The sequence below is a fragment of the Microtus oregoni genome, unplaced genomic scaffold, assembly GCF_018167655.1.
Source record: "Microtus oregoni isolate MIOR12 unplaced genomic scaffold, Mior012 000012F_ref0000307, whole genome shotgun sequence".
NCBI lineage: Eukaryota > Metazoa > Chordata > Mammalia > Rodentia > Cricetidae > Microtus > Microtus oregoni.
In genome coordinates, this window is record NW_024543071.1 from 7835837 (window position 1) to 7907649 (window position 71813).

General features: G+C 48.8%; 1 long non-coding RNA gene across 1 annotated transcript; it reads left to right on the plus strand.

Annotated features, from left to right (window-relative positions):
* Positions 1-41695: 41695 nt before the first annotated feature.
* On the plus strand, positions 41696-55701 carry LOC121454470. The gene is made up of 3 exons (XR_005975247.1): positions 41696-41811; positions 43549-45366; positions 55269-55701. It is a non-coding gene; the product is annotated as an uncharacterized LOC121454470 (long non-coding RNA).
* The last annotated feature ends 16112 nt before the right edge of the window (positions 55702-71813 follow it).

The following is a 71813-nucleotide window of genomic DNA, read 5'->3' on the forward strand; positions in this document are numbered from 1 at the left end:
CCAGCATCAGGGTGTGTGGTCATAGCCAAGGTCCTCAGCATTTTCTGGGTCGAGAAGGTAGCCAGGGCAGGCTGACCAAGACCTTCAGCCCACGCTTCCCTCCTGCTCCAGTTCTGAGCCACAGTCAGTCAGCGGTCCCGAGGCCTTTGGGCCTCCACGGTCCAGTGCATGTGGAGAACATGAAAGGCAGCAGGTCAGAGAGGCAGAGGACATGCGGAAGGAAGAGGCTGTCCTGGGCCTGGCCTCATCTCTAGTCGGAGACGTCTCTCTCTCTCTCTCTCTCTCTCTCTCTCTCTCTCTCTCCCCTCCCATTTCTCTTTCTTTCCCAGTAAGTCTAACGTTAATCAAGTGGAGCCAGCAACTGTTTCCAAAGTCTAGCAGAACTTGCCATGGAGCCCTGAGGACGTGTCCCCTTTAGGGAGGTTCGTCCTCCCCTATAGGGTAGGGCAGCCAACCTTCCTATTGTTCGTGGCAAGCTGGCTCACCACCGCACCAGTCTGCTCCAGCCAAGGTCTGCTTCCTCGCTCCGACTTCAGACTGTCTGGGGGGGGGGGTGTCTTAGAGGCCCCGTCTGTGTGCTCTGCAGAGGGTCCTGTTCTGCCCTGTCCTGGAAGAGTTGCTATGAACTCCAGACAGACTTTGTTACCAGCTGAGTGTCAAGTAAATGCCTCTCCATCATTGATAGTCTCTTCAGTGGACCTGGAGAAACCAAACTCAATTTAAAATTCAGTTCTAGAGTCATCTCAGGCACACTTCATGTATGTTGTCCCTGCATGTGGCTGATGGCTACCACACAGACAGACTGAATGTGTCCATCATCACAGAAAGATCCAGTAGCAGCAGCAGCAGCAGCAGCAGCAGCAGCAGCATTGCACCAGAGCTTTTCCGGTGGAAAATGGAAGGGGGAGATGCAGGCAGAAGAACCCTGAGCAGAGAAGAGTGGGTGGTGTGGACTGTCTTGCTTGCTTTTGCAGATCTTGCTTAGAAGACTAGACTCGGGGGGGGGGCACCACCTTGGGCCCCTTTCCAGTTTGCAGTCATCCCACGCAGGTTCTTAGAAATTCCTCAGATCAGGGAGTCTCAGGCTGGCTCCAACAGAAAGGAGCACAGAAGCTGGTGGACAGGCTGAGCACAGCATACTGCTTCTTTGACCTGAGACGGGGGGCCCCTAGAATCAAAAGAGCACTCCTGTACCCATTGCAACATAAGCTGAGAGGGCATGGCAGGGGACAGTCACCACAGTGCCAAGGTGATGGTGCCCCAGAGTGGTGCCAAGGGACCAATTAGCTAGTCATGAGTTACCTCCTGCTGTGGCTCCCTGAGCTCCAGATCCTCTCTAGACTCCAGGCCAAGGCACCAAGAAACCAGCTCTCTCAGAGTCTCCAGGTACAGCCTGCCCATCAGACTGTGAATCAGGGGTTCACAGAGCAAAGAGAGCCCTCTCCAAGAAGCCTATGGAGATCAGCCCAGATAATTCACTATTTCTTGCTTGTTCTATGAAATGTCTCCCCCCATGCCTACCCCAACAGACACACAAGTCACATTCATATATGTGCGGATATGTGACACACATACAGCATACACACACATAGACATGCATGCCAAGACAGAGACAGACACGTGGATTGGAGTCAAGGCAGATGACACTTCTGGGGCTGGATCAGAATTCATCCCAAACCCTGACCCAAAGACTCTGAAGGTTGAATGTGTTTCCCTGGATATAAGCAATCCCCAGGAGACCTCCTGGATCCCAGTGATTAAAACTAAATACCTGGAAGTCAGACCCAGGAGACCCTAAACTTGGACCCATCCATTGTTGGGGGGGGGGTGGCCCTGTTAGACACTCGACTCCTCTTACATTCAGCCATTGCTGGTTTTCCATGGGACAGTGAGATCATTAGAGTCCTGCAATTGCTCTTGTGCCTTCCATACTTCCTGGGATGATACTTGCTCCTTTCTCTCTATTCCCTTCAACATTGCAACAGCACCATCTTTTTCTTTATCTTTCTGTTTTGGATTTTCAGGACAGGGCTTCTCTGTAGCTTTTTTTGGTTCCTGTCCTGGAACTAGCTCTTGTAGACCAGGCTGGCCTCGAACTCACAGAGATCCACCTGCCTCTGCCTCCCGAGTGCTGGGATTAAAGGCGTGTGCCACCACCGCCCGGCTCAGCACCGTATTTTTCATGGGCCGTCCAGGTCTCTCCCCATTCCCTGCTGCGGGTAGGCAGCATTGCAAATGACAAATCAAAAGTCAGTGTGCAGCAGTTGGTAGAATGCTTTCCTAGGATGCATGGCAGCCTGCGTTTGATTCTCAGTACAGAATAAATTGGGCGTGGTGTTACACACCTGCAATCCCCATACTTGAAAAGGCAGAAGGACCAACAGTTCCGAGTCATCCTCAGCTACCCGTTTGAGGTCAGCCTGGGTTACGTGAGAGCCTATCTCAAAACACCAAACTAAAACAGCAAAAGTTATTCTTTCTTGAACTAGTGTGTCCCATTGCTTGGAGCAGGACAAGGCTAAGACTTGGTGGAGTTCCTAACAGGACCTTGAGATGTTACGGGTCTGTGGCTGGCTGGCTTCCCTTCCAGCCCCTGCCCCAGGGTCAGGTCTGTGTTCCTTCAGCTGGTTACTCAAGGCCAGGCTTTTTCCTAGACCAGATTTTTAGAGGAATCTCAATAAATGACATCTTCTCACAAGGTCTGAAGATGACACAGACTACGGCCATGCCGCCTTAGTCTATTTCTGTTATCCCAAGCTGGCATGAGCATCAAAAGCCACCCCTAAACCCAGTGTGCACTTAAAGTCACTCATCTCCAAAACTACAGCAAATATCTGTGGGTCAGTTTCAAGTTAAATACTCCCTGCTTTGTGCCTCCTTTAGATAAAGATGATTTAGTAAGCGATGGCTGATCATTTGTAATCATATTGTTTGTTATCTATCTATCTATCTATCTATCTATCATCTATCAATTGAGACGGGGTCTTACTCTGTCGATCAGGCAGGCCAACTAAAACACCAGCAGCTAACATTACTTATGTAATAGTAGTTTCCTTAAAATAATTGCTATCGTTAGACTATAAGCCACAACACAAATGATACAAGGGCAGGTATTTTTGTCAATTTTTAAAACCAATATAATCCCAGTAGCCTAGATCAGTGATTGGCACATTGCTGGCAGTTGCTAAGTATTTGTTAAATAAAATGTTTACTATGTATGCTTTTCAAGTGTTTTAAAATTTAATGTGCGTGTATGTGTGTTTGTGTATGTACGTGCAGGCATGTATATGTATGCTTGTATATGCATGCATTTGTGTTTGTGTGTAGGTGTGCCCGTGTGTTTGTGTGTATGTATGTGTGTGTGTTTGTGTGTGTATGTGTGTGTGATTTGCATTTGCCTCAACATGATCGCAGAAGACATAGGATAATCTTACAGAGGCAGTTTTCTTTTTCCATGGGTTCCAGTGCCATCTTGCTACTGTGCTTTTGAAGCATTAATTCATTTAATCCTTGCAATGTTATGAAATGTGTAATAGTCTCACTTTGTGGGCTGAAAAACAGCGGCATGGAGAAACAAAGTAATCCACCTCAAATCTAGTACCCACTACAGGAAGGCTGGGGAAGCCAGCATTTGATTGGCGAGCTCTGTTGTCTCGTCAGCAATATCATGCCATAGCTGTCACTGTGCTTTGGGACAGAGGAGGAGGGATTTGTTGGTGACGTAACCCAGAGCCTGGACGTGCAGCTAAGAGTTCTGTCACTGAGTTATATCAGTCCTTCGTCGGAGTTCTTTAGTAATAATTTATTGATACCAATTTCTCTCCCCAGGTCATAATGTCTTTAAGATCAAGGCCTGTGGGGGATGGGTGTATGTGCCAAATACAGAAAACACTTGATAAAGTTCATGGAATGCGTGAGGCCTCCTTCCATCTCCTGAATCTATATCGTTCAGCAGAATGAGGTGATGTGGGGTGAGAGGCAGGGACCAGGGGTTTTCAGCAGAAAGCACAGCTTCCAGAGTGCAGAAGACTGAATCCTCATCTCTGACCTTCTCTAGCTGTGTGACCTTAGGCAGCTTCTCCAGCCTCCTAGGCCTCAGTGTTGCTGTGTGTTAAATGGGGATAATAGCAGCTTCTGCCAGCTGGCGTTGTAATAGGGGTTAAGTGAGATAGTGCTTGCTCAGTGCGTGGTGTATGGTAAGGGCGCCATAAACCGCAGCTCTTCCCCTGCTAATATGATGTTGCCGTGACTTCTGTTTGTCATGTATCTGATGTGGAGCCAAAGCACCCTATTAGCGCTCCACAGGCTGCAGCCAGCGGCTTGTTGGCAGGTGCCTGAAGCAGGTGTGGCCCACTCCTGCCCATCTGGCAGGGTGAATCCTCTGCAGCTTCCGGTCAGAGCCAACAACCTACTTATTAGATTAAATAGATGCAGCGCGTTCCCAAAGATCCTGCGGCTCCAGCGCCAGCACCAGTGTCTGACGAGGCTCCGGCTGGCCAGGGAATTGGGCAGGGCAGGTTCTCTTCAGCCTCTGGTGGGAGCACACAGAGCAGTGTGGGTGGAGGAACCAGTTCTGCCTTCTTTTGGGAGAGCTGGCTGGTTCCTGGGGTCTCAGACAAAATACAGAATTCCCTGATACGTTTGGATTTCAGACAAATACCGAATAATTACAAGTGTGCTCTAAATATTATGTGGAGCATACTTACCTTAAAAATATTCAATGTATATCTGAAATTCAAATCCAACGATTTATTTGTTTTTCTATTTATTTATTTATTTATTTATTTATTTATTTTTGAGACAGGGTTTCTCTGGGTTTCATGGAACTCCCTTTGTAGACCAGGCTGGCCTGAACTCAACAGAGATCCTCCTGCCTAGGCCTCTAGTGCTGGGATTAAAGGAGCAAGTCGCCACCACCCAGCTTGTTTTCCTCTTAAATCTGGTATTCCTGTTTCGGCTCTGTAGGAAAGAAAGATGGGGTGGGCATGGGGAAGGAGAAGGCCCAACCAAGACCAGGAACTGATGTTACTGAGGTTGGCCAGCCTTTCTAGGCCCTGACACTGAGCTCCCAGGACCTCTTGGGTCTGAGGCGAGGCTGTGTAGGGCCCCGCTGGAGCCTGCCTCTCAGAGGGAGGCCCTCCAGGAGGAGCAGGGCGCTACTGCCAACTCTGTGTTGTTTGCACTTCATGAACTCCCTGTGGCCCAGGCCCCCTTCCTGGTTAACATCCTGGACGGGAGGCCCAAGAACAACAGTGCCTTCCCCTAGGCACAGAGGCACAGTCCCAAGAGCACCCTGGTAGGACTCAGCCTCTGAGGTAAACCGCCCCTGGGACTTGGAAGGCCAGCCCCGTGTTCCAGAGGGACCTTGTGAAGGTACAGGGCAGATCCAAGGCCACACAGTGCTTGAGGAACGACCCTCCCATCCCAACATCTCATTTGGATTCCTCCCTGCCTGCCCCTGTCAGGTGGGACACAGCTACAGCCTGTGCAACTGGCAAACCTCTCCAACTCAACAAGTCTCAAACTCTGCCATCTTTTTCCTCCTCCAACATATTTTCATGGCGTAATACCTGGCCCCCACCCAACTGGCTGTGCAAACAGACACTCAGGCAGCATGCAGGGAATAGGCCTGGAAACATAGCCTTGATGAGACCACAGACTGGTTGGCTTAAACAACAGAAGCCTGTGTCATCTTTTGGAGACCGGAAGTCCCAGGTCCAGGTATAGCGAGTACGTTTCTCCAAAGTCCTCCTTTCTCAGCTTTTGACAACCTCTTTCTTGCTGCATCCTCGTGGTTTTCTCTCTGTACACGTCTATTCCTGGTGTCTCTCTGCATCCAAACTTCTACCTAGAAGAACATCAGTTGGATTGGGTTAGAGCCCAGTAACAGCCTCATTTTAATTGACCTATCTCTTTAAAGCGCTGTTCGCAAATACAGTGGTACTTGGGGGTACTCCGATTAGAATCTCAGTTTGTGAATTTGGGGGTGAAGCGCCCCATCATAAAGGCTCCTGTTTTGAAGCTTAGTTTAGGGGTAACGCTTTGGATCAGGCTTGACCTTCATCAGTGAATCCAAAAATGGATTCAAAACTTCAGTGGACTGCTAGGGGGTGGGGATGGGGGAAGTAGGTCACGGGGGCATGCTGTGGAAAGACGTACCCCACCTTCAGTCCATTCTGATATTCTTTCACCCGTCCGCCGAGCTTTCCTGCTGCTACCACGATGGTCTGCCCCATCGCAGTCCCACAGCAACAGGCTTAGATCTCTAAAACTCTGGACCAAACAGATCCCTCCCTTTAAGCTGTCGCTCAGGCATTCGTCATAGCAATCAGAAGCCTGACTAACAATGGGCACCCCAGCCAGCTCTCCTCCTTATCCTGTGAATCACCAAGTCCTGTGCTCACCACTTCCTGTGTCTCTTGACTCCATCCGTGTCCTTGCAGTGTCACACGAGTTCAGGTGACCCTCATCTCCCATCTAGAGGCTTTCTGCAGAGCCCTGACTAGATTCTGCCTCTGCTCTCATCCCTGTTACTCACCCGACAGCAGATGAACTTAGAGGCCCACTCAAGCAATCTATCCCTGGATGTTTCTACATGTTAAGATCAAAACTGGTCTCCTTTACATGGATTGCAAACACCTCTTCCATCATGAAGGTTTTTCATGCGATCTTCCCTACTCCCCTGGCAGGAAGCTCTAAGCTTTTTCGTGTGATCCCCCACTCCCTAAGCTTTTTTACCCCTTCCACAAATCCAACTCTTTCTTGTTTGCTTTTCTTTTTTTCCAAACAATATATTTTGATCATATTCTTTCCTTTCCCCTAAATCTTACCAGATTCTCCCTACCTCTTCCGCCCATCCAGATTCATGTTTCCTCTCTCTCTCTCTCTCTCTCTCTCTCTCTCTCTCTCTCTCTCTCACACACACACACACACACACACACAACAAGGAAAACAAAACAAATTTAAAAAACAAATAGGCCAAGAAGACAAAAAAAAATACCAAAAAGTGTACAAAAAATATGGAGTCCATATTTGTGTTGATTTGATACTCCTGGGCCTGCACTGGTTTGGGGTTCATAGACCCCCGTGACACTCCATTGGAGAAGACAGATTTCCCCTTTCTTGGCAGGTGTCAGTTGCAAAGAGCTTTCTGGTTAGGGATGGGTCTCTGTGTTCACCCCCCCCCCCCCCATGCTAGGACTGCTTACTCTCTTCTGCCCTCCTCCCCCCTCCTCTCCCCCTCCTCCCCTCCCCCCTGCCTCCTATGACTCCTCAGGCTCACTCCTACTCTTCCATCTGTCCATCCGCCCTCCATTCAGACTCCCCGTCTCCAGAGGCCTCTTCCCTTCCTGCTGACCTGCAGGGTCTGGGGTGGGGGCTGTTCTCAGGCACTCCCATGCCTTGTATTATAATTACTTGTTTCCTAGTCTGTCTCCCTGGTAGCCTGTGGCCTTGGTGAAGTCAGGGCATTCACTGCCAGATGTGTAGGCCTCACTAATTATTAGCTGTGATCGTGGAGATTAAATTTCTGGGATCATCGGACTGCAAGCATTAGGAGGCAAAAGAAAAAGAAAAGTGGGGCCAACCAGGCAAGGTTTCTGCTACAGTCACACATCAGAGTCTCTGTGCTGCTTTAAGCAAATACTGACGTCTCGCTGTCACCTGAAATCTGAACTCTGTTGCTCGGGGTGGGGGTGCGTGGCCTGAGCATGGACCCTTCCAAACCTGAGATATTCAGCTATGAGAGGCTGGGGTTGAGCTGCTATCACAGAGCCCAGAAAGAGACCGTCTGCTCTCAGTTCAGTGAACCCTTGATGGCTGGTGTCCAGCTCTGTTCAGGAGAGGAGGGTCTCTCAGATATTTTCCTGTCCACAGCTTTCTTTCTTCATAACATGGCTCCCGGAGCTGAGGACCAAAGTACTTTCCTGTACATTCTTTCTGCTCCCCCATGAATAGTCAAGCAAATCCCATTGGCTCTGTGTGACCAGACCCAGAGAGAAGAGCAGGTATTGGAACCCAGGGCATCTGGCTGGGTTCTCTGTCTTCTGTCAGATCTGGCCCCTTGGGAGTTCAGTTAGTTCAACAAATATTTACTCAGTACCAATGACTGGAGAGAGAGCCGGGAGTGAATCTGGTATCCAGTCTGGCTACTGATTGGCTCTGTATCCACTCGTAGGCCAAGGCTCAGCGTTAGGGAGCAAGCAGAGCAGAAGTGGAACTCTGTGGACAGGTTGTCACTCACACTCAAGGTCACCTCCGGCACACCCAAGGTCACCTCCCGCACACTCAAGCAAAGGGGAAGGCGTGGCCCTCTTATTCCCCTCCCAGCTGTCTTCCACGGTTTTGACTGCCCAGTGTGGCAAGAGCTGTTGCCTCGGCTCCCTCCTTCCAGACTTATTTAAAATTGAAGGTTCCTGTGCTGGTCCAGCAAACACAAGTACTTACTTTCACAAAGGACCAGAGTTCAGTTCCCAGCACCCACATGATGGCTCACAACGTCCTGTAACTCCAGCTTCAGGAGATCTAATGCCCTCCTCTGACCTAAGACACCAGACCATGTGCACGGTGAACATACATACTTGCAGGCAAAATACTCATACACATAAACTACAATAAATAAGACTCATTTTTAAATGCAGCTCCCTTGGCCTCGTTGCTGGAAGCCTGATTCAGAAGGTCTAGGGTGGAGCTCAGCAAACTGCATTTCAGCAAGCTGCCCAAGGGAACCTGATGCAACAGGTTACCTGTGACTCCAAGGCTTAGCTGCCTTAAAGCTCCACAGCAAGCTGGGCATGGTGGCACAAACCTGCAATCTCCACCTCTGAAGGCAGAGGCAGAACAGAAGCTTTAGACAGGCAAGGACACATACCCACGCACACACACACAACAATAATCTTATTTCTCTAGGTGGGTGTTAGGAATTTGGGGAGGAGGTGAAATGAGGAGCATTGATTTTCCTGGATTCAATAGACCCAGCCACACCTGGTCCCAAGCAGCTCCACTCACACTCAGGGCTTTATTATTCTCCCAGTGTGGAGTTGGGCATAGGGTTAGGTGTTCTGCTTAATCCTCATCCATCCAGGTAGCAGGTGCCAACTCAGCTCTACAGCCAGCAAACGTCAAGTTGTTCCCCAAGGTCACAGGGAAAAGTGACCAAGTTGACATTCCACTGGTTTGGGTTTCTGGAAGTGTTCATAGAGCCTGAGGAGATTAACTAGCATGGGGACACAGAGTTAGGGGAGTCACTGAAGTGGGGGGAATGTGGTAGGGACAGCGGTGACCTCATGTGGTTATGCCGTGGGGTGTGTTGGGGCACATGAAAGGTTGGCTCCTTTACTCAGTGGCCATTGAAAATGGCCAGGAAAATCCAGCATGGAAACAAGAAGGCTGACCTGAGTTTAGGGACAGGAGGCTGTGGCTACATCCGGCGGAAGCTGAGTTAGGAGGTGACTAGACCCAGAGACAGCCGCGAGTCACCCTACTCTGGGTCAGTTTGCTCATTTTAAAATGGTGACCACTGATTCTCCCCAGCATCATCTGCCCCAGGTGGCTGTAAAGACAAAACCAAAAGAAGGATGGAAAAACAGTTGGTGAGCTCCAGGCCGCAGAACCAGAGTGGGGGCAGGTGGGTGCTGCCTACCATGTGACCACAGGCACACCAGCTGGAGATCTCAGCGGCGTGGCTACCAGACACAGGAGCGCCACAGAAAGTATATGCCCTGGGTATGAGGAGTTTCAGTTCCCCAAAGGCATCTGCATTTGAACTGAGGGAGGAGGCAGGGGGATGAATGCCTTCCAGGGCTTCCAGAGACATGGACGCATCTGCTTCTCTACCTGAAAGGGTCCAGTGAATGGGATTCTGGTTCCTTTCCATCCTCAAGGTACCGACCCTGAATCAGCATCTCATGTGTGTCTTGTCCAACCCATCCCAGCCTCCTCTCCAGAGCAGAGATGATTAAGGGAGAAATTGTGACCGGAAGAACTCAGGCACCCTGGGCTCCTGTATTATCTTCCTAGAGGGTCTCTAGACTGGGTGTGCTCCTTAGACCTGTGAGGACCAAACAGCCACCCACACACCAGGACAGAGCCTTGGGCCTCCCCTGACTCTCTTGCTACTCAATACCCAGGCATTGTCCTCTCTCCTCACAAGGCCAAGTTAAATCCAGAGCTGCCAAGGAAGGAATTTGTGTAGGAGGAAAGAAATGGACTCTCTCTCTCTCTCTCTCTCTCTCTCTCTCTCTCTCTCTGCCTGGGGCCTGGACAGCCTGCCCCTCCGATAGCAGACACTCTCTCCTCTGCTGGAAACACTTCCTGGTGAGCTCACCAGCATACACCTTGCCCTTACATAACGAGTCTCCTAATGTGCTGAGCTCCGGAAGCGCCCCTGTCTGAGGGACACGACATGGTGAGGACAGGGACAACCCTTCACACCTCAGGCCTGCATCTAAAGCCCAACTTCTCTACATGCTGCTGTCAAAGGACAAGACTGCGGCAACTTTAAAGACCTTTGCTGGCTTGCCTTGGGGATTCTAGAATTAGGCGACACCTGATTCCAGAGACTAGAGTAAGGGTTCTGTCGGGACTGGCAGGCTGACCTCAGAACGGCTGAAGAAGCAGAAACAAAGAACAAATGCCTGCTTGCTCATCTGCACGACATCTTCCTTGTAGGGCTGGGACAGAAGGACAGAAGGACAGAGAACTGGACGGTTGGCAGCTGGCTGCATCTTGTAAAGATCCAAGGGTGAAAAGGTCACAGCAGTCGGGGCTCCTTGGCCATGCCAGCCAGCCCCTGGGAGAATCTGGCTTTCCCATTCCCTTGCTTTCTTGGGAGGTTGGACAACAGTTGGGTTTCGTAGGACATGGAAGTTTATTCAGCCGGCATGATTCAGTTTTTGTTTTACTCAGGTCTGTTGGGCCCAGTGCAGGAGTCTAGTATAAAACCAGGGCCTACAGGGCTAGCAAGATGGCCCAGGGGGCAAAGTGTGCAAAACTATCAACCTGAGTTTAATCCTCAGAATCAATAGCAGAAGGAGAAGACCGACTCCTGAAAGTCACCTAGGCGTGTGTGCACGCGTTCCCTCCTCAATACATACACACTTACCAGAACAGACAGAGGCCACGCTCTTGCCCCACCCCTCCAGCCGGCTACGTCCAAGGTATCCAAAGTGTGGGTCTGACCTTGCTCAACAATAGCACAGTTTTATGGTGGAAACTGCCCCTTGGAGAGGAGAGCACACTTTTCTTTTACATCTGTGTGTGCAAGGGCCCACTTGGCTATTCAGAACTCAAGGAAGCGTGTCCTTGCCTCTGGAATGAGCAGGCCTTCTCTTCAGCTTTCCAATTGGTTCTTCTAGTTGGCTCCCCACTTCCTATTTCAACACTCCTCATCAGTACCAAGGGAAGCCCGTGTGTGTGTGTGTGTGTGTGTGTGTGCGCACACGCGCACGCGCGTGTGTGTGTGCGCACATGCGCACAAGTGTGCATATTCATTCGTGGAGGTTAGACATTGATGTTGGGTGTCTTCCCCAGTTACTCTTTGTCTTATTTTTTGAGAAATAGTTTCTCACTGAGCTCACTGGTTTGGTTGTTTAGCTCCAGGGATCTCTGATTTTCACCTCCCCATCTCTGAGATCCTAGGAGCATGTTGCTGAGTCTAGCTTCTCATGTGGGTACTGTGGATCAGAATTCAGGTCCTCGTGTCTGGGCAACAAGCTCTCTATCTACTGAGCCGTCTCCCTAGATCTCCTTCCTCTATTCTTTTGAATTAGTTTCATATAGCCCAGGCTAGCCTCAAACTTATTATGTATCCACCTTACACCCCGAGCCCCTTTCCTCTACACTCCGAATGCTGGCATTAAAGGCATTTGCTATTGTGCCTGGTGTTATGACATGCTAGGGACTGACCCAGGAGGATCTTGTAAATGCCAGGCAGATCTCTACCCTTCGAGCTACATCCTCAGCCCAAGAACTCACCACCAATGTCAATTCCTGGTTCAGGCCCTGATGACTTTTCTTTGTGTGGCAAACAAGGAAGCCCGACCTCTTCCTAAGTCTCCTTTCTTTCCACCATAATCATTTCCCTTTCTCACTGACTGGAGCCAGAATTCTTTTGATTTTCACTTTGGATTTTGTTTAATTTCCAATGTAAATCAAAGTTACTTATGAGCATAGATCAAAGTCATTCATGAATGACTGATCCTTTTCCAGAAATAACTACTTTCAACTCTTTGGGCTGTTTGTTGTTTTAGAAAAGGTCTTTGTAGGTAACTTAGAGTGGCCTTGACCTTCAAATTTGACCACCCCTCTCCAGCTCATTGAGGAACAGGACGACAGGCATGCACTGGCATGTTTGGCTAGTGCTGACCTTTTAGAACCACTCAAACCATGGTGAAGGGAGCTACATGGTGGACTGGGATCTTTTTTCACCTTTCCTTTTTATTTAGGCAGTTGTGAGGCCCATGACATGACTCAGTGGAGTAAAGGTACTTGCTATCAAGCCTGAGTTCAGTGTCTGAAACCCACATAGTCGAAGGAAAGGACTGACTCCCGCAAGTTGTCTCTGAACTCCACATGTGTGTTATGGCATGGACATTCACACACACACGCACACACACACACACACACACACACACACACACACACACACACACACAGCATTTAAAAATTGATTAAATGTTCTGGTCAGTATATCCCCAAATGGCTCACCAATCCTTACTCCTTCCTCGGATTCTCTCCCTTTCTCCTCTCCTATCTTTCCCTCTCCTTCTTCCACCCTTCTCAGTACCAAGAATGGAACCTAGGGACCTCTGCACTGCCAGCCCTTTACCACTGACCTCACCTCCAACTCCTTGGCCTTTTCCTGAGAAGCATTTGTGGTCAGGCGAATGGTAACCCAGCGAGCAGTTACGGTCTAAAAGCATTGCTAGCATATCCTTACTGTCCGTATCCCAGGAGACCTCTAAATGGTGGCTCTCGGGAGGGGGGGGGGATTTCATCATCAGGGTGAGTGGTGTAAGCCCAGCCTCTGCCCTCTGTGGCTGTGTGACCTTCAGCAAGTTGCGCATCCCAGTGGCGTGGCGTCTCAGCTTCCTTATTTACAAAGCAGAATCAAAGGTCAGAGCCACTTAGTCCACAGTGACAGCTGAGGTAAAAACAAGAGGCCACAGGTAATATAGGATGTGTGAAATATGGCAGTCTGAGCATCAGCATAGTGTAGGATTCTTTATTCATAGGAGTTTCGTTAGTGACTATCCCAGAATGCATGAAGAGAATGCCTCAAAGTGTTCAGGACTTCCAAAAAAAGTCATCCGTCCGTATCTGAGGGTCCAACGCATCTGGGCTATCTTCTCCAGGTACAGAAGATGCTCAGGTCCCAGCCAGGCGCAGGAGGGTATGGGTGTGGATGAGGGTAGTCTCTGAACACCAGGGAGAGGGGCTGGTCATCCTGGTCACATCCCTGTCTTCACAGTTACACGTCTGGGCCATGACCCACACTGTAGACTTTTGTCGTTGCCAGTTTCACCTTCTTCCTGTTTCTCTGAGGAGAAAGTTGACCATTTGCCTCCTTTAATTCAGGTAAAATATGTACAACATCTAAGAAAGCCAAGGGGTGCAGAAATGTAAAAAATAAAATTTCACATATGTTTTCCACCTTAGAGAAAATTACTTTTAGCAAGGGCTATGTACCTTTCCAGGATCTCATTTTTCTTTAAGTAAAAAATAAAGATTTGCTGCGTGGTGGTGGCACACTCTTAATCCTCGGGAGGCAGAGGCAGGAGAATGTCTGTGAGTTCAAGGACAATCTAGTCTTCGTAGTGACTTCCAGGTCACCCAGGTTGCATAATGAGGCCTGTCTCAAAACATGTATTAACATGTATTGATTAGGCACAGTAGTGGGTTTATTAGAACACTTTCAGACATGTATATGGTGCATCTGATGATATTCACCGTATTTCCCTCTTTCTCCCTCCTATTCAACAATTCTCTTTCCTCTTCTGTCTTCTTCATGTGTGTACATGTGTGTATGCATGTATGTGTGTGTATAGGTGCAGGTCTGAGTGAAGGTCAAAGGTTACACCACGATGCCTTCCTCAGTCTCTCTCACCCCTATTTTTCCAGTGTCTATTACTGAATCTGGAGTTCCCTGCTTGGGCTAGACCGTCCATCCAGAGACCCCTGGGGTCTGCCTGTCTTGTCCACAAGCACTGGTGTGATGGGCACAGGTGCCATGCCTGGTTTTCACACAGGTGCTAGGGTTCTGAACTTTGAACCCTATACATCAAGTATTTGACTAGCTGAGCTATCTTCCCGGCCGTCCCTATTCTAGCTTCTTGTCTACTGGTTTTGGTGACCCAGTAAGTTTGACTAGACTTGCTTACATGGGCATGGGTAAGGGGTTGTTTACACTAGCATAGGCAATTCAGGATTCTCACGTCTATGCTTCAAACTGTGTGTATGTGTGCAGATGTTACATTTGCTTGTAGAACATGTATGTAGAGCATGTATATGAGAACGTGTATAGTAACACATGAGATCACAGAGGACCTTCAACACCGTGCTTGCGTTTCTGCAGTCAACGGTTCCACAGACAGATTTGTCTCAACTTTTCTGTAGCATGCTGTGTTTGGTTCTGCCTGAGCTTTCCATTTTAACCAAGGGCCCTTGTCTTGGGGTGCCTATGTTCTGGGGTGTATACCTGCATGCTGGTACTGGTGTTTTTGAACAGCGACCTAGAAAGATTTCTGTAGCATGAAAATAGGGGGGACAGTTCAGAAGTTACCTCTGACAGAGCTCTCCCACTGGTTCCTAACCTGTGAGCCATGGGGGCTCTGCCAAACCTCTATCTCTAGAAATATTTACATTACAATTCATAGCAGCAGCAAAATTGCAGTTATGAAGTAACAACGAATGTAACCTTATAGTTGGGGTCACCACAATGTGAATGATGGTGCTAAAGGGGGGAGACACCAGGAAAGTTGAGAACCACTGTGGGATGTTTAGCCCTCCAGACGACGACCCTCCCTGGCCTCCTCAGCATCCCCAACCCTTCCTCTGACCTCCATTGCCCTTGCCCATGTCTGTGTCAGGCACCATCTCCCATGAGACCTGAACTGCTGCCTTTGACCTTAAAATAGAGTCCCCAGTTTCGAAAAACAAGGAACCTGAAATTCAGAGAGGGAAGTGACCTACTCAGAGACTGTTCCCTGGCCACCGGGGTCCGGATCTCTAGACATAGGAAAGATGTGGGTGACTGTGGAGAAGAGGCAGTAGGTCATGGGGGAGGAGAGGGAAGGGAGCCATGCAGCAGGCTTGCCAGTTAGCCCGTCCAGTCCAATGACCTTGGTGAGAGGCAGCGGCTCCATCACCCCACTTTCCTGAGGCAGTTCCAAGTGAGAGACTTGGTCTGTGAGATGCCTAAGCCTCCCTTGCTCTTCTTTCCCTGACCTCCGACATCTGAGATCTCACTGTCCTCCCACCATCCACTTGGGGGCCTGAGGAGAAGATAATGTGCCCAGGGGCCTAAGCCCTGCCCTACCTAGAGCCTGGGCTTTGCTGAACTCCTCCCACTCACCCGGGTCCTCTAAGGAGTACTGGTTTCCATCCTGGAGGACAATCCATTGCTGGCCCGGGGATCCAGGAAGGGGATACACATGAATCCCACTCTCCTCCTCCATCCCACCAGGGGATGCTGAACAGTGGGCTGGGAGGTCAGTGCCCTACAAGGCTCCATGCTGTTGGAGGGGAAGGCTGTCTCCCTGGTGTGTGTGGAGGGAAAGGGAACATTCTGCTAAAGGGCTGGGTCTAAAGACAGACTCAACCCTAGGCTCCCAGCATCATTCTCTCTGAGCCACAGGTCCGGGGACTTCTTCTTGGGCAGGACCTGCCTCCTGGGGACTCGGCTCCAGCCTCTTGCTGATACCCAGCCCTGGTTGCTGGGCACTGTCAACAGAATGCTCCCCATAGTCTCAGCCCTTGGCAGCTACTGAGAGCAGGACTCCATGGGGAGAAGCAGCAATGCCCAGGCTGCTCAGAGGGGGAGGTGGGACTGGCTGGGAGGTGGCTCCCACTGAACTGGGCTGGTTTTCTTCTTTCAGCCTCTCTTCCCTCAGACACTCTCCGAGTCAGGCTCTTGGAGAAAACATAGAGATGTACCCTCCAGGGGGACAGAGGCGATGTATTGAATGCGGATCACGAGCCCCAAAGCCCAGTTCTACCCCATGGCACCCATCTGTGTACAATTCACACTGACAGGAGCCCCCAGGCCTTACTGTCCCCTCCCGCCTATGTCTTCAACTGTTCTTTAGGTTAACAATCCTTATCAGTTTTATAAACCATAATTTTTTTTTGAGACAGAATTTCACATATCTCAGGTTGACCTAGTGTGCTTTGTGTACCCAGAGGTGTCCTAGAATGCCTGACTGCTGAGATCTGGGATTACAGGCTGTACCACCATGTTTGGTTTATGTGGTGGTAGGGATTGAACCCTGGGTTTGTATGCCAAGCAAATAGCCTACCAACTGAGCTACGCCCCAACACTCATTCTTTCAGTGTTCATAATAGCAAAACCAGAGCAAATTTGCTATTTTTTTTTTTTTTAAAAAATGCCGAGGGGCTGTATACGGCTCAGAGGTTAAGAGCACTGGTTGCTCTTCCAGAGGACACAGGTTCCCCTGTTCCAAGGGGATCCAATTCACCCTTTTGACCTCCTTGGGCGTGGCACACATGTAATGCAGAAACATACATGCAGGCAAAGCATCCATACGTATAAGATAAAAACAAATACACCTAAAAAAATCCCCACTTTTTGAAAAGGGTGGAAAGCAGCTCCCACACCAATCACACAACTACAGTGCTGTGTGCCCGGTGCACTGATCTTCCTTTGCCTCATCAAGGAGAATTGTAAGAAACCAAAAGTCACGTTGCCTCTATGTTTGAAGAGCCCCAGGACTTCTCACTGCTCCCAAAGAGGACGGTTTCTCTTGGTCAAAAGGCCTTTCCTGGCTGTGTCTGCTGTGTCTAGAGCCAGCTGACCCTCAGTCACTGCGCCTGAGCCTGTCCTTCTGCCCCTGACCAAGCTCCTCTCCCTTTACCCTCTGCCTTTGTGCCAGGAGTGCTGCTTGCCTGTGATCCTGCTCTTCAGGTCTGGTCTCTGAGCTAGCCCGGTCTGTGGAAAAACCCCTGTTAGCATCATGGAACCTTACGTTTATATTTATGTTATGGGTTTGTTTTCCAAGATGATCTAACTCAAACCCAGCTACTGGAGGGGAACAGGGACCTGATTTCCTGGCTTGTGCCTCCCAGTGTTAAATACATTGTGATGTTCATGGATGGATAGATGGTAAATGTCAAGTCTCCAATTGTTCGCAAGGCTGGGAATGGAGAACTAGGCGGAACAGCTAAACAAAGGCTTGCTAAAGTCTGTGCTGGCTGGTGTCATGTCAGTTTGAACCAGGCTGGTATCATTTAGGAAGAGGAAACCTCAACAGAGAAAATTCCCCCACCAGACTGGGCTCTAGACAAGATTATGGAGCATTTTCTGGATTCATGACAGATGTGAGAAGGCCCAGCTCTCTGTGCAGTGCTACTCCTGGGGTGCTGGTCCTGGGTAGTGTAAAAAAGCAGGCTGAAGCTGGTCGTGGCGGCCCAACACTCAGGACACAGAGGCAGGCAGGTCTTTGAGTTTGAGGACAGTGGGGTCTACAGAGTGAGTTCCAGGACAGTCAACACTATACAGAGAAACACCATCACAAAACAAACAAACAAGAAGAAGAGGAAGAGGAGGAGCAGGAGGAGGAGGAGGAGGAGGAGGAGGAGGAGGAGGAGGAGGAGGGGAAGAAGACAGACTGAGCAGACCACTGAAAGCAAGCCAGTAAGCAGTGCTCCTCCATGGCCTCTGTATTAACTCTTGCTTGCAGGTTCTTACCGTTTGAGTTCCTGCCCAGATTTCCCTTAGTGTGGTGGAACTCTAAGCTGAAATAAACCCTTTTCTCCCCAAGTTGCTTTTGAGCATGACTTTTAAGCACAGCAATAGAAACTATAAGACTTAGCTATGGGACTCAGTCAGATCAGGGATAAAGCCGGCAGTGGTTGGGGAACTGTTAGGATGCTATTTCTAAGGGCTATGTGGAGATGGCTGTCCTGGTTCTTTCGGGGTGCTGTGGAGGCTTAAATGAGAATGACCCCCGTAGGTCTGTAAGTTTGGATACCTGGTCCTGGTTGGTTTGGGAAGAATTGGGAAGTATGGCTTTGTTAGATGAGGTGTGTCTCTGGAGGTGGGCTTTGAGATTTCAAAAGACTCCTGCCAGCTCAGAGAAACTTCTCCTGCAGCAGCTGGGAACAAATACAGAGATGCGCGACTGGACAATGAGAGACCTTGGAACACAGCCCTGAAAAAGACATCTCCATCAAATCCATCCCCTCAGGACTCAGGGAATCCTGCGGAAGAGGAGGTGGAAAGGTTCTAAGAGCCAGGGGGAAGAAAGAAACCAAGGAAACAGGCCTTCTAGACCCAGCAGGGCTGATGGGAGCTCAGAGACTGCAGCAGCACACACAGAGATTGCGGCAGGGCACACAGAGACTGCACAGCACACACAGAGACTGCACAGCACACACAGAGACTGCACAGCACACACAGAGACTGCACAGCACACACAGAGACTGCACAGCACACACAGAGACTGCACAGCACACACAGAGACTGCACAGCACGCACAGAGACTGCACAGCACGCACAGAGACTGCGGCAGCACGCACACGCACATAGACTGTGGCAGTGCTCACAGCCCTAAGCCAGCTGGGGTCCCAACACTGAGAAGGGAAGTGGTCTCAAGCTCCATCTGTAACCCAGAGCTATCTCCAGCTGAGCTGCTCTTGGAGGAAAACTTAGTTCTCTCCAAGGGAGTCTCACTGGGTGCACAAACCACACTCAAGGGCGGCCCCATGTCCAGCAGTACATGACCAAGACAGAATGAACTCAAAGGTATTATTGGAGGGTTTTTTTGTTTTTTGTTTTGTTTTTTGTTTGTTTCTTTGTTTTGACCTCATTATGCTTTGCCTGGTTGGTTTTTTGTTTGTTTTTGTTTTCCATTACAGATCTTTTGCTTATATATTACGGTTTCCAATTTTGTGTTTTTATGTGATTTCTGTGTGTGTGAGCCTGTGTATCTCTGTACTTGTGTGTGTATTTCTTGTGCTGTTTCTTTGACTGTTTTATTTTCTGTTTGTTGGTTTGTATGTTTTGCCCACCTTGGTTTTTATTTTACTTTATTTTTTTAAATGCTGTTTGTTTCTTATGAGAGAGAAGATTTGGATAGATGAGATAGGGAAGATCTGGGATAGGCTGTGGGAGGGGAAATTAGCAATACACTATATTGTATAGAAAAAACTATTTTCAATAATAAAAAAGAAAATAGATAAAACATAATGGTATATTAAAAAGACACATGCCTCTCCTAGTGTGCTTTCTGCTTCCTGTTTGTGGATGCGAGCTCTCAGCTGCTGGGTCATAGGTTTCATTACCAAGCCTGCCTGCTTGCCTGAGGCCATGCTCCCTGCCGTGCTGTGGAGGAGCCTTTTTGGGAACTGATAGCCCCCAAAGAAAGCCTTCCTTCTCTGAGTGGCTTTGGTCATGGTGTTTTATCACACCAACAGAAGAGTAAATAGCACAGGTACAGCAATGGCTTAGGTGATTTTTGCCTCCTGGTTTTAGAGGACACCATGGCTGTGCACCTGTGGTGCTGGTGTCTCTCGGTGTGGCTTGATTACATGTTGGCAAATCAGGCAACAGACAGGGAACCTGAAGCAGGGCTGGCCTCTAGTGGCCTCTGTCCACCAGCTAGGTCCTGTGTCCCCAAATTTCCACAGGCTCCCAAAGCAGTAGCACCAGTTTGAGAACCAAACGGTCAGACGCATGAGTTTGTGGAGGACATTTCATGTTCAACCCCTTGTGACGTTGGTATGTCATTCGTCACTTGGTTTTCTTCCTGTTAAAACAGGCCCTAAAGAGGTAGGGGTAAGTTGGGCTCCACGTCTCCTCCCCCTCTCTTTGCTTCTGATTTGCACTCTGCCAAAGCCTTCCTGTTAGCTATCAGCCCAGGCCCAGAGGCCTAAGGGAATGTGTCATAAAATGAAGGGTGGACAGATGGAAGAAGAGAATAAAGGGGGGAAAGACAGATGGACACAAATGCCCGCTCAGAGGGCTTTTGTTTTTCTTTCTTTGTTTGTTTTCAGGCAGTTCTGTACCGTGGGTTGTGTACAAACTCACTAAGAATCTGAGGAGGACCTTGAACTCTGACCCTCCTGCTTCTCCCCTCGGAGTGTGGGGATTACAGGCACACACCACTATACTGAGTGCCTGTGGGGCTGGGGATCCAATTCAGGGCTTGGTGGAGCTGGGCAAGCACACCGCTACTGAGCTACATCCCACCCCCACATTCTGATTCCTAAAGAAGGAAAAATGATCTAACAGAGGTGGACACACTGGTGGTCACCTCCTTTGCCTGACACAGTCTCTGACTTTTTCCTCTGTCTTTGTACATGTTATACACCCTGCGGCCCTTCTTCCGCCTGCCAAGAGAGCTTACCCCCGGATTCCTCCTCTCCCATCACTCCTAGACCTCTCGGCCTCTGGCTTCCATCCAAATCACCATGGCAACTCTCAAGTTGTCACTCACAGGGAACTTCCTAGGCTCTGAGCCCTTCCTTGGTCCCAGGCAGCATTAGAAGCCATTATTGGTGTCCTTCTTGACTCAGCCTACACAATACCTGCTCTTTCTCTGCAGGATACAGGTCCTTTTGGCAGCTGTGCATGGCATCTGGTCCTCTCGGCACCTTCTCCTGTGCCCTATCCCTCTGCCTTTCTTTGTTCTCCTTCTGTCTCCTCCAAACATTCCAGGGGTCCTCTGTGCGACAGGCACCTCGCTTGGCACTTAGCTGTATTGCCTGAGACATCCTCACACTGATGCCCTGTTACTGCTGTATCAGATTGTACTGGTGTTGTATCGGATGGATAAATAACACCCAGGGACTAGTTACACAGTTGACCAGAGGTGTCTTAGACACTTGACCAAATCTTGCTGCTTCCAAACCTGTGCTCTTAGACCAAAGTCACATCTTCCTCAGCATTGTCCTCCACACCAAAGACTCATTTCTCATGTTTTATTTAGATTTATACATTGGGAGGTGGCATGTCACAGTATTCGTGTGGAGGTCAGAGGATAACTGGCAAGATTGATTCTCTCCCTCTACTATGCAGGATCCTAGGGTCAAACCCAGGTCATCAGACTTGGTGTCTAGAGCCTTCATCCACTGAGCCTGACTAGTCTTCAACTCTCGGGAATGTTTTCAGGAATGGCCTCCTCCGGGCTTCCAGTCTTGCTCTTCCAAAGGCTTGATGACTTTTTTCTTAGGTGTTCCTCTAAAATCTTGAATCTGTCCCCCTCAGATCTATTGTGAGGCTGATCTTATCATCCTGAACTTTGAAGTCTGATGTGGGTTCCAGGACCTTGTGGCCAAGGGGCAAAAGCATCCATACTACGCTCAGGCCCATCTGTGACTCACCCTACCCTGCGTCTGCTCCTGTCTTACTGTCCTGCACTGCTCTCTCCATTCTCAGAACCCAGGGCTCCCTGGAGTTCCCTTTGCTGGGGGATGACCCCCCCCAGATGACATCCCTACGTGTCCCCTTGGCCTCTACTTACCCTTCTCTTTTGTATCTAAAAAAACTGTCAGGAGAAGTTCTAAACATCACTGGTAGATCCCCCTGGATGATGAGGTTCCAGCTGGAAACAGAGGGCTACAGACTTGCTCTGGAAGAGGTAAGATCTGGTTTTAGTACCATGACAAATTAAACTAACCCTTTTAGGAACTTCCTGGTCCATCAGGTAGGCACCAAGGTCTTAGGGTAAGAGATAAATACAGCCATTCCTCTGTATCTACAAGGGATTGACCATGGCCAAAAATACCAAAGAGTGCAGAGGCTCAAGTTCCTTGTATAAAATGGTGTCCTAGTAGGATTTTTATTGCTGCGAGGAGATACCATGGCCACAACAACCTGCATAAAGGAAAACATATCCCTGAGACTCACCTATATTTCAGAGGTTTAATCCATTATCATCATGGTGGGACATGGCAGCATGCAGGTAGACATGGTGCTGGAGAAGAAGCTGAGAGTTCTACATCTTGATCCACAAGCAGCAGGGAGAGACTATGAGCCATGCTGGGTGTAGCTTGAGCATATAAGACCTCAAAGCCCACCCCCACAGTGACACACTTCCTCCAACAGAGCCACACCTATTCCAACAAGGCCATATCTCCTCTTGTGCCTCTCACTTTGGGCCAAGCATTCAAATATATGAGTCTGTGGGGCCATTCCTCTTCAAACCATCACAAATGGACTAATATTTATTTATGGCCAACAGAACCATTCCTGTATACTTTAGGTCATTTCTTAGTGGATTATGATGGCTAGGAAAACTGCATCCTTCAGTTTTATTGTCATTGTGGCCAAAATACCTGAGGCAACTTGAGGAAAGAAAGGTTGAATTTTGACTCGTGGTTTCCGAGGGTCCAATTCTTGCCTGCTCAGCCCCATGCTCTTAGGCAGAGCATCATGGTAGCAGAAATGGGTCAGAGGAGTTCCTTTATCTCATGATTGACAAGACGCAGAGAACAGGAGTGAAAGTGAGACCAAGTGTGAGAGACAGCAGTGGCTTGGGACATGACACTGCCCCAAGGACGTACTCCTAAAGACCTGCTTCCTCCTGTTAGGCTCCCCAGTCCCTAAAGAGGTGCCTCCAACTGAGGATATTCAGCACATGCGCCTATAGGGGACATTTCATAGTGGCCATAAAATCTACTTCTGACCATACCTGGCAAAGCTTATAACAACTATAGGACTCAAAAGTATTTGGCACATCTCCAAAGTCAATGATGCCAATATTGTTCAAAAGTTAAGTCCAAAGACTCAAAACAAACAAACACTATCATCATAATAAATAATTGATATACTTCCAAAATGCAGTGGTATAGAATAAACACTCCCACTCCCAAAAGGATGAATGGGAGCATGGAAGGAGAATGGGAGCAAAGAAAAGGCAAACATGCAACTCTGGGGGTGCCCAGTGATGTGATATGTGCTGCCAAGGCTTTAGGCTACTCCACCCCAACAACCTCTATGGCTTGCAGCCCTCAGGGCCTCCTCTCCCAGTCTGGTTTTGTTCATTGTCCTTACTCCTCTAAGGCAGCCCTTGGTTTGACATCTCCACCATTCGGGGCTGTGTGCTGAAGCTTTACCTGCTCTGTAACAGCTCCATGCATCATATTCCCAGGCCCCCCTTTGGAAACCCTCCTCCTCCCATGGTCAGGAGTCCCACAAGAACCCAGCTGAGAGGAGCTAACTCAGACCCATGCAGGCTCCCTGATTGCCACCAGTTCGGTTTCTCTGCGCCCCTGTGAGCCCTGCTCAGTTGATTCTGTGGGACATTTTGTTGTGCTGTCCTTGACCCCCTGGCTCCTAAAATCCTTTCTCCCTGTCTTCTGCAGGATTTCCTGAGCTCCACCTAACATTTAGCTGTGGGTCTTTGCATCTTCTCCCATCAATTGCTGGATGAGCTTCTGTGATGACAGCTGGACCAGGCACCAATTTGTAAGTATAGCAGAATATCATCGGGAGTCCTCTCATTTTCTTTTCCTTTTCCCTTTCTTTTCTTTCTTTCCTTTTTTTCCCCCAGACTGTTTGGTTCTGTCCTAGGTCTATGGGCTGTCTAACCTTTGGGTTCTGACCCTACAGGCAGTGTCAGGCATGGGCTCCTTCTCATGGCTTGGGTCTCAGGCTGGACCAGCCATTAACTGGCCACTCCTGCAAGTTCTGCACCTGCTTCACCTCAGTGCATCGTGCAGGCAGGCCAAATTGTAGATCAAAGGCTTTGTGGCTGGGCTGGTGTCCCAGTCCCTGCACTGGAAGCCTTGCCTGGTAACAGAAGATGGACAGTTCAGGCTCTGGGTCCCCCATGTATGAGCTTTCCCTAGTGTCTTCCTCGTGGATCCCTGGGAGTTTCTACTGCACTAGGCTTCTACCTCACCCCCAAATGCCCCTCAGTTCTGGTCATCTCTCCCAGTACTCTCCCCTCACATCCCCCACCTGTCCCCTCCTGTTTCCATCCCTACCCCCAGGTAAATCCCTGATCCTTACTCCATTTCCATTTTCCTATCAATCAAGTGGGGTAGAGGGCAGGGGTCAGATGTAATGACATCTAGATGTGCCTCCTGCTTTGATATCCTAGGAACCAATGGCCCTGCCTCTGAGACCTGCGTAACAGCCCAAGAGCTAGGCCGTGTCTTAGAGGAATTCAGAGTCCAGCCCAAGTCATTCACTAACTATATGGTCTTTACGCCTACCTTTAACCATGGCCTTAGCTCTTAAACAGTGGCATCCTCCAAAGGCAGGACGGTGCAGAAGGCCCACCCAGCATGAGGGCTAAGAGGGCCATGGTCTATAGGGAAACTGCCAATAACAGTAGATTAACTAGAGTGATGTCTCCATGGTTGAATCGTTGTCACGACAAGCTAACCTCCAAGGGGCGCGCCTGCTCTCCCTGCACGCCCACCTTAGTAGTCCACTCATGGTTGCTCTGCTACACGCTCTCCTGGGGTCATGTGAGTGACTTCCTTGCGGAGAAAGCTACTCCAAGAAAGGAAATGACAAGAGGGAGGGTACTGTGTCTGGGGGAAGGGAGTCTCTGCTTTAGGGTTGACACCGGGGCACAACCAGCTGTGAAGAAAAATCTCAAGGGAATGTGGTCTAGTTAATTTACCTCAGGCTGAAAATAGGTGTGCTCCCCCCAGCAGGTGACTCAGCAGGCCCAAGAGTTTTTCTGCTAGGAGGAAGTGGGGCGCTCAAAGGGCTCTGGTTACCCCCCAGGTGCCACCACAACAGGAAGGGACTGATGACAGAAATGTCTTACATTTCACAACTTCCTGAGCCAGTGGCCTGACTTTCTCATGCTCCCCTTTCCCAGACCAAGACTTCCAAAACTGTGTAGTTTTGCCAACTCAGAGCTGAGTGGCCCACCATCTAAATGACAGCATTCTCTTAGGCCTCAGAGAGGGATGAGGGACCATGCCTCCATGTGCACCTGGGTGCATATGAAAGTGTCCATGTGTATGCTTTGCCAACTCAGAGCTGAGTGGCCCACCATCTAAATGACAGCATTCTCTTAGGCCTCAGAGAGGGATGAGGGACCATGCCTCCATGTGCACCTGGGTGCATATGAAAGTGCCCATGTGTATGCTTTGCCAACTCAGAGCTGAGTGGCCCACCATCTAAATGACAGCATTCTCTTAGGCCTCAGAGAGAGGGATGAGGGACCATGCCTCCATGTGCACCTGGGTGCATATGAGAGTGCCCATGTGTATGCTTTGCCAACTCAGAGCTGAGTGGCCCACCATCTAAATGACAGCATTCTCTTAGGCCTCAGAGAGGGATGAGGGACCATGCCTCCATGTGCACCTGGGTGCATATGAGAGTGCCCATGTGTATGCTTTGCCAACTCAGAGCTGAGTGGCCCACCATCTAAATGACAGCATTCTCTTAGGCCTCAGAGAGGGATGAGGGACCATGCCTCCATGTGCACCTGGGTGCATATGAGAGTGCCCATGTGTATGCTTTGCCAACTCAGAGCTGAGTGGCCCACCATCTAAATGACAGCATTCTCTTAGGCCTCAGAGAGGGATGAGGGACCATGCCTCCATGTGCACCTGGGTGCATATGAGAGTGCCCATGTGTATGCTTTGCCAACTCAGAGCTGAGTGGCCCACCATCTAAATGACAGCATTCTCTTAGGCCTCAGAGAGGGATGAGGGACCATGCCTCCATGTGCACCTGGGTGCATATGAGAGTGCCCATGTGTATGCTTTGCCAACTCACAGCTGAGTGGCCCACCATCTAAATGACAGCATTCTCTTAGGCCTCAGAGAGGGATGAGGGACCATGCCTCCATGTGCACCTGGGTGCATATGAAAGTGCCCATGTGTATGCTTTGCCAACTCAGAGCTGAGTGGCCCACCATCTAAATGACAGCATTCTCTTAGGCCTCAGAGAGGGATGAGGGACCATGCCTCCATGTGCACCTGGGTGCATATGAAAGTGCCCATGTGTATGCTTTGCCAACTCAGAGCTGAGTGGCCCACCATCTAAATGACAGCATTCTCTTAGGCCTCAGAGAGAGGGATGAGGGACCATGCCTCCATGTGCACCTGGGTGCATATGAGAGTGCCCATGTGTATGCTTTGCCAACTCAGAGCTGAGTGGCCCACCATCTAAATGACAGCATTCTCTTAGGCCTCAGAGAGGGATGAGGGACCATGCCTCCATGTGCACCTGGGTGCATATGAGAGTGCCCATGTGTATGCTTTGCCAACTCAGAGCTGAGTGGCCCACCATCTAAATGACAGCATTCTCTTAGGCCTCAGAGAGGGATGAGGGACCATGCCTCCATGTGCACCTGGGTGCATATGAGAGTGCCCATGTGTATGCTTTGCCAACTCAGAGCTGAGTGGCCCACCATCTAAATGACAGCATTCTCTTAGGCCTCAGAGAGGGATGAGGGACCATGCCTCCATGTGCACCTGGGTGCATATGAGAGTGCCCATGTGTATGCTTTGCCAACTCAGAGCTGAGTGGCCCACCATCTAAATGACAGCATTCTCTTAGGCCTCAGAGAGGGATGAGGGACCATGCCTCCATGTGCACCTGGGTGCATATGAGAGTGCCCATGTGTATGCTTTGCCAACTCAGAGCTGAGTGGCCCACCATCTAAATGACAGCATTCTCTTAGGCCTCAGAGAGGGATGAGGGACCATGCCTCCATGTGCACCTGGGTGCATATGAGAGTGCCCATGTGTATGCTTTGCCAACTCAGAGCTGAGTGGCCCACCATCTAAATGACAGCATTCTCTTAGGCCTCAGAGAGGGATGAGGGACCATGCCTCCATGTGCACCTGGGTGCATATGAAAGTGCCCATGTGTATGCTTTGCCAACTCAGAGCTGAGTGGCCCACCATCTAAATGACAGCATTCTCTTAGGCCTCAAAGAGAGGGATGAGGGACCATGCCTCCATGTGCACCTGGGTGCATATGAGAGTGCCCATGTGTATGCTTTGCCAACTCAGAGCTGAGTGGCCCACCATCTAAATGACAGCATTCTCTTAGGCCTCAGAGAGGGATGAGGGACCATGCCTCCATGTGCACCTGGGTGCATATGAAAGTGCCCATGTGTATGCTTTGCCAACTCAGAGCTGAGTGGCCCACCATCTAAATGACAGCATTCTCTTAGGCCTCAAAGAGAGGGATGAGGGACCATGCCTCCATGTGCACCTGGGTGCATATGAAAGTGCCCATGTGTATGCTTTGCCAACTCAGAGCTGAGTGGCCCACCATCTAAATGACAGCATTCTCTTAGGCCTCAGAGAGAGGGATGAGGGACCATGCCTCCATGTGCACCTGGGTGCATATGAAAGTGCCCATGTGTATGCTTTGCCAACTCAGAGCTGAGTGGCCCACCATCTAAATGACAGCATTCTCTTAGGCCTCAGAGAGAGATGAGGGACCATGCCTCCATGTGCACCTGGGTGCATATGAAAGTGCCCATGTGTATGCTTTGCCAACTCAGAGCTGAGTGGCCCACCATCTAAATGACAGCATTCTCTTAGGCCTCAGAGAGAGGGATGAGGGACCATGCCTCCATGTGCACCTGGGTGCATATGAAAGTGCCCATGTGTATGTACGGATCTGACTGCTGAGGAAGTGAGCAGGCTGTGCAGTGCCCACTCCAAGAACTGCCTCAGTCTCTGCTTTTCCTCCCGCCTCCCACCCACGCACAGTGGAGACTGCTCTGGGCTGTTCTGTGCTCTGGGGAATGAACACTCCCTTTTTGTGCTGGACCCTAGAAAGCAGTGCTCACTGTCTTGGGCCAGGTATTTCTCTGGGGCCTCAACAGAAGCTGAGGAGCAAGGCAAGTGTTTGGAGAATGGAGCCTCACTTCACCTGGGCAGCTGTCCAGTGATGCTGAACACCCTGAGGAGAGGGGGTGTGAACACCCTGAGGAGAGGGGATGGGAACACCCTGAGGAGAGGGGGTGTGAACACCCTGAGGAGAGGCGATGTGAACGTTGAGAAGCCTAACTTATGGTCCTAACTCTTCTACTTCTTCCTATGTGACCTTGAACAAGGCAATTCTTCTCACTCGGCTCTAGTTTCTCCTCTGTTTTTCTACTTATCCATGATTTTCTTTTCCTTTTCCATAGCTAAGGATCAAATCTAGGATATTTTAAAGTGATCTGCCACAACTAAATTACATGCCTAACCCTGTATTATTTTTTTGAGACTTGCTCCTGATATGAGTTCACCATGACCTTGAACTTGAAACCCTCCTGCCGTATCTCACAAGTGCTAGGATTATATTTCTGTCTGTACTTACTCATTGTTTTCAACCAAAACAAATTGAATGCATGCTGGGCCAGGCACCTATGTATGTGTATACTAGAAACAGGAGAACACCTATGGAAGGCTAAAGAAACACCCATGCCAGTGGTGGCACATGTCTTTAATCCCAGCACTCGGGAGGCAGAGGCAGGCGGATCTCTGTGAGTTCAAGACCATCTTGGTCTACAGAGAGAGTTCTCCAACAGCCAAGGCTACACAGAGAAACCCTGTCTATCTTGAAAAAACCAGAAAGACAAAAGATAAAGAAGCACCCATGTAAGCTGGAGAGATGGCTCAGTGGTTAAGCGCACTGGCTGCTTTTCCTGAGGACTGGGGTTCAATTTTCAGCACCCATATCAGGCATATTACAGAAAATCTAACACTTTCTTCTGGTCTCCCTAGACACTGGCACTGAGAAGCACTTATCCACATATATCTACATGTAATTAAAAATATTTTTTTTTTTAAAGAAAAGAAACATCCACATACAGCACCTGAGAGATGACTGGGCAGGTAAGAGCACTTACCTCTTCTTTTTGATGACTTTGCGTTGTATCACTGGATCCTATAATGGATGGGCTCTCAAAAGTTTCCTGTATGCCACACCACACACACACACACACACACACACACACACACACACACACACAGCATATGTGTCCACACTACTATCTCACACACATGATGATGGCAATGGCGGTGATGTTGTCTAGTAAGTCTTGGTACTACCTCCTAACCAAAACTACCTCATTTCTTCATCATTAGTCTCTGGACTCACCTGCTTTGACTAACACTGTATAAGTGATACTTGACTTTCTAGAAGCCCTAGCTAGCCTGTGGAGAAGGCACATGGAGAATGAACATGGTGATGTCCCAAGGGATAGGCTCAACCAGTGACCAGTTGAATGACCGAGGCCACAGTCCCACAGATGGGCCAATAGGCCAAAAATTGGAGTGAGTTCCCTAAATTGCTTAGAGCAGGGACGAGTCACCCTGGTTGTCATCCATAGAACTGTGAAAAATTAAGTCATTACAGTTTGCTTTATGTGTGTGGGTAAAGGAACATGTGGGTGGGGCAAGCATACAGAGGTCAGACATTAGCCTCAGGTGTGGGTCCTCGGGAACAAGAGCTTTCACTGGCCTGGAACTTTGCCAGGTCCATCAGGTTAGTCCGTGAGCTTCCAGGCTCTATGTGTCTCTGTGTGCCACTTTGCAATGCTGGGATTACAGGTGTGCACCTACACCTGGCTTTTTATGTGGATTCTAAGAACCAGAACTCAGATCCCCACCCCTGCCAGGCAAGCTTTATGGGCTGAGTCATATCCCTAACCCTGATTACAAATGAGGGTTTCTGTTTGTTTGCTTATTTCTTGTTTCGATTTCAGCTGCTACCTTTTGGGGGATGGTTTCCTCTAATATCTATTAACTATTTCCTATGTGCCAAGGGCAGTGTTACGTGCTCTGTACAGTCTTATTTGTTCCTTTTGCCAATCATGTGATGTGGTCATTAATTCTAATCTCTGCTTTTTAGAGCCAAGGAAAACGAGTCACGTGATTAAGGTCAAGGGACATGTGAATAAGGGAACAGGGACCAGAGAGAAGGCTGTGCAAGCTTCAAGTCCTCAGTTAATTCCCTACTATCCAGTGTAGAACCCAAAAGATCCTATTCTGGACTTCATTTAGTTTATGGTTTGTACAGGGGACTAGTAATAAAGAAACAAATAAATACCAAAAGATAGAGCGTCCTGGGGTACACAGGTGTTTGGTGAGGTGACGGGTCAGAAGGGTGGCACAGTGAGCTGAGAACTGTTTTACAAGGTCTAAGGTCATGGTCAGGTCAAGCTTCTGTCAAGTCCATCAGGCTGGACTTCGTTCGTCCGAGGTTTGGGTGGTTCAGATTCCGCCACTAATACCCTGGAGAATCTGCACTGGAGGCCCGAGGCCCCTTGTCTGTTGCTCAGCCACTGTCCCCAGCCTGAACGACTTTGTAGTAGGAGCTGCAGGTTGCATTCCGCCACCCAGCTCCTGCCACCGGCTAGCTTTACCCGAAATAACAACATACAAATTGTATTCTTTTAAACACTGCATGGCCCATTAGCTCTAGTCCTTACTGGCTAATTCTGATATCCCGATCAATCCATCTCTAATAAACTGTGTAGCACCGGTCTTACCGGGAAAGATTCTAGCCTACGTCCATCCTGGGCCGGAGCTTGATCGCGTCTGCCTCAGAGAGCAGAGCTATTGCGTCTGCTCGGGAGAGGGGAGCATGGCATCTCTGAGCTCACTTCCTCTTCCTCCCAGCATTCTGTTCTGTTTACTCCACCCACCTATGTTCTAACCTATCAGGGCAAGCAGTTTCTTTATTTAATTAACCAATGACCTTCCTCCATCACGACTTGACTCTAAAAAAAAAAAAGCCTCTTTCTCATGGAGTTCCCACCCAGAGAACATTCCCTGCAGTCCCTCATGGCCCCCCACGTCCCCTTAGTTTTGTTTATTTTAAAATAGAGTATGCCTCCAGATTTGATCCGCAGCCTCAGAGGAAGGCTACTATGAACACTTCACAACAATAATGCATTTTCTCTCAATCGTGGGAAGAGAACGACCATCTCGTGGAGGCTCCCGGCCTGCTTCACAGCCCTCTGAGAGTCTTGTCGTTTTATTCTCTTTCCAACACCCTTGCTCAGGAGCCTCCCTCTCAGTGAGTCAGCATTGCTGAGTCAGCTCTTGCTGTACGGCCTGTAAGCACAGGTGACCATTTCCTATCTGGCTTCCCTGCTCTACTTCCAAATATGGCTGGAAGCCTGTGGGAGGGAGACTCTTGCCGAGCACAGCTTGATTTAGACCTAAAAGAACCAAAGAATTTATGGTTGTCTGGTGGCCTGGGAGCCTCCAGTCTGAAAACAGTTTACTGGGTAAAGGAAGAGAGGAGGGACTGGGCTCTCCACAGCAGCGGCAGTGAGTTTGGAGTGGGGCTGTGTCACCCAGAATTCAGAGTTCAGTGGGGTCTATGGAGTGGGCATTCTCCAATTTTCATTTCTCTTCTTTGGGGCAGAGGGAAATGAAGCTGATGCTGGGGAGGACTATGAGGTCCAGGGAGGACTATGGGGTCCAGGGAGGACTATGGGATCCAGGGAGAACTATGAGGTCCAGGGAGGACTATGAGGTCCAGGGAGGTCCTTTTTGGCACGTCACAGATAAACCCCAGCAACTATAGTCTGAGGCTCTGGCTCTTTCGGGAGATGCTAGGAGCTGAGCCGTCTACTGCCCCAGTGAATCCCAGGACACTAACTGAGTTGGCCATGGGAACAGCCTAGACTGTATGTAATATGGGCCCATAGAACATGCAGGCCACTGGCCGAGGGAAGAGCTGAACAGCACTGCAGGAATGAGGGGAATTAGGGAGGGCCTGAATCACCCCGTCAAGACCCTGCTGAGAAAGGGAAAGGGAGCAGGAAGATAAGTGTGGTCAAGGTACACAAGAGACTTCTTAGCTCAATGATTAATTGTCCTGGGCCAGGGGTCAGTAAAAAAAAATCAATCAATAAACAAACAGCGACTTGGCCAGAGGTCTCTCCTCTTCCAGGCCACCCTTCCAACTGGCACAAGAAGGGTTTCAGAAAATTAAGCCAGGGTGGGAGCCTTTCTTGGCCGAGCTTGGTGTGGGCGCCATCTTTCCAGAGACCCAGAAGTATATGGGGCTCTGAATCATTTTGCGTGGGGGATGGGGAGGGCGCTGGTGCTGCTGTTGGGCCTTGCTTTCTTGACTGCCTTTTTCGTCTCTGTCCTCTTCTCTCCTAAGTCGAACATGGACACGCTTTCTGTATAGTGCGCATAGCTCTTGCCACACAAAGATGCTTATGGGCTAGTCGTGGAAGGCCCTGGGTGTCTATTTACAAGTTAATTTGCATGTGGGTGGCTGGGCCTCTGAGGAGGAAGTTTGGTGAAAGGGTAGGATGCGTAGGAGGGAAGGGAGGGTTCCAAATCTACACTCTAGGCCTAGATGTTGTTTTGCAGCAGAAAGAATGCCTTTTTGTGTGTCCATTTGTCTGTCTGCTTGTTTAACGCAACAGCAGAACTTATTGGCCTTGAAACTGAAGTCCAAGGGGTGTGGCTAGTTTTAGCTTCATCAGGGAATACGAACAATGTCACCCAGACCTTATTTTCTCTGTAGCCTTTTACTTTGGCTCTTCTCCAGTGACAGCTGTGTCTCAGGCTTGTTCTACCCCAAGGGGGCAGATTCACTGAGAAGGTGCAGGCTTACCAGCCTTCACCGGGATGGAGGACGAGTTTGGCTATGACTGACCTGACATTTTCCCAAGCCTTCGCTCCACGCCTGTAGGCAGGTGAATGGCATCTTCTAATCTGACCCCGGAGAATGCAGGAACTGATGTGGGATGCCCCTATGTGTGCTGTGACTATGTTTTTATTACCCATGGTCAATAAAGAAGCTGATTTGGCCAGCAGCCAGATGGAATAGAGCCAGGGGAAAATCCAAGCAAAGATACCAGGAAAAAGAAGGTGGAGTCAGAGAGATGCCAGCAGCCACTAGGGAAGCAGGATGTGAGGTAACAAGTCACAAGCCTTGTGGTAAAATCTAGAATAATAAAAATGGGTTAATTTAAGTTTTAAGAGCTAGTTAGTAATACGCTTGAGCTAATAGGCCAAACAGTTAGCAATTAATATTAAACCTCAGAGTGGTTTTTTTTTTTTTTTTTTTTGGGAACCTGGCAGGTGGAGAGAGACCAGTTACAGGACAGGGGTATACAGCAAGAGTTTAATCATGTCAGAACTGAGTTAAGGTGTTTTCCTCAGGTGTGTAAGCAGGGGCAGGCTGACAGGATATACTGGCCCCTTCCTCCACTTCCCTTAGAGAGGAAGGTACTAAGAAAAGCTGAGGGGCTTCTCTGGACCTCGACTGCAAAATGGGACTCAGGTAAGGAAGAAGAGTCTGCTGGCTTTCTGTGGAGAGCACATAGCCGTTTCACCGTGGCAAGGGCAGGTCACCCGGGCCTGAGCAAGGACTCTAGATGTAGAACATCTCAGGCATGGGGAAGAGGCAAAGGTCTCTGTCTCGGCTGCCTTGTTCACAGAGGACTTGAATAAAGCGTAGAAGCAAGAATGTATTGGCCATGAGGCGTGCCACGTGACCAAGGGGCTTCCAGAGGGAGCCGGGCAGACAAAGGGTTAAGCTATCTGAGAAACCTCAGACAGCAGCACCCAGGTACAGTCACAGGCATATTAATGGACTTCATTGAAAGAACCTCAGCCTGGGGCTCATTCCAGACACCCAGACCACTCCCTACTATGTGGGCACTCTGACTCCTTCCCCAGGCCTTCTCTATAAAACAGGAGGGACACTTCCCACCTGCTTGGGAATGAAGCTGAACCAGAGTGCATGAAAGTAGGGGCAAGACCCAAGGGCTACCCCTAGGTCAGGTTTGCCAATTCTCCTTATCCTGATGGCAGAAGGCCACACACCTCTGTGGCTCAGAAGAAGCACAGAGGAACAAACCTGCTTGGTGTGGGGACACCCTAGGAGCCTAGCTCCTACTGTGAGAGGCTTTCTAGAATATCCCCACACTTTCCACTGAGTCAGAGAAAGGAGCCAACCTGATGTCGGCTGCGCAGGTCCTACCAGTCAGTGACAGGGAGGAGTTAGAAGGAGACAGAAAAGCTCACACAAACCACAACACAACCTCCTCCACAGCAGGCCTAGATCTCAGGGCCCTCCTCCTCCCTCCGCTCTGAAGGAGAGCTCGCGCATCTTCCATCAGGTGCCTAGCTGGCCTCTCCCGTGTAACCCACCCTGTAAGGCACAGCGTGCAAGGATGCATGTTTACCACGATGACCCTCCAAGACCCTGGCCTCCTCTAGCTTCTGCAGGTGGCTCAGGTTTGTGACTGTTCAACCCTCTGTCCCCTTCCCAGGGAGGGCTTTGTGTGATGTTAGACTCCGAGTCTTGGGAAATTGGCCGCCTGGAGTCTTTTCTCTGTCATGCTGGCCTCTTGTTCTACATAGACACACTGGTTTCCATATTGGTGCTGGCCAGGCAGCTGCCCCTACTCCCAGGCTTTTGTGCTTGCAACAGAGGTCCAAAGAACAAACCTCAGGGAGTAGCCACGGTGGTAGGAGAAACATGTGTTTGGAACAACCTGGATATAGGTTGTAGCTCTGCTTGTTGGCTCCGTGATGTTGGACAGGTTACCTTCTCCTCTCTAAATCCCAGTGCTGACATCCTTCATGTCTGTTATGAAGACTGAGTGGAGAGGCCCAGAGCCCAGTGAAGGGTTCAGACAGACCTCATTTGTTACCCTTGCCTTGTCTTCCTCTGTGGAGGTGATTGTATGTGTAAACAATCACGTGTTGGGAGCCACCATCGCCTGACATCTTGAACTTCAAAGTTTGTGAGCCTGGCACCATTTCTCCCCATGACTGAAGAGCCACTGTGGCTGGGGTGGGAGGAGGGGATGTTAAGAGGCCACTGGGATGTGCAGAAAGCACAGGATGGGTGGACACTCAGCCATCACATCCTGACTATCCTTGCACCTCCCTCCCTGGCTTGGATTCCAATTATCGTGGGTCTTCTCCTTCACTTCTCCCGGACACTTTCTGAACCAGGGATGACACTTTTCACACCCAAGTACGAGAAACCTCTGTCCCAAGTACAAGAAACCTCTGTCCCAAGTACGAGAAACCTCTGTCCCAAGCAGGTTTAAAGGAAAATAGAAACAAACAAAAAAGTAAATGGAGATTTTTAGTTCAGGTGACCTCTAAAGTGATCTTATATTACATAAGATGGGATTTCGAGCGCATATAATGCTATTACATCATTTCTCTCGAGATTGCAGGTCCACAAGAAGACACATTCAGGCTGGGGCTGTCGTCTCCACAAACAGAAGCAGGACACATGGCTTTGGCTCTTAGGGCTCCACGGGAATTCAAGCTTAGACGTGGGATAGAGTCACATCGTCTCTGACTGTGCTGACTTGAACAGGTGCCCATAGCGACCCAGCCACGTGCACAGGGAGAGGAGACCTGTGAATTAGTGGTCACGGTGTGTGTGGCCCTCATGACAACCTTGGCGGCCTTATTGGATGGATATTGGATGAGACAGAAGCTGGCACAGCAGCTCTACCTCGCCTGGGGAGGTTTTCTGCAGTGTTAGATGCGGCAATGCTCTCTGGATGCTGAGACAAGCTCACACCATTGTCTTGGACACCCAGCCTCCAGAACCATGAGGCAAATCAACTTCTTGTTGTACACTGCCCACACTCAAGGGATTTTTTTCCTTTTTCCTTTTTCTCAAAAGAGAAATAAAAAATTAATTTAGTTGGTTGTTGTTCTGTTTTGTTTGTAGACAGGGTCTCTCTATGTAGTTCTGTCTGTCCTGGAGCTTTGTTGTAGACTGGTCTGGCCTAAAACTCACAGAGGTTTTCCTGCCTCTACTTCCTAGGTGCTGGGACCAAAGGATGCACCAGAACATGCCCCTTCACCCCCATTTTCTTTTCTTTTCTTTTTTCTTTAGATCACAAAAAATAGACGAACACAGGAGTTTTTTAGTCCCCCAGTGTTCTGAAGGGAAAACTGACCTGTCTGAGTACCTGGGACCTATGACTGGCTCCTAGGCTGGCAGCCAAGGAAGGTGCCATGCGGATAAGGAAAGTGGAGAATTGACACTATTCTCTGAAAGAGCCTAGACATCAGGGTGCATTCCCTGAAGCACAAACCAGATCTGATGAATGAGGAGACCCAGAAGTGATTTCCACCTTGAACTTGTTTAACACTGGCCAAGTGGCAAACTGGGATCCTTGACTTGATGGAAGTGGCTATGGAACTGGCTGCTGCAAGTGATTCTTCTTCCATGGAAGCACTCGGCACACCCTTGCCCACACACCTGGAGAGCACCGTGGTATGTGTTGCAGCTGGGCTTCCTTCCCAGGAACCGTCCACAACAGCCCATTTCCTCTATCCTCATGGAAATATCATTTCTCAGAAGGAAGCCTGAATTACTTATCGACCCACGTTTTCTCCATTACAATAACTCTTCCATCTCTCCACTCAGAGGTGGCACCCAAGTTTCAAGTCTAGGTGTCCCCAATTCTCCTCTGTCACAGACTTCTGGATGTATCTTGGTTTGGGGTATTTCAAGAGAGTCATGCATTCATGGAGCTAAATGTTTGGGGTTGTTCATTATGTGAACACACAGAGACACACAGGTGAACAAAACTTTCGGGGGCTTTGACCAGAAAGTGGTGACATTAAATGCGTAGCTTTTACAGAGGACTGTGACTTGGGAAGGATGTGGGAAGGAGCCTGGCTGGACACTGGGGAACAATAGAGAAATTTCACTGTGATCCAGACGGGAGATGATGTGGCCATAACAGTGTGCTGGGTGTACAATTGGAGAGAGGGGAATGAACCGTACATGGGGAAGTGACTTTGTGGCAGGTAGAGGTGGCAGGGAGCAAGGTCCTTCATGACCCTCATCTCTGTGAACCTCAGCTTCCCAGACAATAGAACAGTAAATCACAGGACAATAAAATCTGGAGATCAAGCACATATAATTACTAGTTTCTTAGAAACCAGGCACTATTCCTGAGCTAGGACATGAAGGAAGAGCAGGTGGTTTTAAGATGTAAGATGCTCCATTGCACTTGGGGTTCTTGATTCTGGGACACTGAAGAGCATCTACCTGGCGTTGCTTACTAGGCACTTGAATTTTGGAACTGGGGTGGGGGGGGGCAGAGGACGGAGAGGGCAGGGATCTGTTCTAGGGTTTTCCACTTCATCTCATCCCAATTTCTTGCTGATTCATTTAGTTTTTAAAGAAGTAAGGTTATATAAGTTACAGCCTTCAGGCATGTCTCACAGAAATAGATGGAGTGGGTCTCCTTCATCCTGTCTTTCTGTGTTGCCACGTTGCAGCCCCTCCAGGGAAGGTCAAGAGACGCTCTTACCAGGTCTTTCTTTAACCAACACTGTGCAGATGAGCACTCTCCTGGATTGCCTTCTCTGGTATAGCTACAGTTATAGACGGATAGCTACAGGTACAGAAGGATAGCTGCAGTTATAGATGGAAAACTACAGGTACAGACGGATAGCTACAGTTATAGACAGATGGCTACAGTTAAAGCTGGATACCTACAGTTATAGACAGAGAGCTACAGGTACAGAAGGATAGCTACAGTTATAGACAGATGGCTACAGTTAAAGCTGGATAGCTACAGTTATAGACAGACAGCTACAGTTAAAGATGGACAGCTACAGTTACAGACAGAGAAACCAGGGGGCTTCAGGAAGTTAAGTGAATTGCCCAAGACCTTAGACTTCCAAGCCCATGCGCTTAAAATTTATCCCCTTTTAATAAAAATGTCCAATAGCTAGGCAGGAAAAAAATGATAGTCCCAAGGCACCTGATTGGTCTAATAAAAAGCTAAATGTCCAATAGCTAGTTAGGAGAAATGACGGGCGAGGCTGGTAGGCAGAGAGACTAAATAGGAGGAGAAATCTAGGTTTGAGAGAGAAGGAAGAATGAGAGAGAAGAGAGGAGAAAACAAGGGAGATGCCTGAAGCAAGAAGCCAGGCAGATGGCAGCCAGACACAGAGAAGCAATGAAGTTAGATATACAGAAGAAAGGTAATAAGCCCCGAGGCAAAGGGTAAATAAAGAGAAACAGTTCATTTAAATTATAAGAGTTAGCCAGAAACAGCTGAGCATTCAAAACTAATAAGCATGTGTCATGATTTGGGAGCTGGTTGATGGCCCAAAACAGAAAGCCTGGTCCACTGCAGCCCAGAATGTATTTCTTCTCTGCAATGTAGATAGATGCTGCATTTGGGGTTACATCAATATTCTTTATAAAGTCCTGGCAAAGGATTTTTAAGCTTTTATTCTTTCAAAAAATGAAATTGTTCCTCAGAAAAAAAAAGAAAAAAAGAAAAAAAACTTATTCCTAAGAGAGCACCATCCAGGAGAACTTTCTGGAAGGAAGATGTGTTTTATCTGCATTCCCTAGTACAGTTGCCACTGGTCACATATATAGCCTAGGAACTGAGATTCTCATTTGATTTGATTTGTATTTAAATGCAGTAGCCACGCTCAGCTTGAGACAACCTAGACTTCTGGGAGGCCTGAGAAAGATGTAGGAGTTACATCATCTCATTCAAAGCAGTTTGCGGTGGGTTCAGGGATCTCCTTGAGTGAAACAGTTTTCCCAATAGGCTCCTGAGAGCCACCAAAAAATGTTCCGGTTCTCAAGGGTTAACTAGATATTTCCTGCTGCTCACAGTGTTCAAAGACACCAGATGGGAAAGTTGGATGGTATTGGAGGTGTGAAGGCCCCTGGTGGCTTCTGAGATGGGAAAAGGAAGTGCCCTTTTGCAGCATCCTGGAATATCAGCTTCCAGGCTGGCATCTCAAGCAGTAGGACTGTTGCCTGGGAGACAAAGAACATGAAAGAACACCCAGAATAGGGTGGGGGCTACACGGGGAACCATCCATCCTTGGAGGCCAGTGGCTACGAACCACAGGCTGCACTGGACACGGGGCAAAAGGTGAGGGACTGCTGGGATGGCCTGAGGTTCCAAAGAGGGCAGGGAGGTCTGTGCATGTGGGAAGGCTGAAGGAGGGGAAGAAGGAGCAGAGGCTGCTGGGTGGGGGTGGGCAGACCGGAACCACAGGGTGTGCAGAGTAGGGGAGGCCCACAGGCTTGGGCAAAGCCGCACCTGTGAATTCTCCCCAGTTCAGTACAACTCCTTATTGTCAACCACCAGCTTTTGTAATACAATTGTTAGCCACAGCCACACACAGTAAGCGAGCAGTTACCCTGTAACCTCAGCCGTCACCTTTCGCTTCTCTACTGCCCTCTCCGAGGCTGAGGCCATGACTTAGTTACTCTTCTTGCCCAGCAGGACAATTTTCTAATTACCTCTAGCCGGGCTCTCCATGTATGCTTCCTCCTGACCTTCATTTCCAGGCCTGTTGAATGCCAAATTAATTTTTAATCGCCTTCGAGGTGCTGAGTTTAATCACCCAGATTGAAAGGGACATGGAGAACAGGATGTACAGGGAAACTTTTGGGGTTCTCCTCGGGAATGGGGAGCGATGTATTTCTGGAATGTTGTGTGGGTGGGAATGCCTGACTCTCCCACTAGAGTGCCGGAGTATTCGGGAGTCGGCAGACCAGCTATGCAATGAACAGTGTGAGAGAAGGAAGAGCAAGAGTCTCGCTTAAGGATGAACGACAGAAGTTGGCAAGAATTTAAGTCCCAAGTCATGGAAGAAAGGCAGATCCGCTCATCCACAGCCCAGTGTTCCTTTTGTATGTCTCTCCCCACTCAAAAACCAGTCCCCTTTTAAAATCCAGGTTGGCCTCAAATTCCTGTGTGGCTGAGTATTGCACGCTGTGCGCCACACCAGTTTACGTGATACCGTGGGTGGAACTCAGGTCCTTGTGCATGCTAGAGCAACATGCTTAGCAACGGAACTCTGCCTCAGACCCTGAAAACAGATTTTCAAAATATTTAGATTTTTAAAAAATGCGTATGAGTGTTTTGCCCAGACATACATATGTGTACCGTGAGTTTCAGTGCCTGTGGAGGACATCAGATCCCCTGGCATCGGAGTTACAGACGCTTATAAGCCACCAGATGGGTGCTGGGAATAAAGCTCAGGTCCTCCAGAAGAGAGGCACGGCTCTTAACCAAGAAACCATCTCTCTAGCTCCAGGAAAGAGATTTTTAACATAATTTTAAATTTTTGAAGAAAGTTAAGATAATATTCACACTTGGAAGCTGCCAGACATTCCCGCAAGTGCAAGCATGTAAACACTTTGACTGGAGCACAGCAGCACACGCTTACACATGGCTGTTGCCAGCCCGCAGAGGCAGAGGTGCGCAGTTGTGACATGTATGTTACATTCAGTGTACTGAGGGGAACACAATATATTTACATTTTAGCCATTTCCAGGAAAAAAGTTCTCTGACCTTTGACCTAAGCTAGTTATGAGATACTTCCCTCTTTTTTTCCCAGGCTTCCTTGCAGCTAGGAGTGGCCACTAAAGTCCCTAAAGCAGTAAGCAGAGATCTCCGAGGGAGACTGCTAAAGAGCCCTGCTGTTTCAAAGGAAAGGGTGGGATATGCCTGGGAGCTCTCCCACCTACTTCCTGTCTGAACTGAGAGTTTGCCCTGGGGAGCCCACCCAGCCCTCTTTGAGAACCCAAACCTACTGAGAGACAGGAAACACAGGGTGGTGAGCTCAGGTAAAAGGGCTGGGTTCCCATTGGCTGTGGTCCAAGAGAGGGGGAATGTCTACCCTGGGCACCTGCCCAGAGGCTAGGCTACATGTTGCCTGGATCCTAGGAACCATTTGTCCTTTGGGTTGGATTGAGAACAGGTCAGTTCTGCTGGGAACTAGTCCCATGGCCTCTGATTGCCGGATTCACGTCAGCACATGGAAGGGTGTGAGGGAAACTGAGGTGTCACCACTGTTGGATTCTGGGGTCCTGGGAATAGCATTTCTCATGTTCCCTTATTCCCTCAACTCCTGCTACAGCTCCCAAGAGTAGTCTCAGCAACGCTGGGTGGTTAGAAGAGTATGTGGAGGATGAATGAATGAATGGGTAGATGATGAATGAATGAATGAATGAAAAAAGCATTTACTAAGAGGCAGTTACAGAGCTGAAAGCCTAGAAAGTCTGACCTAGGAATTACATTATTTAACAAAGGAAACTGAGTTTCCATGGGGATGATTGCATTCCTATGCTCATAAGAATTAGGAGAAAAAGAGATGGGATCCCAGCTCCAAGGCTGGTCCAAACATGACACAGACCTCTCCTGCCTCAGCTCCTTGGCCATTCCCTGGGGCAATGCTAGGCCCAGTCTGTAGAGGTGGGTGAAGAATCCACCTTGACCTAGGGGAAAGCAATAAAGGAAACTTCCTGAGTTTGGACGCCGGCCAGTCACTCTTTTCCTTCGCGCCCTCCAGTTCTGCTCTGAGAACGGCCAAGAACACGTCACCTCCTTAGCAGGTGCTCAGAACATATTTGGAGGATGAATGAGTTGCCTTGTATCAGTGCAAATTCCTCAGCAAAAAGTCACAGGCTGCGCGATTTCAGTAAAGCAGGTAAAACTGATGTCGTATCTCCTAGCTTTGCAATAGATCGGAATGTGCATCTTGGTGTCTGAATCAGCGTTCTGCCACGCTATACAAGCCCAGGATGTTCATCACTCACCGTCACAGAACAACGGTATGCGCGCTGAGAGAGCCGCTCGCTATGCCAAGCATGGCGACGTAAGCGCTCTCGTTTAAACTTCATCGCAACAGGACGAAGTGAGTATTTATGGCTGGCCTTCTTTTACAGCTAAGGAATTTGAGGTCCAAAGAGGGTAAAGTAACTTTGCAAAGGCCACAGATGCCGGTGCCAGAGTCAGGTGGAAACCTAGATCTGGTCCTGCACGGGAAAAGAGGGCAGGTGGAGCATTGGCGTTGCAGCTCAGCTGGCAGAATGCTCGCCTAGCATGCACAGGGTCCCAGAACTTATCCCAGAACTGCATTACTGGGCACAGTGTCCCGTGCTGTGTTCCAGCACCCAGTGAGCAGAGGGAGGAAGGCCAGAAGGTTAAGGTCTTTCTCAGCTATACAGCGAGTTTGGGGCCAGCCTGGGAGACCCAGATTGGAGGCGGGGTGAGGAGCAGTGAAGAGTCTAGGGGGTGAACCTCACAACTGCCGTGGGTGACAACTGCTGCCCCGGACTCCGCATGCTGAACACTGCAGTCAGAGAACTGATGGGAAGAGGGGAGCGTGGTGCCAAAGTAGGAGTGGTCGAGGCTCCGTGTGCCCACAGGACGTCATCTCAGAGGGCCTCTTCCTGGGCCAGGCTCAGAGGCAGTGTGACTGCCCGGCTGATGTGTGTACTAAAGGGTGGGGTCCATGTATTAGGAGTGGCTGGGCTGGGCTGGCCTTTGTGATGCTTCCCACGGAGAAGCTGGTGATTCATTATCTTCCCCAGGCTGCCCAGCCACTCTCAGGGCACAACTTGTAAACAAGTCAGAAACTGTCATCTGGGCCAGAGAGAAAGACAGGGAGAAGAGGGGGCTTCTAAGGCCAACCCCAGTCTCCTGCCGACCTCAAATCTTACCTTCTGAACTACATACTGGACCCATCTGTTCATAATTCAGAACCTCCCTCACCCGTGGCTGGAAACCTTTCTTCACCCAATTTCTGAACTTTTTTTTTCTGGAAAGTTCTAGAAACTCTACTCTCCTGGGCTGGCTCTGAGGTACAATTACTTCAGTGCAAAGTAGGGGTTCTGCTGCCTGGAGTACTCTTGGGATACTTCTGGGAGGTGTGTAGCAATAAATCAATCCTCGTGAACCATTAATCAATACTTTCCGGAAGTTTGGTCAGGCCAATGCAGGTTTGTCGTCCTAGTAAATAGGTCTGGGTTCCTCAGACTAAAGAAAACAAGAGGCATAGCCTAGCCCTTGAGGCACCTGAAAACCGCAATCACCATAACAGCACAATTAGAGGAAGAATTAAGTGTCAAACTGTGAGAGTCTCCCTTGGTCCAGCAGGACTTTCAAAATGACAAGTGAGCCAAGCAAGTTTGCCAAAAAGGCAAACAAGACTGGAAGAGTTGAACAACAGACATGAATTGTCTCAGAGCTCTGGAGGTCGGGAGGCTGAGGGCAAGGTGGCACCAGGGCTGGCTCCCTCTGAGGAGCTGAGGGAGACTGTTTTGCATTGCTGTCTTGCTTCTGCTGGTGGACCAGCATTTGTTTGTGCTAGCTCGTTTCTGCTGTTGAAACATATTCATGAGGTACTTGCTCTGCCACCACCTTCAGTCTGTCTGTGTTCTCAGAGTGTGTGCCCCTGTGTTTTTCTTTACAGAGATGCCAGGCATAGTGGTCCTGTTCTCGGAGTGTGTGCCCCTGTGTTTTTCTTCACAGAGATGCCAGGCATAGTGGTCCTGTTCTCAGAGTGTGTGCCCCTGTGTTTTTCTTCACAGAGATGCCAGGCATAGTGGTCCTGTTCTCAGAGTGTGTGCCCCTGTGTTTTTCTTCACAGAGATGCCAGGCATAGTGATGAGTGTCCTGTTCTCATCTCACCCAAGCACATCTGCAAAGACCCGGTTTCCACGCAGGACTGAATTCTGAGCTGCCTCGGGCACCATGAGTTCAGCCCATGGATTAATTTAACCCATCGCAAGTGGGGTTCTGCCTCCAGAAGCCAGGAGCACATTTAGATCATACACGTATGCCTCCCCCAAGGAGTCCTCCTGAAAATTACAAACCGTCGCGCCCAGCCCTTTGAGGAGGTACCAGTTCCCACATTATCTTACTTGCAGCTCAGGTGTGACCGGCCCCACCCTGGGTGAGAGGGTAACCGTGAACAACAGTCTCTGGGAGGTCATGAAGGAGTGAACTAACATGAGACAGAGGTTAAAAACAGCTCCAGCAGCAGTGGGAAGTAGAGCGTTAGACAACCTTTGGCCTTTGTGACTTTGATTTTCAAACAGCACCCAGGAGGTCACAAGGTCTTTATGACACAGCTTTCCACTTTGCACCCTGGAAATTTCCGACCCTGGGGAAGTGTGCCCATACACGGTGATATACTTCTTTCTTCTCTCCAGTCAGACCTTCAGAAGCTTCCAGAAAGAAGCCTGGGGAGGGTCCTGTGAGGACCTGGGATGTAGTCCTGTCTGTGCCTGTACTGTCTTTCAAAGCAGCTGGGTGACTCAGGAAGCCACACAAGGAACTTGAGCCCCCATTTTCTCATCTGCACAACAGGAATGAGAAGGAACAGTTGTCCTGCCTGCCGTCTAATAGAGTGAGGGCCAGTCTAAGAGGAGCAACTGGCCTTGGGGTGCAGGAAGGCTTTTGGGACACTAGGTCCCATCAGTTGCTGAGTTTGCCCTCACTGCACAAGCACTCCAGACACCTGGAAGAGGTATCAGCTGTTGTCAGACCTTTGCTTGGTACCTGGGTGTGGTTCCCAAGTGGGCAGTGTCAGCATGGAGAGGTGGAAAAATTCTGATTCTTGGGGGCTGGTGAGATGACCCAGTGGATAAAGGCACTTGCTGTCTAATTCTATGCCCCGAGTTCCATCCCTTCAGAACCCACAAGGTAGAGAAGGAGAGAACTGACTGTGGATGAATTTGCCCTTTGACCTCCACTCACATATGCACAGCCACGCCCCCACCTCCAACAAATAAATGAACAAATGTATATTTTTTAAAAAGCTGACTCCAAGAATTATTAAACTGAATATGTATTATAACAAGAACCCTAAGAGATCTATGCACTCGTTCAACTTTGAAGAGCACAGCTTCCGGGGCATCGTTCCTGCTGTGGGTCCATTCCAGGCCTCTGATGAGCGTGAGGGCCTTACTTTCTCTAGGAAGATGGTGCCCCTCCTCCAGCCCTAGCTCCAGGCACAGCACAGGGACTGAGCTGTTCTTAAATTAGCCCAGATGACAGTGGGACTCACTTCCAGAGCTGAAGATCAAAGACACCGGCTTCATGCATATCGTTCAGTTGAGGATGGAAGCCTGGAGCTGGGAGCCATGTTGGTCACCACTACAGCGAGTCCAGGAAGAGTCCTCGAAGAGAGGAAGGGATGAGCTGCAGACAGAGAGAATCCCTCCTGCCCACATCTCCTGAGCTCCCGGTTTTGCCCTCCCCTTCACAGACGGACCCGTGCTTCCCAGCTCTTGTAAGATCGGAAGAACAGGACTGAATGAGTGGGCAGGGGTGAGGGGTGTCTGACAAGGCCCAAGATGGCTAAAGTCAAGCCCCCACACTGGAGCCCTAAGGTGGAGCAGCTGGCGAGGGACAGTCTTTCAGACAGGGGGTCCTGCCTGCACCCCCTGCAGAGCAGGTACAGGTAAGTGTTTCCTGAAATCTGGGCTCTGCCTGTCTTGGTTTTTCTGCGCAGCCTTCAGGCTTCTACTCTAAACTGAAAATCTAGCGCTTCCTGCATGCTAGGCGGTGCTCTACCCACTGAGCTGCACCCCCAACCCCTCCCAGAGCTCTGTTTTGGCACAGTGTGGTAATCTGATGGTGGTGTTTATGTGAGCCATGGAAGGACTGTGCTGGTGTTGAGACCCATGTGTATGCCGAGACAGCAGAGGTGGGAAGAGGAAGTGCTCCCAGGAACGTGGTGGCAGGGTGTCAAATGTGTGCCCAATAAACAGATGGGCAAACTGAGTCCTACAGTCCGGCCATTGCCTCATTTATTATCCACCCTAAGGGCAGGATTTCCTGTCTCAGAACCCAGACTGTCCTTTGGTTAATTCCCAGTTCATCATGGGTAGTAGCCCCACCTGGGGGAGTCTGCCTCTGTGAGCTCCTTCCACCAAGTCCATTGTCTTCTCTGAGCTGAAGAAGCTGCCAGCTTCTTGGAAGCAGCACAAAGCCCCTGGGTTGCACCTGCCACTTTTTCTTTTCTTTTTTTTTTTTAGAGATAAAATCACTGGTCACATTTCCGCCCTCCACTCCCAGAGAGCAGCTTTCAGCACAGATGTGTCCCTACAGGGAGGCCATCACCTCAGAACGTCTGATTCCTCAGCGCTCTTGTTATAATCTGGGGAATGTTAGAATTACAGCGCCAAGTGTTTCAGAGCCTTGGAGCCTGGGAGGAAGTGAGGCTGGGGGAGGGTGCAGGGAGGAAGGGGAGAGGGAGAGAGGAAGTCTGGGAGGAAGTGAGGCAAGGGTGGGTGCGGGGAGGAAGAGGAGAATGAGGGGCTCCCTGTCAGAGGCGTGGAGACATGGTGCATGCTGCCCACAGCTGAGGCAGGGCTGTATCTTCTCAGCCGAGGGAAGCAGAAGAGTTTATACACTCAGCCAGGATGCTACTTCCGTGACAAGGCTGGCGGAGAGAGGCTTGGCCACCTGTACTGGACTTCCAGATCTGCTCCACTGACATAAGCGTGTGATCGCTCGCCTCAGATCTTCCAATGTTTTACTGTGCTCTGTCGCTTCATCCTCAGCCACTGCTGCTGTGACTTACGGGGGTCCCAGCCACACTTCTTAGCACACAGAGTCCGCTTTGCAAACAAGGCTGCCTGCCCATCACTATCGCCTTGCTTCTGGACAAAGCGACACCCAGTGCCTTTCTCCCCTCATGTTCCGCTGAGGGAAACTAGGAAATCAATTTCTTCTCAATACCCTGCGGATGAACTCAGGCTAGCTTTCCAGGGGCTCGTGAAATAATAGCAACGTTCTTTCCTTGCTTTCATGCCAAGTACTGTGAAGCAGATCTCAGGCACACCTCAAGGCTGCTACTATCTCCACTGTTTAGAAGAGTAAGCAGGGAACTCGGCCAGGTTCACAGACACCTGGAAACTCTACGCTGAGGCGGGCACCTCACAGCTCACTGTCAGAGGCCTGGCATAGACTACCCGCCTCTTGGGAAAAGTCATTAGGAAGATTTGGGGAGAGTCTATCGTTTGAATGCTGGACCACAGTGTGGGTGTTGTTAGGAGACCTGAGCCGCCCCCCCTCCCCAGCACATAGTGAGCTCTCTGAGACAGCACAACCTCCCGTGTCACTGGGGACAGTCATGGAGGAGAGAGCAAAGGCTCAGCTTGTCCTGCAGAGAGTCAGGATAGAAGCCACAGAAAAGACTGCAGGCCTATTTAACAGCAAGAGACAGAACCCTTGACTGGCAGGCAAGTCAGGCCCTGCAGCAGCTGAGCCAGGCTGAGCCTCCCAGGTTTGCTGGGCTTCGGGAGTTTCAGGGTCTATAGCTAGATCTGTGCTCTGACTAGCTGCAGAGCTCGTGGGGTGGGGGAGGGCTTTCTGATTAGCTTCCACGTCTAGAGTCTGTTACTTATTTTGCCCTCCTTATTTTGTCTCAGTGCCTGCTGCAGGAGAACAAGCTATCCCATGTCATAGGCAGGGACACTGTCCTGCAGAAGGCATGCAGCAAGTAGTTAACAATGGTGGGGCGTCTGAGTAGCACAGCCCCACTCCCCACCCCCACCAGCAACAAGGGCCTCCTTCACCAGCAAGAACATGCTCTCTGGAACTGGATGGAAAACCCCTCTCCACTCTCCATGATAACCCGGCTCTCTTTTGTAAACAAAGCCAGTCATTAAAATGTGTCTTTAGGTCAGTCAGTCTCAAGGAGTTTTTCAGTTCATGGTCTGGAGACAAAACTGGAGAAGACTACCACTGCCTCTCTGGTCACAGAAGAGGGGTGACAACATAAAGGACCCTTTAATCTCACCCAGACATCTTTGGGCCAGCATGACAGTCAGTCCCCTCCCTGGCAAACACACAGGCTCCTTAACTGGGAACTTTACCACCAGTGACACAATGGAGCCTTGTTTATAGTTGCTAAAAGGTTACAGGAGGTGGGAGATGTCTTGAAGGTCACAAATCTTAGACTCCTTCCTCCCCACTGTCTGGGCTGACGTAGGGACAGTCAGGCGGTATTCTGCTCCTCTCCGCCCAGCACCTTGATCTGCTACGCATGCTGCGCGGTCAGATCTCCGTTCAGGACCATGTCTGGTTCTTGCCTAAAATCTCCACTGGTGTCTCTCACAGTGCAGAACAGTGTCCACTCAATCTGAAAAAGAAGCTGGGTGGTGGTGACACACGCCTTAAATGTCAGCATTCGGGAGGCAGAGGCAGGTGGACCTTTATGAGTTTAAGGCCTGCCTGGTCTACAGAGCAAGTTCCAGGTTACACAGAGAAACCCTGTCTCGAGACACTCCCTCCCCTTAAAAAGAAGATATGTCACAGGGAGCTGACTAAGGAAATACAGAATCACTAGGTTCACTCTGTCTCAGCAGTGGGGTTTGTGGGGGTTTGTGGGCTGTGCCTGTTCCTTGTAGGATACTTAGCAGCCTAAGCATCTTCCCCACCTGCTGGACAACCAAAACTGTCCCCACACATGACTCTGGGACAAATTACCTGGATGAGAACCAGAGCCACTGGTGTGTATGGCTGGAGTCTGGAGATAGTGTTTAGAGCTGGCTATGCTGGCTCAAACCAGGAACCTAATGCTCAAGAGGCTGAGGCAGGAGGCTTGCTTTGAGTTCAAGGCTAGTTTGGGGTACTTTATGAGTTGTAAGCTAACCTGGACTACAGTTTGAGACCCTATCTAAAAACAAAATGAAGATAAAACAGAAAGAATGATGAGTGAGGTGATTTGAATAAGAATGCTCCCACAGGCTCACGGTTTGCAGGCTTAGTGGAACTATTGGAGGAAGGATTAGGAGGTGTGGCCTTGTTGGAGGAGGTGTGTCATTGCCGGTGGGCTTTGAGAACTCAATAGTTCATGCCAGGTGCAGTCATTTTCTCTCTCTTTCTGCCAAGAACTTTAGGATCAGATGTAAGCTCTTAGCTACTGCTCCAGTGCTGTGATTGCTTGCTTCCTGTTGTGCTCCTAGCTATGATGATAATGGATTAACCCTCTGAAACTGTAAGTGAGGCCCCAATTAAATGCTTTCTTTTATAAATTGCTTTGGTCATGCTGTCTCTTCACAGCAATAGAAAAACAGAGAAGAGAATGAATAAGAATAAAAAATAAGAACCAAATAGCAAACACAAGTAGCAGGCCCAGGTTTGAATGTTTCACACACAATCACTTCAACTTTATAGCATCCCCACTGTCTGTGTGAAGAAACTGAGGCACAGAGAATTTAATTTGGCCAAGGTGACAGAGCGAGCGGCTGCAATGGAGCCAGTAACTCTGCTAAGGGAAAGAAGCAAGTAAGAAAATGGTATTCGTGGCATGGTTTCATTTTTTAAACACATATATGCATTAGTGTCACAAAACACAAGTATTAGTGGTCATGAGTCGGGGGGGGGGAGTTGCAGAGGAATCTTAGTTTACCTTTTAATACAGAACCTGTGCTATTTATGTAGAAAGGGAACAAATGGGATCTCATCCCTAGCATTGAACGCAAGGTATCTACCCCAGTTCCTGCCTGTTGCCGAAAGCAACTCCAAGGTAAGCAGTTTAAGGAAGGGGAGATTTTGTTTGTTCATGGTGTAGGGTGCACTCCATTCGTGTGTGGAAGTCAGAGCGACAGGAGCTGGAGCAGCAGGTCGTATCACACCTGCAGTCAGGAAGCAGAGAGCCACAAACACCTGTGCTCAGCTCCCTTTCTACATTTCTTATGGTCCAAAAGCGGCACCACCCACAGTGGGCAGGCCTTCCCATCTCAGGTAACCTAAGTAAGGTGCCCAGACTTGTATCTCTCACGTGACCTAGATCTCACCAAGTTGGCAACTGAGGTTAACTATCTCAGTGCCCTCTCATCTCAAGTCTGGGGTGGCTAACAAGTAGGGACATTAGCTCTGAACTGAGGCAGGCATGGATGGGTTGGGATCTCCACCAAGTGTTGTCTGGAGATGAAGATGGGAATGTGGTACAGCAATGGGTAGCCTCTTAGGAGTCCCTAGGGAAGCTGTTTGTCATCCCTTTTTAGAAGATGATGGGAAAGGGGGGTTGCTATGAACAAAACCCTTGTCATTTTATTATTGGCCATTAGAAAGCACTGAAAAACCCAAACCTGGCTGAGCAGCCCTCTTGGACAAGTAGGGGAAGTGGAAGGACTGTCCAAGTGGCTGTCAGGCAGGGTGAGGCAGGTGCCAACACATCGGCATGGGTTAAAACCATGGCAGAAGCAGCCGGCAGTGGCGACACACACCTCTAATCTCAGCACTCGGGAGGCAGAGGCAGGTGTGTCTCTGTGAGTTTGAGGCCAGCCAGGTCTATGGAGCTAGTTTCAGGACAGCCAGGACTACACACAGAGAAACTCTGTTTCAAAAAAAACCAAACAAGCAAAAACAAAACAAAAACTTGTGGTTTTTGCACCCACGAGATCATTTTATGAGAAAACGAACCCATAGATAGTATGTCTCACTGTTTCTGAGATTAACGGTTGCAGAATAGAGAGAGGCCGGAGTAGAAATGGGCTTTGAGATCAGACAGGTCTGAACTGACTCCAGCTGCGCTTAACCAGTCCTTCCCTAAAGAGCTAGGAGTTGCCACTGTGGGTGGCCGGGGCTCTCTAGGAGAACACGAAGCCCAGTTTCTGACACAGTCGTGTTTAATGAATGATCACTGTTGCTACTGCCACCCCGGGGGTGGACTGATGGCTGATGTTTTCTTCTTATACTTTGGTCAGTTGGATATCAGCATAGTTATTTTTAGAATCAAGAAGAAAAAAATAATCTCATGAAACAAAATAAAGGAGGTGAAAGATTTACAGGGAGCAAAGGGCAGCCAGGCAGCCGTTCTTTGGAACCTGTTCTGGGAGCTGGAAGCGGACCTACAGCGAAGGAGGCCCCAAGAGGCAGGTGGCTGCACCCGCGGCTTTCCCAATAGCGAACTTCCTGCCTTTGAGCCCACTCACCACACAGATCTCAGGGAAACCCCAGCGCCACAGTGCCGCCCCCGTTCCCCGGACACCCACACCTGGGCGCTGGTATCGGGTAGGTTTCTTACTGCGACTCGAAATAGCTCTGGTGGTTTCTAGTTCCCAGCTACTCCCTTTCATGGGCCGGGGCTTCCCCAGAGCAAAGATGTTTCACCAGCGCAAGGGGACAAACACAGAATTCATCTTTGTTGCCGTTCTTTACTTTCACTATCTTTCTTATGCTTTCTTTTTTTTTAATATTTTAAGTCATCCCATTAGATAAACTATATTTCATTAAAATGTCTACTCTGTACATTAAAAGGTGATCTATGGAGTAACAAGGCCACACATAAGAGTAGGAGAAAATCTTTACAAGTTGTGTATCTGATAAAGGACTAATATCCAGGATATACAAAGAACTCCTACCACCACCACCAGCAACGGAAACCAAAACAAGCCAACTCAACCATAAGCAATGACTCGATGTTTTTCTCTATAAGTCATAAAGATGGCCAATAAGCAGGAAGTCAATGCATGGCCCACAGGAGAAATGCAAATCACACCCACAATTAGATACTACTTCACACCCATCAGAGAAGCTACCCTTTAAAAAGAAGGTAGTACATGCTGGTAGGATGCCCTGGGCACCATTGGCAGGAGAAGAAAATGACTACCTCTATAGAGATGGTAGTATTTTTCTTTAAGGAAGAAAGAAAAAAAAAAAAGGAAAGAAATAGAATTACTGTATAGTCCAGCAATTCCAGGTATGAACACAAAAGAATGTTTGAAGGTCATGAAGACTGGGCAAGGTGGCAAAGGGGCAGATTCTAACTCTGTGTTCTGGGTCACCCGACAGCCACCAAGGCCTAGCAAGAGTGCTGTGCGCAAGGTGGTGACCGTGTACTGCGAGGACACCAATATTTTTGGCAGCTTCTGCAGAAACAAGTTAAAGTATCTGGCCTTTCTCCGGAAGCAGATGGACACCACCCCCACCAACCCTTCCTGAGCCGTGTTCACCTTGGCTTGAAAGCAACCATTCCTATCTAACCACACCCCTGCCCCTCCCGGCTCCACCAAGAAGAGGGGAGGGGAGTCTGAGCACTTGGGGAAGGGGAAAGGGAGGGATTCCAGAATATTCTAGAATTCAAACTTTTTGGCTCAGGCTCCATTTCATTGGAAAGTCCCCTTAGCGGCACAAAAGGCCTCCACACAGAGGTAATGGGGAAACGTGGGCGCTTAAAAAGGCCTCGGAGGAAAACACAAGGATAACATCAAAAGCCCGGTATCCAGCCCCCTCATTTGCCAGGGCAGCGGCCAGGCCTAAGAGGAGGGCCTTTAGTAAGACCTGGGCTCTGCCCACATTTGGCCAAAGTGTAACACAGGGAACTCAGACTTACAAAAATGGATCACTGAACAGTAAAATAGTGTGTGTGCGAGCATGTACACACAACTGTGCAATAAAAAAAAGAAACAAAACAAAACAAAAAACCACCCCGAACCTAGAAGTGGCTGAAATTCAAATATACATTTCCCCAAAGATATACAAATGGTCGGTAAGTATGAAAATGAGGTAATGGAACCACAGATCTGAACCAGGCCACAGTGACATTCAAGCCCACCAGTGAAGCAACGACAGACACTGACAGACGCTGGGAAAGGTGGGGACGCTGGAATTCTCACGCACGCTAGTGGCCATAGAAACGAAGCAGCTGTGAGTGGTACCTTTTAAAATGAAAGTTTGAAAAAATAGGAAACGAAAGTTACAAATGAAATAGGGCTCTGAAAAGAAACAAGATTTAAGACTTTACATTCAAATGCATTGTGTTTTCTTGTTGATGGAAAAAATGAGGTATAATCCTTAAAAACTGCTATTTATTCAATTTATACAGTGAATGCATGCAAACTGCACTAGACCCTTTTTTACACTTTTAATTTATTTACATATGAACTGAGAATAAACAGAACTAGGAATATCAACAGATTTACCCAAAAGTTTTTTTTTCCTGAAATCTTTAATTTAAAATGCTTCATTTAAAAGGGCTGGGGGATAGCTTTGCCGGTAATGTGCCTGCTGCAAACACTTGTATTCCCAGCACCCACAAGAAGCCCAGTGGAAGCTTGTCCCTGTCACCCGAGCTCTGGATCAGCAGGTTTCAGGACGGTTGTCTAGGACTGGCCTCTGGGCCAAACTGCCACCATTGCAGAAGTTTGGCCAGGCTTGCTTGTTGAAGATCATCGCAGCTGAGCTGAAGGAGGGGGGCAGAGATGGTTACTGGACCCTCACCTGAGTACCCAGCCCCAACCCAACCAACTATATGCAATTCTCCTCGAATTTCTCATAGTCTTGGGGACTCTGGAAAGTGCTGGAAGATCTAGGTGGGGAGAAGGAAGAGGCTCCACCTCGCTGCACAGGTCAGTGGGGAGTCATCATTCCTGCTGCTTACAGACAGACCTTCCAGTGTGGCCACTCTGTGGTTGTCTGTGTTCCTCTCTATAACCTCTCACCCACGCTCTGTAAATTACACACACACACACACAGACACACACAGACACACACACACACACACACACACACACACCTTTATTTTAAATACAGCAGGGTGGCACATGTTGAAATCCCAACACGGGTTTTTTTTTTTAAATTGGGAAGTTATTTATTATTTTTATTGAGCTCTACATTTTTCTCTGCTCTCCTCCCTGCCTCTCCCATCCCCTTCAGTCCTCTCCTAAGGTCTCCATGCTCCCAATTTACTCAGGAGATCTTGTCTTTTTCTACTTCCCATGTAGATTAGATCTATGTATGTCTCGCTTAGGGTCCTCATTGTTGTCTAGGTTCTTTGGGATTGTGATTTGTAGGCTGGTTTTCTTTGTTTTATGTTTAAAAACCACTTATGAGTGAGTACCTGTGATAATTGTCTTTCTGTGTCTGAGTTACCTCACTCAAAATGATGTTTTCTAGCTCCATCCATTTGCCTGCAAAATTCAAGCTGTCATTTTTTCTGCTGTGTAGTACTCCACTGTGTAAATGTACCACATTTTCCTTATCCATTCTTCGGCTGAGGGGCATTTAGGTTGTTTCCAGGTTCTGGCTATGACAAACAAAGCTGCTATGAACATAGTTGAGCACATGTCCTTGTGGTACAATTGAGCATCCTTTGGATATGTACCCAAAAGTGGTATTACTGGGTCTTGAGAAAGGTTGTTTCCCAATTTTCTGAGAAGTCACCACACTGACATCCAAAGGGGTTGTACCAGCTTGCATTCCCACCAGCATTGAAGGAGTGTTCCCTTTTCCCCCACATCCTCTCCAGCATAAGTTGTCATCAGTGTTTTTGATCTTGGCCATTCTTACAGGTTTAAGATGTAATCTCAGAGTTGTTTTAATTTGCATTTCTCTGATGACTAAAGATGTTGAGAATTTCCTTAAGTGTCATTCAGCCATTTTAGATTCCTCTGTTGAGAGTTCTCTGTTTAGGTCTGTACTCCATTTTTTCTTATTAGATTATTTGTTCTTTTGATGACCAATTTCTTGAGTTCTTTGTATGTTTTGGAGATCAGACCTCTGTTTGATGTGGGGTTAGTGAAGATCTTTTCCCATTCTGTAGGCTGTTGTTTTGTCTTGTTGTCCATGTCCTTTGCTTTACAGAAGGTTTTCAGTTTCCAGGAGGTCCCATTTATTAATTGTTCTCTCAGTGTCTGTGCTACTGGGGTTATATTTAGGAAGTGGTCTCCTGTGCCAATGTGCTCAAGTGTACTTCTCACTTTCTCTTCTATAAGGTTCAGTGTGGCTGGCTTTATGTTGAGGTCATTGATCCATTTGGACCTGAGTTTTATGCATGGTGATAAATATGAATCTATTTTAATTCTTCTACTTGTTGATATCCAGTTATGCCAGCACTGTTTGTTAAACATGCTTTCTTTTTTCCATTTGATATTTTTTTGCTTCTTTGTCAAAAATCAGGTGTTCGAAGGTGTGTGGATTAATATCTGGGTCTTTGATTTGATTCCATTGGTCCTCCTGTCTGTTTTTATGCCAATGCCATTCTGTTTTTGTTACCATAGTTCTATAGTAGAGTTTGAAGTCAGGGATGGTGATACCTCCAGAAGTTCCTTTATTGTACAGGATTGTTTTGGTTACCTTGGATATTTGCTTTTCCATATGAAGTACCGTTATTTCAAGGTTTGTGAAGAATTACACTGGGATTTTGGTGGGCATGCATTAAATCTGTAGATTGCTTTCCCAACATGGGTTTTAGAGGAGGGAAGATCAGGGGTTCGGCCAGCCTGAGCTGCTTGAGACACTGTGGCAATAGACAGAAAACAACAGATACATAAATAGTTGATCCCAGGGTATTCAGTGAAGCTGGTAACTATACTGATAACTTGTTTTTCTGATTCCTTTGATAAACAGGGGGACCTCAAACTCATTCCTGGAAATGCAGATCCTTTCAAACAATGAAAAGAACGCTGACTTTTCCACATCTTATCTTCTATACACCCTGCCTGTAGGATCTAGGGAACATGAACTCAGAAATGCATGGGGAAGCATAACGCTGACTGATGCCCAGAGAACCAGACATGCACAAACGAGATGCTGGGCCCAAAATTAGGAGCAGTTTCCATTGCTTCCCATGGCACACTGCTTGTTCACAATCTCACTAACTCTGTGGACAGCGAAAAATACAATGAAACTGGTTGTTACCTTTGGGGAAAAAAGGTAAAACAGTGGGAAATGAATGTGTAAACTTAAGTTTGATGTTTAGTTTGTCTACAAATTAACACCTGCTGATCTGAACTTGTATTCGATAACTGACTCCAGACAGACAGCTGGGGAAATAACTAGGTCCCCTGAATACAGGTGGCACTGGTGTGGCCACTGGCAGTGGGACCAGGATCTAACGCTAAGGCATGAACTGACTTTGTAGAGCCCGTTCTCTATGGAGAGACACCTTGCTCAGCCTAGACATGGGGCAAGGAAGGGGAGGACCTTGGTCCTGCCTCAATGAGGGGATGAGACAGTCATAGTTGGCTTCCCTGGGGAGGCCTTAACCTCTCTAAGGAACGAATGGGAGGTGGAGTGGGAAAGGGGGGAGCGGGAGGAGAAGAGGAGCGTAGACCTGGGATTGGTATGTTAAAAAATAAATAATTACTTACAAAAGAGTAACTTGTTATTCAATAAGAACTTATTATTTTTCTTCCTCTTTTTTCTTCCTGCAGTGCTGGGGCTGGAACTAGAGCCTTGCATGAGCTTGGCAAGTCCCCGACCACTGAGCCATGTCCCAGAAAGCGGTGGTTGTTCTTCTATTGTGTGATAGCTAGGTTATCTTTTAAAGTAGTTTCATCGCATTATAATAATATTGCTACACTTTAAAAATTTATCTAGGCTGTGGTCTCATTGGAGACCCTCTAGGAAAGAATGAGTCTAAGTTCCAAGTTGTTGACAGGGTTTACACCCTTTCTGCAAAAAAAAAAAACAACACCCCAACACTCCAGTATACTTTAAAAATTTAAAAGAACTGCTGATAAATGTTTTACACACACACACTCACACACACACTATGCTAAGGTTACAAAGTCAGACTCAAAAGGCCACACTTCGCACACTTCCATTTATATAAAAATGCCCAGAATAGGCAAATCCTAGGAAAATAGATGAGTGCTGGCTAGTGTCTATAGGTGAAGAAAAAAGGAGTGACTGCTTAATGGTCCTGGGTTTGCTTAGGGGATGAAAAACCTGTTCTGGAAGCAGCTAGAGGCAACAGCTGCGCAAGGTTGCAAACACGCGGAAACACCGCACTGCAGACCAAAAGAGCAGGTGTTTTCTATTAGTTGTATCTTAATGCAAAGAAAAAAAGATACATAAATCTACAAAAGATACAAAGTAACCTTGTGGAGGTAGAGTAGCACGGAGTGGGGGCAGGGTGCCTCAGTTAGGGTTTCTAGTTCAGTATAAAAACCATGACCAACAGCAACTTGTGAGCAAATTTATTTCATCTCACATGTCCTGATCCCCCACCATCACTGAGGGAAATCAGGGCAAGAACTCAAGCAGGAACTGAAGCAGAGGCCACCGGGGAGTGCAGTTTACCGGCTTGTTCCTCATGCTGTGCTCAGCCTGCTTTCTTCTAGCACCACCATTCCTGGGGTGGCACCACCCACAGTTAGCTGGGCCCTCAGGCAGCTGTCACCAATCAAGAAAATGTCCCCCAGGCCAATCTAGGGTTCCCTCTTCCCAGCTGACTCTAGCTTGTGTCACGTTGATGAACTAGCTGCACACAGGGCCTGGGCTTTCATGCCTCTGCAGACATTTCTTTTTCTTCTTCTTTTTTTTTTTTTTTTGCCATCTTTTTTTTCTTTTTTTTTTTTTATTGAGAAAAGGAAAAAAGAACAAGTTTCCGCCTCCTCCCAGCCTCCCATTTCCCTCCCCCTCCTCCCACCCTTCTCCCCCTCCCCCCACTCCTCTCCCCCTCCCTCTCCAGTCCAAAGAGCAGTCAGGGTTCCCTGCCCTGTGGTAAGTCCTAGGTCCTCCCCCCTCCATCCATATCTAGGAAGGTGAACATCCAAACTGGCTAGGCTCCCACAAAGCCAGCACATTAAGTAGGATCAAAAACCCGTGCCATTGTCCTTGGCTTCTCATCAGCCCTCATTGTCCGCCATGTTTAGAGAGTCCGGTTTTATCCCATGCTTTTTCAGTCACAGTCCAGCTGGCCTTGGTGAGCTCCCAATAAATCAGCTCCACTGTCTCAGTGGGTGGGTGCACCCCTCGTGGTCCTGACTTCTTTGCTCATGTTCTCCCTCCTTCTGCTCCTCATTGGGACCTTGGGAGCTCAGTCCAGTGCTCTGCAGACATTTCTTAAAGAGAAGGAAACTGAACCAGACTGCCAGATTCCATCAGGAGTCAGTGAATGGCCTGGGGAGAAAGGGCTTTCTAGACAGAGCGTGAAGTCTCCAGCTCTGGCAACTACAGGTTCTCTGGTCTGTATGTATGTGTTTGCTTTTTTTCTTTCTGTTTTTTAAGACTAAAGCCCCTCTGGGGTCAGGCTGATCTGGATGGTCTTCACCGCCACTGGGGCCCCACTGAAGTCCAGACCCAGGCTGCTACTGAGGACCATGTGTGGGTCCATGGTCCTACTGTAGCTGGGGTCTGTGTTGCTACCAAAGGTCACACAGAAGCCCAAACTTAGGGCTTTCCTGTTTTATTGGCAGGAGAGCATGGTGGATTCCTGCCACCATACACAGTGCGCTGCATGACAGATTTAGCTTTTCCTCAGATAAAAAGGGTTTATACGCTGCATGGTGCTACCCAGAGAAGAGGTGATGAGATCGGCTCCCACCCGGCAGTCCCAGAGCTGACATATACCTCCGCCATATTGAAAGCCTGAGAGAGGTGGAGCCAGCAGGGATGCTATGACTAAGCTGCTTAGCGTTTTTAAAAGCACTCCTGGTCAGAAAATTATTACAGATACACAATAAAGATAGATTCAGATAAAAAAAAAAGATCTCTAAATGGGTCACAGTGTTGAACAAATGTACATAGGCTTAAGAAATAGAAGAAAAAGAATATAGACAGTTATAAAAAGAAGTAAATGGTTAAAAAATAAAATCTTTAAAGAGACAGAGTAAAGACAATAATAGATTAAAGGAGCAAAGAAAAATAAGCCACATTAGGATGAAAAATACACAGAGAGTCTGGATTATGTATATCATTGTGGTTTCTTTGAATTTTTTGACTGTGAATGAACTAAGTTCAGAGAGACATTTCCTGCTAAGCTAAACCAACATATATACTTTAAAGGTATCTTTACTTCAAAATTTGGGTCTAAGGATATGTTGCTTTGGAAAAGAGGTCTGCTTTTGTTTCCACAGAGGATGAGAACCTATGAATTCCTTCCAGACTAATATGGTTTGATGGACCAAGAACCCCCCCCCCAAAAGGTCTCTGCAAACCCCAAAATTACTTCACTCAACAAAAAACAGGAAGCAGTTTGGAGAGAACTACGCCCAAATTTCCAAATATTCCTTATAAGTGTTTGTGTACATTTAAAGGGGATGTAGAGATGGATACTTTGCATTGGTATGGATCTTGGTTTATTGAAACAAACTTAAGGTCATTTTTGTTATATGTATATTTCTGCTCTTGATTAAGGTATTGTGTTTGTGCAGCTCATTTAAAAACGTAATGTATAGCCGGGCAGTGGTGGCGTGCGCCTTTAATCCCAGCACTCGGGAGGCAGAGGCAGGTGGAGCTCTGTGAGTTTGAGACCAGCCTGGTCTACAGGACAGGCTCCAAAGCCACAGAGAAACCCTGTCTCGAAAAACCAAAAAAAAAAAAAAAAAATGTAATGTATAATTAAGATATAGAGGTTAATAGATAGTCATCTATAATAGTCAAGCTTGTAGTCATATTAGTTAGGTTTTCTAGATGTACAGATATATATTTCAGATGGCTAAGTATTCTTCAAACCTTTCAAAGACTAACAGAATATGGAATTAAAGTGTTTTAAGAAATTAGGACTTTTCATGGCAATGAGGCACATCTGCTCCTGGCAGCACCAATCTACCTCAAGAGGAAGATGGGCATTGAAGAGGCTCCTTATGGAGTTTGTTAGCCATTTGGGCAAGAAACTTCTCTTGCCTGGACTGCAAATAATACAGTTTCTGTGTGATTATTTTGGGTCTGGATAGCTGGGAATGAGCAAGCAGCCTTCACAGCAGAGTCCCAACCCTGTAAAGTAGAAATGTCAGCCATCTCCAGTCCTTTTTAAGGTTGTAAGATGTTCGAAGGCAATAAACTGAACCAAGATTGAGCTTAGCCTCCAGACTCCACCCATGGGTGCAGAGGTGCCACTGGCTTGCCTGGTTTGTCTCTGCCTCTGGAGCTGGGGTCTCTCAAAGCCAGGACCCCTGCACTAACACTGTACCGTGGGGTGACTCCTTGGGTCTCACTAACTCCACATACCATGCAGGAAGTGGGGCTGGAGAACAACTGTTGGGGACTTTCCCATCCACTGCCAGGGGAGCTTGCTGGTCTCAGAGCAGAATAGTGCTGGGGAAGCTGTCCCCATCCCCCACACTCCTAAGGTTTGTGTTGAGCCTAGTCAATCTGTTTATCTGCGCTGCAGATCACTAACCTGTCCTTCATCTTTGTAGCCAAAGACCCAGCAAAGCTCTCAAAGTACAAAATACTTCTGCTCTGAGAGAGGAAATGGGGGAGGGAGAGAGAGAGGGAGAGAGAGAGAGAGAGAGAGAGAGAGAGAGAGAGAGAGAGAGATTTCAAAATACCCTGCCTTGTGAATTACCGTGCAGTTTCTGACTCCAGGATCCCTCACAGGGTTACAGCACAGGGTCACCTTGTTTTTAGTACTGTGACTCAATAGCCATGCTTTAGGGGCTGGCGCAGTGGGCGCTGGTCCTCCACGTGTCCCTACATTGGCTGCATTGATTCCTTCCTGGTGCCGCTGCCGATTCCCAGGCCTCCACTCCACATCTGAGGCAGGCACAGAAGGGGAGAGATGCTGTCAAACTGAAGACACAAGAGTCAGGGTAGGAAAGAGGGTTCGAATAAATTATGGGGTTGAAGTAAGGATGGAGGCAACCAGAGGGCAGGGGACAAAAGTGGGGAACATGAGGCCGGTCTGATCTGCCCTTGGCTGGGGGCTGGAGGCTGGAGTGAGGACGGTGTAAAGGAGTCCTGAAGTGAACTGAGGAGACATAAGAGGTGGCAGGCAGGGGTCAGAGTGAAGCTTCCATAGGCAGAAAAGGGGGTACAGGGCGGTCACGGCGAGACAAAAAGAATGGAGGATTCTGACTCTCAGGCTGTTTCTACCCCCACTCCTGCCGTGGAGCGGGGCACAGAGGTGAAAATGGTCTCTGGGTCAGACGGCCTGAGGGTTCAGCCTCACTGTGTGAGGAGGATGTTTATTTAGAGCAAATCACTATGTTTACTCAAAGCTTTGCCTGCTGTGGGCCCTGGGTGAGGAATTATCAGTGAAAGCTAGGCTATTAATCAATTGCAGAGCCTGGCTTCCTTTCCGGAGAGTGGGAGGGACAGAGGAGATAGGGAGGACAGGGAGGAAAGGAGAGTGAGGGCTGTGTGGGAACGACTGCTCTCAGCTAGCGGAAGGTCACGAGGGAAGCGGCCTTGAGGTGATGTCAGGGTCAGGAGTGGAGTGGAGGATGGTGTTCCATGGTGTCGCAGTCATGAGATGAAGCTGGCCGGATATCACACTGTGGGATGCTCCTGGTCAGGGCCAGGCTATCCAGGGAGTCAGGACAAGTTTCCTGGACAGACACTGGGACACTGAGCCCGGGAGATGGGAGCCATGATGCTGCTGGGGTGATAGTCTCTTCAGGCGGTATTTCTGGACCTGGCCCAAAGCCTAAGTGTTATGATTCTAGCCACACAGCATGGCTGACACTTCCGGGTTCCCCAGCCACGCATGTGTGAACAAGTTCTCAGGCAAAATACCTAGCTGCCCCCGGGGACCTGAAAAGGCCCTGCGTGGCCTACCTGTGGAATAGTTGTATTACCTACGTATGACGCAGCTATGTAAGCCCTTGTGCACATGCGTGAGCTCCGTCATCTGTGTGTGACGTAGCTATACCAATCCCCTTTAAAAGCTGGACGCGCCATCTTCAGCTCTCTCTTTCTTCAGACTGACTTCACCAGGCTTGTACATGTCTCCTCTGAGGACTTCAGAAATGGGAGGACAGTTAGCCTAGGAAGAGCTTGAGTGGAGAAGGACGTGCTCATAGGTACACCAGGGACTTTGACTCAGGCCACCTACAATGAGTGGCCAACAGACGGGTCCTTTTTTTTTTTTTTTTTTTTAACAAACTTGGGCCAAGGAAGAGCAGGTTTTTCTGGGAATCTGGACCATAGTTCAGGAGGAACCATTCTGTGTGAGCTCCAGAAGTGGCAGGTGGGTAGATGGATGGAGAAAGGATTGATAATAGATGAATGAAAAAATGCATAGATGGATGATGGATGGGTGGGTGGATGGATGGGTGGATGGATGGATGGATGGATGGATGGAAGGATGGGTGGATGGATGGAAGGGTGGGTGGGTGGAAGGATGGGTGGGTGGATGGAAGGGTGAGTGGATGGAAGGATGGGTGGATGGATGGATGGATGGGTGGATGGAAGGATGGGTGGATGGATGGGTGGATGGAAGGATGGGTGGATGGAAGGATGGGTGGATGGAAGGATGGGTGGATGGAAGGATGGGTGGATGGGTGGATGGATGGGTGGACGGAAGGATGGTGGATGGTGGATGGAAGGATGGGTGGATGGAAGGATGGGTGGGTGGAAGGATGGGTGGATGGAAAAATGGGTGGATGGGTGGGTGGATGGGTGGATGGAAGGATGGGTGGATGGAAAAATGGGTGGATGGATGGGTGGATGGAAGGTTGGGTGGATGGAAGGATGGATGGATGGGTGGGTGGGTGGGTGGATGGAAGGATGGGTGGGTTTATGGATGGATGGATGGAAGGATGGATGGGTGGGTGGGTGGAGGAATGGAAGGATGGGTGGATGGAAGGATGGGTGGATGGAAGGATGGATGGATGGGTGGGTGGGTGGATGGAAGGATGGGTGGGTTTATGGATGGGTGGATGGAAGGATGGATGAGTGGGTGGGTGGAGGAATGGAAGGATGGGTGGATGGATGAGTGGGTGGGTGGGTGGGTGGGTGGGTGGATGGATGAGGAAATGATGGATGGGTGGATGGACGGTTGCCTGGACATGCCCTAGTTTCATTTCTGTTGCTGTGATAAAATTCTCTGACAAGTAGCAATTCAGAACTAAAGGGGTCTATTTCAGCTTGCAGTCCCAGGTTCTAGTTCATCATTGTGGGGAAACAAAGGCAGGCACTTCAGATAACTAGCCATATCGCATCTACAATCAAGAGCAGGGGAAGAAGAAATGTGTGCACGCTGCTCACCTGCTTGCACTCAGCTCTAGTTCTCCACTCTTACATAGTTTAGGATCCCTGCTTAGGGAATGGTGCCTCCCACAGTGGGCTGCATCTTCCCACATCATTTAACTTAAGTAAGCCTACCACAGACACGCCCACAGGTCAACCCCATGGAGACAATCCCTCGTGAGATTCTGGGTTGTGTCAAGTTGACAAACTGTCAGAGATGGATGGATGGATGGATGGGTGGGTGGGTGCTCATCTCAATGATATCAGTAGTACCAACCCTATCACCTTAGTTGGTGAACCAACTAAGACTAAGGCTCAGCAAATGCCTCTGGTGTTTGTTTTTTCATTTTTTTCGAGGCAGGATTGCTCTGTAGCTTTGGAGCCTGTCATGGAAACTAGCTCTTGTAGAACAGGTTGGCCTCAAACTCACAGAGATCCACCTGCTTCTGCTTCTCGCGTGCTGGGATCAAAGGCGTATGTCACCACTGCCCAGCACCTCTGGTGTTCTTACCATGGTTGCTTTTGTGTATGCTGGGACTTCATGTCTCATGCCCACTTCATTAACATGAGTGTCTCTTACCACACAGGCCCTCAGAACGGCCAATTATATGAACACTCAACTTGCCATGCTGGGCTCGTAGGGTCAAGATCCCACTAACTACGCGCTCTTGGGCTACTTCCTTCGGATCTTTATGCCTCAGTTTCCTTGTGTGCAAAATAAAGGTAATACACTCCTGTGGAAAAGAAATGTACCAGCACGTGGGAAATGACAGCTGACACTTATTCTAGGGGTATAAGGGTTGTTTGTGTTCCTGTTCAGGCATGTGGTCAGAGCAGGGGCAGTGGGATTGCCCTGGGGGGTGTTTCACCAGCTCTCAAATGCATAAATCCAGGTTAGCAGTGGAGAGAGAGGCCCCCCCCCACACCAGGTCGGTAACCTCAGTCCTCCCATCTCCTCGGAAGATCCCCTCCTGCTCTTTGGATGAGGTCACTTCGTTCCTTCTGAGACCTGTATAGACAACAAGCTCCCCAGTGCTGCTTCCTGCCCCGTTAATCTGTAGCATTCAAGAATACAAAACACAAGACTTGAAAAGTCTGGCCCTGGCTCTGAGCAGATGAGATGCCTCAGCAGGTAGAGCACTTGCTGCCAAGTTTGATGACCTGAGTTTGATCCCTGGAATCAGAGGTGGAAAGGAAAAAAAATAATCTGATTCCCTCATGCATGTAATGGCATGCACACACCCACACAGATATACATATTAGTTAAATAAATAATTTTAAAGAGCTTGCTTCCCAGTGCTATCTTTGAAAAAACACATCATGGAGCCAAAGAGTGGTGGCACACACTTTTAATTCCAGTGTTTAGGAGGTAGAGGTAGGTAGATCTCTGAGTTCCAGGCCAGCCTGGTCTACAGAATGAGTTCTAGAATAGCCGGGGCTACACAAAGAAACCCTCTTTCAGAAAAAATAAATAAAACAAACCCCATCAAGGATTGGGATTAAGCATGTGACAAAGTGTGAGCTCTGGAGACCCCTTCCTAAGGGGAGGAGCCTTCACGGCACATTGACAGGTAGCAGGTGGCTATGGGAGGTGGTGGTGGAGGGCAAGGAGCTTCTCGGAAGATTTTCTAGATCTTGGCAGAACACCCTGGAACTCCGGTTCTGCTCTGTCTCACCCTTTGCAGTCTCCTAGGGAGACACTGAGGTTCTCCTGAGTCCTGCTGTAGGTCCTCCTGGTGCAACCAAAGACATGGCGGGACATTCCTGGAGCAATGGTTTCTCTTCTGCTCCTGCTCCCTTTAGCCACATCAATGAAAAGTTCCACCCCTGCTGAAGGACACTCCTCGTGCCAGCCCTTACTCATGACTGATTGTTCGAATGTGGATCTAAGTGCTGCCATTTTCATAAGGACGGTATGTAGTAGGAAGTCAATTGTTCGTTCCTGCTGCCCTGAAATAACCACACAGAAACTATATTATTTAAATCACTGCTTGGCCAATCACTTAAGCGTATTTCTGGCTAACTCTTACATCCTAAACTAATCCATTTCTATTAATCTGTATTGCTACATGGCTGTGGCTCACTGGGTAAAGTTCTGTCCAGCTTCTGTCCCCGGCAGGGCTCCATGGCTTCTCGTTGACTCTGCCTTCTTTTTCCCAGCATTCAGTTTAGTTTTAGTTTCCTCCCACCTACCTCTGTTCTGCCCTATCACAGGCCAAGGCAGTTTAGTCATTAACCAATAAAAGCAACACATATACAGGAGGACCTCCCACATCAGTGGTCACTCATTTCTGTGCTGTGTGCAAGGCTCTGTGCTGAGCATCCAAGTGTGCAGGGCACAACGCCTGTCTGCGCTCTACGCGCTACCATACAGTTCGTGAGCTTTGGGCAAGGGGCTGGAGATTGAAACACACAAAGACACACAGACAGAGAGACAGAGACACAGACCTCTAGTCACTGGTAAGAAGCCCTTTATTCAATAGCACCACAGTCAGGTGGGCCAACAGGTGAAAACCTTATCCTCTGATCCTCAAGGCAAGGTAACACGTGCTCGTGAAGCATAGCTGGTAAAGAATTTTGACACAGCTTTCAGTAACTCAAATCAGAAGGAAAGTAAAGATCTCTAGCAGGAAAGAGCAGCTGAAGGCCAGGACTCCAAATGGTCCCAGCACTAGTGTGTACTTTCCTGGTGTCCAACCATCACATAACTTTCAGATGAAGAGGAGGAAGCTCAAAGCTGAATGAGACAGCCTACGTAACTGGATAAGGTGACGGGCTGGCATGCAGCAAAACCAGGATTCAGACCCGGAGCAGAAATGAGGTAAACACATTCATTACTTTTGGCTGGTTGGACCTCATGTAGCCTGGGTTGACTTCAAATTCACTGTCTAGCAAAAACAGTTGAAAAGGACCTTCCTTCCTTCCGGTTATCTTTATTTACTTATCTTGATCTTTTTTTTTCTTCTTTCTTCCCTTCCTTCTTTTCTTCATTTCTTGTTTCTTTTTTTCAGGCAGCCTCTCATGCCAGCCTAGAGTTTGAAATCTCTCTGCTTAGCCTCCTCAGCGCTGGGATTTCAGGCACGTGATCACACATGGCCTCTCTTTCCTTGTGTGGAGAAGGACAATGAGAATGACCCTCCAACTCTAGAAAATACAACTATGTGTGGCCCATATATTCTGAAATCCATGGCTTTAGGAGGAGTGAGCTGGGACAGGGCCTAGCTGTGTGTAACCCAAGCTGGCACTTGTGTTGTAGCCCAGGCTAGCTTGAGCTTGTGACCTTCTTGCCTCAGTTTCTCAAGTGCCGGGGTTAGGGACTGGTCACACCCAAGTGTTGGTCACATCCTAGGGCTTCTCCCAGCCAATAATAGGCTGCAGCATGTTTCTGAGACTGGCTTCCTCCTGGGAGACAGCAGATTCCTCTATTTGTACATCTACCCACCCATTCATCTACTCACCCATCCATCCACCCACCCATCTATCCATGCATCCATCCACCAATCCACCCACCCATCCATCTACCCACCCATTCATCTACCCACCCATTCATCTACTCACCCATCCATCCACCCACCCATCTATCCATGCATCCATCCACCAATCCACCCATCCATCCATTTACCCACCCATCTACCCATCCACCCACCTGCCCACCCATCCACTCATTTCCTCTGTGTGTTTTTACATGCACAGTAAGCCCTGAGCACAGAGAGTGGCAGAAGGGACAGATAATGCTCAAGGAGCCCATATCCTGGAGAGAGAACTGGTAATGAATCAGGCAGAAACCCTGGCGTTTCTAGGTAAGAAAATCAAGTGAGTTTCTATTTCCCCTTTGCACCACTTACTCTTCTCCCCACTCCCACAGGGGGTTTTCTCTGAAAGGGCAGCTAGCTTCTCAGGGGACTGCTCCTGCCCTAGATCTGAGTCAGCCCACAGGTCTGCCAGTGATGACACAGCTCTGGACTCTCCCGAGAACTACTACTCTATGTCACTTCCCTGAGACACAGAGGAGAAGAGGAGCAGGCCCTCCACACAGCCTTTCTTCTGAAGAAAAATACCTTCCTCCACAGCAAATGCCACCCGTGAGCAACCCTGAGGTGTTCCTCCGGGGCTTTCTGTGTGTGACACCAAGTGCCAGTAAACCAAGGCCCTTCATGAATGTTTCTCAAGTGTTGGCTGGCCTCCTTTCTTCCATCACACAGAAATAAGTTACACTGGGCTGAATGAATGTTGAACTGGGGCCCAATTTCTACTTGGGGTAAGAAAATAGGGCAGTAAAGAGGCCTTGCTCTCCAAGCAGGAATTAGATCAGCCTCAGAGGTCTGAATAAGAGAGAGGTTTCAGAGCCAGGCAGTGGTGGCGCACGCCTTTAATCCCAGCACTCAGGAGACAGAAGCAGACTGATCTCTGTGAGTGCGAGGCCAATCTGGTCTACAAGAGTTAGTTCCAGGACAGGCTCCAAAGCTACAGAGAAACCCTGTCTAGGAAAAAAAAAGAAATAAAGAAAGAGAGAGAGAAGCTTCAGTGAGGAAGAATCACAAATTTGAGGTCAGCCTGAGTAACTTAGTAATATCATTCATATATTCCTATATGTGTGTGTATGTATATATATATATATTATATATATACTATATATGAAATTAAACTCTTGGGGGATGGATATTGATCAGCAGCAGAGTGCTTAAGTAATATGTATAAGGCCCTAGGTTCAATTCCCAGTAGCAGTTTTAAAGGAATTAAAAAGGGGAGGGTGAGATAGAGCTACAATTTGGTGATAGAACTCTTGCCTAGCATGTGTGAAGACAATTTTGAGTCCAAGTCACATAAGTCACATATGACTCTCTTGGCCTGGGAGTTCCTGTGTGTATGGGAGGGGCTGAGAGCAGCGGCCAGCAGGGAACAGTGGCTAGCAGGGGGCAGCAGCTAGCGGGAAGCAGCCATCGCTAGCGCAGGGGCTCTTCCAGCAGTGGATGCCAAGGCTTGTGAGGGGCCTTGAATCCCAGGCAGCCTGCTGGGCCCCTACTGAACCTCACTTAATTCTTACAAGAGGAGGAGGATGGCCCCATGGCCATTTTAGAGATGGGGAAACAGGATTAGAGGTCCTGCAGCTGCTGAGCGTCAGTGCTGGGATTTGGAATCTGCTCTGGCTCCAGAAGTCCACACACTGAGCTGGGACAGCAAGATTCGCACTCCCAGTGAAGTCTAGAAACCACCTGTGTGGGCATCTCCCAGGACTGATCAAAACACTGTCTGGGGGCCTGCTCAACTCACTAGATCAGGACCTCAGAAAATGGGGCCAAGAGCTGCCTCTGGCAATCTTTCCAGGTGGTTCTTCTGCCTGTAAATCTGAAGTCTCCTCCCTGGGTGTCAGTGTCTGCTGTGTGGGGGACAAGCGACAGGAGGAACATGAGACAAGAAGGAGCCAAGCAGCTGGGTCCTGAGAGACAGGCTGAGAGATGGAATTACCTCTGTGTCCTGTGGCAAGCCCTGCCTGCCCCTGGCACAGTCCTCATGCTTTGCCTGTGTTAGCTGCGGCCTAGTCAGTCAGCTTCCTAGCCTAGCCTGGGCTATCTGGGTCACTATAGTCCTTACATGAGGTCTGGGACAGTGTTCCTACTGCCAGGACTTGACCCAGTTCAGCCTAAGGGCCACTGGAAGTTTATCATCTCTACTAGCATGGCCAGCAAGCTCAGGACCAATTTCCCCAGTTTCTCTACCCTGCTCACCTCCCCCAAGCCAATGCTGGGGTTACAGGCACATGCAGCCATGCTTAGCTTTTCACATGAATGCTGGGGATTCCCCCCAAGTGCTTGCACCCCAAGTGTTCTTACCCACTGAGCTGTTTCCCCAGCCTGCCTTGCACTATTTTAACCTGACTCCGTCTGATCTGGATGGAGGAAACAGGATTTGCCTGCACGGATCCATTACCAGACCTGATCCTAGCTGAAAGAGGAAGGAGGTAGAGCCCTCTTTCCTGGAATATTGGAGAGTCTCCTGCAGGAACCTGGGAAGGGGTTGGGACCACCCGGAAGGGAACAGGCAGACATCTACAAAGTGATAATCACACATCACCCCATTGCCCTTGACACAACCGCATGGCCACCTCTTTCCTGAAATCAGTAGCTCGTATCTACCTGCCTGCCTACCTGCTTGTCTGTCTGCCTGCCTGCCTGCCTGCCTGTCTGTCTCTGCCTGTCTCTGTCTAACTGTCTGTCTGCCTGTCTGTCTATTTTCCCTTTTGTTTTCTTCCTCTTTCTCTTCTTTTTCTCTGTAGCCCAGGCTAGCTTTGAGTGTGTAACTTTCTTCTCTAACCCCCCAGGGGCTGCCGTTATAGTTCTGTGGCTTGTCTACCCTCGACACCCTATTTCAGTGGCATCTGCAGTCATGAAGGACAGCAGCCCTAGACCCTTCTGGAAGCAGCCTAGATTTCCCCTCATCACAACTAAGGCCCCCTCCTCCTGTCACCTCCCCCTCACGTCCTCCATGATGAGGAGAGTGCAGACAAGCTCTCTGTTTGAGGACGGCAGATCCCGACAGCAAGTTCTGTTCTTTCTCCATCTGGCTTCCTTGGTGAACTTTCTGCTGAACTTCTTCCAGCCTTGTGGGCAGCTCTCCTGCCAGGAGGAGCCAGTGCCAGGAAGAACAGAATAATTGCCTCTCGTGTTGTGCATGCAGAGCCTTCATTATCACATCCTGGGAGTGGCATTTACAGCCCTCTGTCACAGCATCCCGCCACTGACTAGAGCACAATTCTTCTCCCTCACGACTCCACTGTCTCGAAAGAGCCGATTGGTTTTCTGCTTCTGTGGGTTGTGCTGCCTCAGTAGGAGAGCGCATCATGATGGGCTGCTGTTTACAGAGAAGGCTATGGGCTTGCTCACTAGGTGGCATGTGTTACAGAGAAGGCTATTGGCTTGCTCACTCAGTGGCACATGTTACAGAAAAGGCTATTGGCTTGCTCACTCAGTGGCACATGTTAGGGACCAGTCCCACACACACTCCACTTTTCATCCTATACTCTGCACAAAGAAGCCATGTGTTTAATCCGTGAAGCTTGTGGATGCTAGGGACCATATCCTGAAATCAGGCCTGGATTTTAGCAGTTGGTAGATGTCCCAAAGTTCTATCTATGTATTTGACCAATAGCAATATAGTGTGTTCCTGAATGTCATTTTCTTCACCTACAAAATAGGAGGGCTGGCACTGACACCAAGAGGTGACAAGGAGCCACCTGTGGTCTAGAAAGCCCCAGGCAAGGCAAAAGGAGGTCACAGAGTTGAGCCTGACTGCCTGGCTGTGGGAACCTCTGGTCTGCTCTATGAGTTGTAGTGATGACATTACATCATGGATGACAGGTGTGTCACCCAAGGCCACAAGATGTCAGGCAATCTCAGGCCTGTGGTTTGGTGGCATCCAGAAGCCTATTCTGTAGGCACATCCTGGTATCTTGCCCTCAGCATCTCATAGGGGGTGTCCAGTGGGTGAGCTCAGGCTGCAGACATCTGTCTATGAGAGGGACAGTGTCTCTTTCCCTAGTGGTGACAACGGATACTGGCTGGTTAGAAGGGCAGGGCTGGGCTGGGCTATGCCAGTAGAGGACAAGTGTGTCCTTCTTAAACCATCTATTCCTTCCTTCTCAGGCAGACTCGGCCCTGCTTGCCAAGGTTCTGAAGTTATTTTCGAAACTCCTGTCTCCCAGTGTGGCCAAGCCTCTAGTTCACCTTCAGCTCCATCTCAAGGCCAGTTCTGCCAACAAACCCAGCCTCTTATACACTGTCCTTTGGTGTGGGATGCCCCTCTGTATGCTGTGAATATGTTTTATTACCACTGAGCTTCTTTATTAGCTCAACATATACACAGCATACAGAGGAGAATCCCCCTTCATCCCTTTCTTTCCCAAGTCTCAACTTCTCCATCTACAAAACGGCAACATCGCTCAACTTCGAAGCGCATTAAACAGACAACAAAGAAAAGCTAGGTTGAGAGTGAGCTCCGCGCTCTCCCCTCTTCTGGTGAAGATGGAAGAAAATAGGAGGGCAGTTGGAAAATATGTGGGAAAGGAAAGTGGGTTGGAATGGGGATGCTGGGAGGGGCAGGCTTAGAAGTAACCCGGTCCCTCCTGTTTGTTGCTCCACCTGGAGCCGTGGTGGGGAGGAATCTCTCCAAACACATCAGCCATTTGTGCTGATTAAACCTGCTGTTCTAGCTGCTGTGTGGGCTCAGAATCAGCCTCATCCCGTTTCCATGAGGAAATGAACACAAGCAGTTAGAAGGCTCCTGGCTGCCTGGCACAGAGGATCTGCCACCGTGTGGCCTCTGGCCAGTTGCTCCATCAGTGGGCTGCAACAGTCTTTCTTAGCAGAAAATTCAAAGGGGAAGAGAGTTCTGGAAGGCAGTGGGAGCCTTCTTCAAGTTCAGCTCTGTGGCCTACTAGACAACCTTGCCTGAGGTTGCTACAGAGCACAAGAAGAAGCAGTGATTATGCTCACACCACCTTGAGGTGATGGACGATGGGAGAGGGAGGGTTGAGAGTGGAGGAGATTGAAGACATCATCCACTTTAGGTCTTGCACAAGGCTGCTGAAGACAGTTCTGGTCCTTCCTCCAGGTCATCCTAGGAACAAGACTTCAAAAGCCTCGGTCCCTCCTGTGTTCCTTCTCCTTCTAATCCTTACCTTCTGGATGAAGTCCATGAGCTGGGCATGAGGCTCAGCTCACTCTGCAGATTGGTACACCAAGGACTACTGGTGACTCCCTGTGGTGGCAACAGGTGCACAGGTGTTAGAGCCTTCAGCTAGGGACTTTCAGAGAAGATGGCTCAGAGGTTAAGAGTAATGACTGCTCTTCCAGAGGTCCTGAGTTCAATTCCTTGTGTAGAATGTCCTTCTGTATATGTGTTACTTTTATTGGTTGATGAATAAAACTGGTTGGACCAATGGCTTAGGAGAGTAAAGCCAGGCAGAAAATCCGAACAGAAATAAAGAGAAAGAGTAGATGGAGTCAAAGAGATGCCATGTAGCTGCTAAAGGAGAAA